A 64,275-nucleotide genomic window follows, 5' to 3' on the forward strand; every position below is an offset into this window, starting at 1 on the left:
CCTCACCCAGTGGTGAGGAGGCCACCATCTTAACAACTTCCCACATTGTTTTAGTGGGTTGTTCACCCTTAGTTGTTCCAATAGAATAATATAATCATTTCAATAGAATCTCAGTTTTATATCAGTGTAATGTACTATCACCATGGCAAAAAAAGTGCTTAATTAAAATATTTCATATTAAACATATTTCTGTTCATATTAGTTAAAATCACACTTTACACTCTTACACAATGTGCCTCTTTTTTCCACTGAAACAAGTGTGGCCTCTGTACCTGTCAGTCTCAGTGAAGGACATGGTCTCTGTAAACTTCACTAAAGATTGAAGGATTCATAGTTCATGAAATTGATACTCCCAGTGGAGAAGGGTTTAGCCTCTGTGCCTGTCACTCACAGAGAAGGAGGTGTGACATCTATCTTCCAATGCAGAGAGACAAGCAAGCTGTCAGACAAACAGAGAGAGACAAACAGACAGGCAGACAGACAGCACAACACAGTATCAGACAGGCAAACAAAGATACAGACAGGCAGACACACAACGGTACAGTCAGAAAGTCAAAGACACACTGACTCAGAGAGACAAAAATCTCATTAAAACAAAGAAAAGTAATGAGAGTGTAGTCCAGGCTGACCTTCCTATCTCTCACACACACACACACACAATGCTGAGCTGTCACACATGATATCATGACATCACATGGATGATGTTCATTATTATTGTTGTTTTTTGTTTATTGATATATTTTACTATTTGTATTATTATATTACTGTATTACTATTTACTTATTGCATATGTACTAGTAGTACAACAACAATAATACTAAAAGTACAAAAACAAAAATACTTAATAATAATAATAATAATAATAATAATAATAACAAATATTACCACACACACACACACGCACAAGGCTCAATGTGTATTTGAATGGAAGAGCTCTGAGTTGCCAGATTGGATGTTGTTAATGTTTTACTAATAAAATTGCTTTGCACTGGTTAATAATTAAGTTATTATTTGTAACTTTGTAGTTTAGAAACGGGTTTCCGGTTCAGATTAGAAAACCTTCGTGTCTTGGGTTAAAATTATGTTTATTATTATTTGCCGGTACGTGAGTATTTTCTGGTGATATGGCAACCCCCGTGTCTGTGCGCGCGCGGACCGGATGCGTTACATCCTGCGGGACAAAGAGTTGCTCTGTTTCCCCTCCGCACACACACACACACACACATACGCATACACACACGCGCGCGCATGCACGCACGCGTGCGCGCGTGGAGCAGCTACAGTTTGGCTCGTGCACTTGGACTTGAGGCGCCATTTCTGACTTTTCACAGCTTCAGTGTTTTGGGTTTTTTTTTTAAAAAAAAAGTGATGAAAACTATGAGGGCTTACATTTATTCTACTTTGCGCTAGAGGATGTGTTGAGCACTCTACATCGGACGGGGACACACACACGCACGCGCACGCACACACACACACACACACACACACAGGGGCTCGGAGTGTTGAACTTACGGTGAGTTTTGAAGCTTATACTTTTAAGTATTATTCTATAATAGAGTTCAGTGATAAAGAGTAAACAAAGATAAGCTATTCTGTTACTTTAACATTAACATTCATGTTTTAATCAAGATTTTTACAGAATAGCTCTCGTGTGTGTGTGTGTGTGTGTGTGTGTAGAATTGCGAAGTTTAGTTTTTTATTCATACACAAGTCTCAGTGCATTATGGGTATTATGGTCACGATGGATATGGATTTTTCACATGCAGCAAAACATACATGAAGTTCTATTCAGTAGACCTTTTGCTTTTTGTCTTTTGCTGTTTGTTTCTGACTCTGTCTGTCTGACTGTTTGTCTCTCTGTCTCACAGACTGTCTGTCTTTCTGTCTGTCTCTGTTTTCCTGACTCTCTGTCAGAATCTGTCTGTCTCACTGTCTGTGTGACTGTTTGTCTGCCTTTCTGTCTGTCTGTGTGTTTCTCTCTATTTGTCTGTCTGTCTTTCTGTGTGTGTTTGTCTATCTTCCTTTTTATCTGTCTCTGTCTGTCTGGGTATTGATGACTATTATGTGATGTCACCATGGTTCTCACCTCCATAACTCCAGAGGCCAGAGTTCAATCTAGAGCTTGGGATATAGTCTGAGTTTCACATGATCACACAGCTCATGGTTTTATCCTACCAACAGCTTTTATTAAAACTTCAGGCCTCTCTCCTAACCAGAGCAGGGTAGCGAGTGACATCTAACCTAGTGAGTGAATAATAGCCCAGCAGGTGAAAGCATAGATGGTGACAGGTAACACAATGAGGAAAATATATCCTAGCAAATAAAATCAATCTTAGTGAATGACTGCTGACCTATGTGCAGATGGTAAACAAGCAAGTGAAAGTTAACCTAGTGACTGAAAGTTAACCTAATGAGTGAAAGATAATTTAGCGAGTGTAAGAATGTAAGGGATTTGGTATTTTAGTAGTTAAGATGTTGGACTACTGATCAGAGTTCAAATCCCAGGTCCAACAGACGTCCACTGCTGTCCATTGTCCTTAACCCTCAATTGCTCAATTGTATAAAATGAGATAAAATGTAAGTTACTCTGGATAAGGTTGCATGCTAAAGGCCCTAAATGTAAATGCAAAACTCAACAAGTGAAAAGTGACTTAGCAAGTGAAATACAACCAAGCAAAAGGATAGCTGAACTATAAATGTTAAATGATGTAAATTGTGCATTCAAGTTAATCTAGTGAGTGAAGTGTAACACTGCAAGTCAAAGATACCTGGAGAGTGAATGATTATCTAGTGAGTAACACCAAACCTGGCAAGTGACTACTAACCTAGCTAGTGAAAGAAAAACTGAGGAAAAGTGATATTGTAATGAGTTAAAGGTAACCTCACATCTAAACTAGAGAAAGAAATCAAACCTCATGAGTGAAATTGAAATTGAAACCTAGAAATTGAAAGATAGCCTTAAAAAATAACCTACTGAGTAAGATAACCTAATGAGTGAAACCTAAACTAGTGAGTGAAAGTTAACCTAACAAGTGAAAGATAACCTAGTGAGTGAAAGAAAACATAGTGAGTAAAAGTAAGCTAGCAAATGAAAGCTAAACGAATGAATAAAATGAGTGAATGAAAGATAACCTTGTGAGTGAAAGATATACTATGCGTGAAAGATAAAATAGTGAATGAAAGATAACTTTGTGTGTGAAAGATAATCTAACGAGTGAAACACAACCAAATGCATGAAAGAACCTACTGAATGTAAGGTAGCTTAGCAGTATAAAGGTAACCTAGCAAGTGAACGATAACCTAAAGAATGAAAGGTAATTGTAAGATGATAGAAAAGTCAGAGCTCCTGAGTAGGCCTGTAATTGGCTGCTTGCTGCATTGAGGTTGAGTAGTGAAAGCTGCCAGATGAAATGTACTCATATTACTAAGCTATACCAATCAGGACACTCTCAGATCAGTGAGATCAGCTTCTATTTGAAAGTTTTTAGTACATTAACATCTTATTGAAAGTTTTTATTAACATTTCATTGGTTGTTCTTGATATTTTCATTTTAAAGCTTTGTGTAAGAAAAATGTGTTGGGAGGGGAAGCTTGAGAGAGTGGGCCATTAATGACGTGAAAGAAAAGCCACCAGCTTATTGCTGCACAAAGAGCCATGTGTGTGTTTGTGTGTGTGCGCGTGTGTATATACGTGCGCACTATTTGCATTGATTTGTTTATTAGCCTCTTCTGTTGGCTTCGGTTCATGCAGACATTTTTTCTGAATTTCCACCAATTTTGAGCTTGTACAGTGGAAACTTCACCTTCAGCAGTTCTACACATGAAAGAGAATTAGTCTCTGCCTACTTCCAGATTTTAAAGGAACTAACTTGCCTACTGTAAATATTACCATAATAATAAGTACCTGCTTTCAGTTCAGTTTTTTAAGCATGTTAAACATTACGCACTGCAGTTTTTACTATCAGAACAGTTAATGTTAATACTGCTCAGGCTTTACTGCTACTTCTGGCCTTATGCAGGAGCTAAAGGTGTGAGTGAAACAGGTAGCAGGCAAGCTTTTCTCATTTACATCCACATGCTGATTAGGCATATTCTGTTGGCTGGAGTCATGCAGATTTGCATAGACAGGGACGTTGACGTCCTATTTATCACTCTCATTTCCCCGCAGGACCTTCAGATGTGTTCACTTTGCTCCAGAGAACTTCACATTCCCTTGTTGAGCGACAATGGAGCCGAGAGCCGAGGACAGCGGCAGTGGCCTTTTCTCCCTGCACCGGATCCAAGCTGTCCACTCCTGCAACGAGTACACTGAGAGTCCTTCGACCTGGCCCCAAACACAGATCTCTGACTCCGGCCCTGATGAAGGTTCTGTGCCAGATGATCACACGCAAGATTCTTCACATTCACCTCCACGTGATCAGAGGTCTGTTGACACTGGGCCACCCTCGGAGCAAGAGACTGTGGGACACAAAGGTGAGACTGTAGTACAGGAACAGCCGGAGAAGTTCGAACCGGAAGTGCAGAAGGGACTCTGTGTGATATTCTCTCAGGAGCTAAGCCTTCTGGGAAATTTGGGCAAAAAAGTGACAACAGTAGAGGAACAACCGAGGACCTCTGAATCGAAAAAGGAAGCGTTGGAGCCGAGTGAAAGTTTTATCTCGGAGCAGACGAATCTGGAATGTGCAGCCAAACTAGGTGTTGCAATACAGGAGCAGCCCAAGAGCTGCAACTCAAAACACGAAGAGATGAAGCTGCTTGGATGTGCTTCCACGGATGAAAAGAATTTAAAATTGGAACCAAAACAGGAAACAACAAAGCAACTCAACAGGAAGCACCCAAACCCATGTGATCACTGCAGGCGCTGCAAGTGCAGGGATTGTGCCGAAGCCACGCCCCTTCCGGCCTGCTGGCTGTGTGAGCGTCGCTGCCTGTGCTCGGCAGAAGCAGTGGTGGAGTATACCACTTGTGTATGCTGCCTCAAAGCACTGCTCTACCACTGTTCCAGCGATGATGAGGATTCCAACTCTGATGCCCCGTTTTCCTGCCGTAAGTCCGGGAGGTGTACGAGGTGGAGTTCGGCGGTAGCTTTGACGTTCGTCCTGCCCTGTCTGCTGTGTTACGGTCCTGCCCGAGGCTGCCTGGCACTCTGTCAGTTCTGCCATGAGCATACCCACCGGACTGGCTGCAGGTGCAAAAGTCCTGTGACCCCTGTTTGATGATTTGTTTTTACTTTGTTTAAGCACTGATGGAGGTGATGTTTGTTTCTTATGTGTTTGTTGTTTGTGTTCATTTTTTAATAATAGGATGTGGCAAGCCACTGACTTGCATTGTGGTGTGATTTGAGCAGACAGAAATTTGTTTGTTTTCTTTGAGGTGGTCTTGTTCATTTCTTTGTTGATGCATGTAGTACAGATGTAGTTTTGACACTGTAGATGAAAGAAAACCAAGTGTAAAGCAGTGATTCCCTCTAACTAATGACTATGATTATTTTTAACTCAGGAATTTTTTAACTCATGAAAATGATTCCATTTTCCTCATGAATCTGATTCTTTCTATAGGTTTGGGTTTTTTTTTCTCTCAAAAGTCAAAAGTGCCACATTTATTAATATGTGTGTTGATACATAATCTGCAATAACACTTATTACACTTTTGTAAAGTAGTCATTGATGAGTTCCTCAGAGGTGATTTTATTTTTTATACATTTGAGTCGTGAACAGGTGTCATGTCCTACCTGGACGCCTCAACAGATCTTTATATATAAACATTTATGGTGCATTTATTAGTGTTGTACATACATTTCAGATATTTTTGCTTTAAATGTTTTGAATTATCCCTGGAGCAATACTTGTAAAATTGTACAGTGGAAAAAATATTATCTAATTTTTAATTTTTTGCTTGGTGTAAAGGATATTTATTTTAAGTTTTTATTATGCAAATATATATTTATTTTTACAAAAGCATCTAACATGCTAACATTGGGAAGCATAAATGCTGTAAATAATGCAAATGAGAGTGCTATGTGTGAAGCTTATGTTCACTATGAAGTAGAAAATATATTAATGTTGTTGAAATCGAACCACTCTGTTTTCTCAAGGTCTTTTTTTTCTTGCTGCTTTTGTAACATCTGATTACAAAGCAGCATTGTGGAGGATTTCTGTGGCTTTTTGTTGCTGAGACCTACTCTTGGGTCATATTTCAGAGGGCAGGATAGCCGATAGACGAAACACCTGGTACACACACAACCTCACGTATGGAGACCTGGTTTGATTCATCGCTAGGTTCTCATAAAGCCATATTCTTATAGGAAAATTGGGTTATAGAGTGTTGTGATTTGGAATTACCGCTCCAACTGATTTATTCTTTTTATACCACAACAATTTGATAACGATTACAATGTAATATTTAACACATAACACATTATACATTGTATAGATGTATAGACTATTTCAGTATATTGACACTATTCCTAGGACATATCTGGTTGGCAGTAAACAGTGCTCAAAACTGTAGCGAAGAATCATAATTAGGATTTGATTAGGATCATGTTGTTCTGTTGTTCCCTCAGGTCACAGATATTGAAATTAAACCTTGTCTTACAAATTGTTTCACAAAAAAGGATTCTAGTCTAATCCGATTATCAGACATTTAAAATTAAAGGCCATTATGAAATGCATTTTGAGATACTCAGCTGTATAATGTTTTAATTTACAAAATATGAAAGCTAAACTATTAGGTAGCTAACTTACCCAGCCATACATATACAAGTGTCCACTTCCACTTTCTTCTAGCAATAAACCAAGTAGGTTTTAGACAACATTTGATTTGCTTCAACTATATTAACACAAACCAAAGTTCACACTCACATTAAAGCAGCAAGTATTTCACACCATCTGTAAGAAATTACGTCCAAACTATGACACGCTTTCAGTGGTTTTCTAGTGTAACCATTTGCTATATCAACAACAATCAAGTAATGAGGGGGGTAAGTCACTTCAGGCATATTTAAGACCGCAGAAAAAACCTCACATATTTGTTTAAAGGATCCGGTAATGACAAACAATGATTTATTTATTGCTAACTTCTGTATATATCTTATTCGTTCTGATTCATATATTCATAACTTACAAATTAGTTATTTTCTTTTGACAGCTTTACATATAAAGATGTTTTAGGAACAAATATTTTGCGTTTCAGTTTAATTATAGGTTATGTTAAAATAGCTATTTTTTAAATTCTATTTAATGTGGTGGAATTTTTAATGTTAACATCACAAGGTGCATTTTTTCTGTCTTATGAACTTAGAAAGACAGAGAGCAAACAGAGGCTAGTGAGGGCATGACTGTTTATAGCTGCCATAATGTAAGCGAGAACAGGAACTGATTTTTTTTGGCCATTTCAGAAAAAACAAACAACTGCAACAAAAACAGTTCCTGTTCTCTCTTTTTAATCTCTCTTTCTGATTTCATGAGACATAAATGCAGCTTGTCATGTTAGCATGAAATCATTAAAAATTCTTTGTCTTGAAGATGTCTTGTAAAACATCTTTATCTAAACATTTTTACTGCTACAAAGCACCAACAATAAAGAATCCCTTCATAAATGATAAATTTACCAACGTCCATCATCATTATTTTTTTCAGTTGCCTGTGAATGAGCTGTTACTATAGAATTGATAACTTATTAAAAACAAGCACATGAATATAACCCTGTGATTTGTATCTTTGCTCTCTGAAGCTTTCTGCTGCTGTAGAAAATGAATTAAGGTTCTAAGTGACTTTTACCAACCCCAAATTATAAAGGATAGATAAACGTCTCCAAAATGACAAGTCTTGAGGGGACTTTCAGATATGTAGTGGATATTACTCACCAAAAGATGGCCAGGTGCATGTGTGTTGCTTACCAGGGCAAAAGATTGCACGAGGAATGCCATGGGAAGAAGGAGAGCTCTTGAAATGGGTGTGTTGCTCTGGGCAATGTTCTGCTTAGGTCCTGGAATTCATGTTGAGGTTGCTTTGACATGTACCACCTACAGTACCTAAACATTGTTGCAGACCAAATACACCCCGTTATGGCAATGTTATTCCCTATTTTCATGGCAGTGGTCTCTTTAATCAAGATAATGCACCCTGCCACACTAATTTTCAAATATTATTCAGAATTGGTTTGAGGAAAATGATATAGAGCTCAAGGTGTTCGCCATCCAAATTCACCAGATCTCAATCTGATCAAGTATCTATGGCATATGATATGAAAACCAGATACTACAGCACACATTCAGAAATCTTGTGGAAATGTGGTTACTGGTGGCACAAGGGGGACTTACACAATTAGGCAGGTGGTTTTATTATTATGGCTGATTGATGTATGTCTGTATGTTGATTTACTGCAGATGCTGTGCCAAGCCATGATAATTTGGCTCTAGCTTGAGGACACCATCCCGAGGATTAGGAATTCCAAGTTGATGGGGTGTTTAATTTTTCTAATTTGAAATTTGCTAGTTATGAGTAGAATTTAATGAATGTGTTTTGTGTTCATCAGAGGAGCGTATTCAAAGTGGGTTTTCAGAATCCAACAGTGGTCCACAAAGCTTTACTGGTCATGGAGATAACTTTACAATAAATTGCCAGAATACTATAGAATGCATTTGTACAATATTCAAACAGCTGGATAAATTTTTACAGCTAAATAGATCTCTGGGTACAAAAAAAACTGAGAATTCTTTCTTAAGTATAAGAAAATGTAAAAAAAAAAAAAAAAAAATTCATACCAGGAACTAGCACATTTTACTGTCTCCATTACACACACACACACGCACTTCTGAGAAACTGAAGCTTGTGTGTATATGCCATTTCCTGTGGAAACTAACCACACACCCTTACACACATTCACACTTTAAAACACGTTAGTTAGCAGATATGTGTCAAAAAATCTTTAAAAACGCTTATTTTAATGATGCTTTGTGTGTGTGTGTGTGTGTGTGTGTGAGAGAGAGAGAGAGAGAGAGAGAGAGAGAGAGAGAGAGAGAGATTACAGATGCAGAAAAATGTAGGGAAAATGAATTTGTATTCAATTGGGGATGTGCCAAAGGAAAGTGTTTGTGAACAAAAGAGTCTCCCCTGTTGCTGGAAGATCGCGGTTTGAAACCTGGCATGAAGAAACTATGACATATTCTCTCTGCCGTATGACATATTCTCTCTGCACTTCAACATTAGCAAAAGTGGGTCCCGCTCATGTAATGTATGTATAAGAGGGCAAATTGTCCTATCCCTGTGTGGCAGTGACTGCAGCAGTTAGAATAATGTGTCTCATAGGAGGCGTGTGTGAGCCACACTCTCCCTTGTTGTGAACACTTCTTTTCTTACAAATACTCAGAATTGCTGACACTTTCCCAATACATGGCTGCTTGCAGACAAGGCAGCTTATAGTAAAAAGAAACTTTTAAAGAAGCTTTTCTAATACTGTGCACTGGTAAGAATCATGTGTTTATTTTGCTCTTCTTTTAAACCTGCTTCAACTTTTCTTGGAAAGGTTTAGGAGTGTGTTTATGGGAATTATTGAGCATTACTCTAGAAGCGCATTTGTGAGGTCAAGCACTGATGTTGGACAAGAAGGCCTGGCTCGCAGTCTCCTCTCTAATTCATCTCAAAGGTGTTCTATCAGGTTGAGGTCAGGACTCTGTAAAGTTCCTCCACACCAAACTCACTCATCCATGTCTTTATGGACCTTGCTTTGGTCACTGGTGTGCAGTCATGTTGGAACAGGAAGGGGTCGTCCCCAAACTGTTCCCACAAAGTTAGGATATGAAATTGTCCAAAATGTCTTGGTATGAAGCTGAAGCATTAAGAGTTCCTTTCACTGGAACTAAGGGGCCGAGCCCAAACCCTGAAAAACAACACAAAACAATGAATTCAATGATTTGGAGGGGTGCCCCAAAACTTTTGGCATATAGTGTAAGTTTATATAGATGCATTATAACTGTTCTTACATTTTGCTCCCACACAAATGAATAATAAACTGCATCTTCATACTTTATATTGAAATGATCATTATACTCACACCATCAGTGAGACCTGTACCTTTGTGCAGTTATCTAACAAGCCATGTATGTGGCAGCAACACAAAATGCAAATAATCATGCAGGTACAGGTCAAGTGCTTCAGGAGTCATTCATATTAAACATCAGAATGAAGAAAATCTCTGTGATCTTTGTGACTTTGACTGATGTATGGATGTTAGATGGGCCGGTCTGAGTATTTCAGTCACTGATGATCAAGATTTTACACAGAATGGCCTGAAAAATCCCTGAGGGGGATTGTGTTCCACGTCTCTCAGCCAGACTTACCAAACCTGGACAGTTAGAGATTAAAAAAATTAACTGGTCTTTTTCAAAAAAATAAAAAAATAAAAAAAACTTCAATGTCCAGTTGGGTTAAGACTGCTCACAGACTGGTGTAACTGGTGAGTGGACATAAAAGTGCATTGTGTCATGAACGAACTCGTGTTTATTCCTGTTCCTATAACTGTTCCTCTAGTCACAAAGGCCTCTATTATGATCATGTCTCCATTACATGTCAGAGCCAAAGCACACACACACACATGCCACACACACACACACACTAAGCAGATTTGCATGCTGAACCTGGAAACCACAGCTGGAAAATACAGCCATTTTATCACACAAGTCATTTGAATGATGAAAATCAGGCTGTATGAAGTCAGGTTCCTCTAAAGCTGTAGTGTTTGCATGTTGGTGTGTATGTATGTGTGTGTTAACATCTCTGTATAACTGCATTGTATCATTGCTGGTATTATCTTCTCATTAGCTTTCACTTGTTTGCTTGCTTATTAGATGTTAGATTTCTGTCCTCTAAAGTGCTTATTGTAAGTGAAGCTTTAATTATGGATGTAATTCACTTTGTGGATGTATCAACATATTGTAGTTTGTTAAGCAGAAAGTTGGATTCATACCAAAGCTTCTCCAGACTCTTTTTTGTTATTTTGACTTTGCATATATTGCACACACAAACACACACACACACACACACATATATATATATATATATATATATATATATATATATATATATCTTGCACATGGGTAGGGAAGGCTGGCCTGTGTGATCCGATCCAACAGACGAGCTACTGTTGCTCAAACTGCTAAAAAAAAAAGTTAATGCTGGTTCTGATAGAAAGGTGTCAGAATACACATTGCATCACAGTTTGTTGCGTATGGGTCTGACCAGTCAGGGTGCCCATGCTGACCTCTGTGCACCACCGAAAGTGGCAACAATGGGCACGTGAGCATCAGAACTTGACCACAGAGCAGTGGAAGAAGGTGGGCCGGTCTGTTGAATCATGTTTTCTTTTACATCACATGGATGGCCGGGTGTGTGTGCTTCACTTACCTGGGGAACACATGGCACCAGGATACACTATGGGAAGAAGGCGAGCCGGTGGAGGCAGTGTCATGCTTTGGGCAATGTTCTGCTGGGAAACCTTGGGTCCTGCCATCCATGTGTATGTTACTTTGACACGTACCACCTACCACCTTCATGGAAACGGTATTCTCTGACGGCTGTGGCCTCTTTCAGCAGGATAATGTCATGCCACAAAGCAAAAATGGTTCAGGAATGGTTTGATGACCACAACAACCAGTTTGAGGTGTTGACTTGGCATCCAGATTCCCCAGATCTCAATCCAATTGAGTGTCTGTGGGATGTAACAAATGATGGGACTTGAGGATTTGCTGCTAACATCTTGGTGGCAGATACCACAGCACACCTTCAGGGATCTAGTGGCAGCAAAAGGGGGACTAGCACAATATTAGGCAGGTGGCCATAATGTTATGGATGATCAGCACACACATAATAATTACAGTGTACACCTGTCTATTTAAAAAAAAAAAAATTACACCTTGGTCCTTAATGTGGTGTGTTGCCTTCTTGAGAAAGCACCTTTTGTAATAGTTGAGATTTGTTAGTTCACACTACAGGATTTTAAGCCCGATTTAAGCCCGATTTGTAAATTAACGAGCTCTCCGACAGATCGGTCTGTGATCGTGGGAAAATCAGCGGGTGATCAGCGCTCGGCAATCTTTATGTGTGATCTACTCAACGACGCGTCAAAGAGGCTCGCTGACACCTCGCAGACAAAATCCAGATATCTGGCATGTTAAATATCTGGGACGGTCGGCCGACTCGACATCACGTGGTGTCAATTGTAACTACGACCTCCAGCCAATGACAGAGCAAGTCAAGTTGAGAGTTGTTGTCAGATCGTGTGGTGTGCGACGCCCTCTTGTGGATCATTTACGAAGTGTCGCGTAGTGTGAACACCACAAGGACAAAAAGACATACAGTGAAGTCATGTAGTCTGAACAGGAAAGCGATCTGCCGACGATTAAAGTCTTATAGAGTGAACTAGCCTTAAGGCAGGTCGTACTCCACCGGTCAGTAACAGCGCAAAGTCTTGCCCAATCGGCCACAGGGTGGCACTACAGTGCCAGAAACTAAAATGGCTTTTGAACCGCAGTCACAGACTACATACAGGATCTCTTATTTTCTTTATTTTGCTTTACTGATTGCACACACGTGGACTCACATTTCCACAGTCTGAAGAGATTTCCAGTCATTACCTAATGCAGTGGTGGGCTGTGCATTTCACACCTAGGCCTTCACTGGTGTCCTTCCTGAATTAATCCACCTCTATACCATCATTATGACGTCACGGCAATAGATACTAATCAACCGTTAAATAACAAAGTAAAAAATAAATTAGGCTACAGTATTTCACACCTCACAAGGAATAGTCCATTTTATTACAGTTACTTTTCTCAAAAAATATATTCTTGATGCCGTATACAGCAAACTGTAATCTTTTAAGCGAATATAGAAACACTGTATAACAATGCGCTGTGTCACAGGCTCTTGTAGCGAACATGAATACAATTTGTAAGGATGTCTGCCACCAAATCGATTTCTTCTCCTCTGTCAGCCATTGTGAGTTAAAATATATATATATTTTTTTTAGTTTGTGCGGTTCACCGCCTCTGACTACTCCAATTATCCAATCAAAAGACGGGAAATTGCTGACGTAATCGTATGCCTGCTAAATGGTCCCAGTGATGCCAACTCGAAATCTGATTGGTTAATGTACAGTAAAAATTTCATTGCCACTTATTTTAAGCTACGGACGCCTGCACTATTGATTCTGAAGGCATTAGGGCCTGGCAACACACGATGTCAGCCACTGGCTGAAATACACTATATTGCCAAAAGTATTCTCTCACCCATCCAAATAATCAGAATCAGGTCTTCCAATCACTTCCATGGCCACAGGTGTATAAAATCAAGCACCTAGGCATGCAGACTGTTTTTACAAACATTTGTGAAAGAATGGGTTGCTCTCAGGAGCTCAGTGAATTCCAGCGTGGAACTGTGATAGGATGCCACCTGTGCAACAAATCCAGTCGTGAAATTTCCTCGCTCCTAAATATTCCACAGTCAACTGTCAGCTGTATTATAAGAACGTGGAAGTGTTTGGGAACGACAGCAACTCAGCCACGAAGTGGTAGGCCACGTAAATTGACGGAGCGGGGTCAGCGGATGCTGAGGCGCATAGTGCGAAGAGGTCACCAACTTTCTGCAGAGTCAATCGCTACAGACCTCCAAACTTCATGTGGCCTTCAGATTAGCTCAAGAACAGTGCGCAGAGAGCTTCATGGAATGGGTTTCCATGGCCGAGCAGCTGCATCCAAGCCATACATCACCAAGTGCAATGCAAAGCGTCGGATGCAGTGGTGTAAAGCACGCCGCCACTGGACTCTAGAGCAGTGGAGACGCGTTCTCTGGAGTGACAAATCGCGCTTCTCCATCTGGCAATCTGATGGACGAGTCTGGGTTTGGCGGTTGCCAGGAGAACGGTACTTGTCTGACTGCATTGTGCCAAGTGTAAAGTTTGGTGGAGGGGGGATTATGGTGTGGGGTTGTTTTTCAGGAGCTGGGCTTGGCCCCTTAGTTCCAGTGAAAGGAACTCTGAATGCTTCAGCATACCAAGACATTTTGGACAATTCCATGCTCCCAACTTTGTGGGAACAGTTTGGAGCTGGCCCCTTCCTCTTCCAACATGACTGTGCACCAGTGCACAAAGCAAGGTCCATAAAGACATGGATGACAGAGTCTGGTGTGGATGAACTTGACTGGCCTGCACAGAGTCCTGACCTCAACCCGATAGAACACCTTTGGGATGAATTAGAGCGGAGACTGAGAGCCAGGCCTTCTCATCCAACATCAGTGTGTGACCTCACAAATGCGCTTCTGGAAGAATGGTCAAAAATTCCCATAAACACACTCCTAAACCTTGTGGACAGCCTTCCCAGAAGAGTTGAAGCTGTTATAGCTGCAAAGGGTGGACCGACGTCATATTGAACCCTATGGATTAGGAATAGGATGTCACTTAAGTTCATATGTGAGTCAAGGCAGGTGAGTGAATACTTTTGGCAATATAGTGTATGATTGGATAAATACTCTTATCATAAATATACACTACTGGAAGCAACGCAACCAAGAGAAAAGCTATGAAATGTAGAGAATAGACTATTGGGAATAATTTAATACACATTCATGGAAAATATATTAAATATATTAAAATGCAAGTCAGTGATTCAGATCACTGCTGTTTAGGCCAGCAGAGAAGGCCTTGCTGGCCCTGACGGTCCGCCACTGACCTAATGTCATTTACAATGGGTCTTAAGTCAAAATATATGCACCTTGCCATGCTACTGCGTCAAACATACATTCATATCAGCTACTGCACATAGCTATCATCAATCTCCCAGTTATCAGATTTGATTTGATCACTATCTGACCCAGCAGAATTTCTTTAGGCCATCCAGGGTTTTGGCACCACTGTAGAACCCCGGTGTGTGAGGGTGTGGAGGAATGCGTTATTTTAGCCCAGTTCTGAACTCACATATATTCAGTCAGCGCTTTTCAAGGCACTCAACCAAACAGGGCTACAGAAAGTTTTCTCCAGTATTTTATGCTCCAGTAGTATCTCATGCTCTCTCTCTCTTGCCAGATTCAGAAGCCACTAAAATCACAAGGGCCACAAATATAGACTGGCAGTAAAAGACACAAGTGAGAATCAACACACATTACCTGTCAGTTCAACCTCCCTCTCTTCTCCTCCTCCTCTACCCTGTCATCCCCCTCCTCTCCGTCCACAGCTGATTCTTGTCGATGCCCCCACCACCACATAGATGGAATTGGTGATTTACTTCTGGTCGTTACTTCTCTATACATACTATGGTAAAGGGAAGGGAAGGTAAAGACTTTGGTGTGATTATTGACTCTAATATTTCATTTGAAGCTTGTGTAAATAAAATTAATAAGACAGCCATTTTTCCATTTCAGAAATTTAGCTACAATATGAAATATGATGTCACTACATGATGCAGAAAAACTAGTTTATCCTTTTGTTTTTCTTTAGGTTGTATTATAGCTCATTTTGCACCAGTTGGAGTCTTTTCTAGAACCAGAATATATGACCATATTACCCTGATCTTATCCACACTGCATTGCTCCCAATCAGATATCTCACTGATTATAAAATGCTACTGCTACTCCTAAATGCTAAATCCTACTCTCACAATTCAATTCCATTTTATTTGTATAGCGCTTTTAACAATAGACATTGTCTCAAAGTAGCTTTACAGAACTATAGCTCTGTATATGCACTATAAAACAATTACACAATAACAATTTACACAATGTAAAATCAATTTTAAAGACAGTTAAAGACAGTTCCTGAGTGAACTTTTTTATGCTTACTTCGATCGAAAAATGCAAATTATATATACTGTATATACACACATACACACACACGTGAAAAAATTAGGACACCCCATTAAATATTCAGTTCCTTATTAGGAAATGTCAACATTTCTGATCTTGTTTTAATTTGTACCTGTAGATGATGTAATTGCATGTGAACAACAAATTATCACTTTGTTTTCTTTTAAACAAAAGAAAATAAAAACGAGTATTTCACCTGAGGAAAAAAAGTTAGGACACCCTATGACCTAATAGCTAGTGTTTCCCCCATTGGCTGAAATAATCTCATTGAGACGTTTCTTGTAGCCATCTACCAGTTTCTGACATGGACTGGAAGAAAGTTTCCCCCACTCCTCAATGCAGAATTCTTTCAGCTGTGTGATGTTTGGTGGGTTTCTTGCACGCACAGTCCGTTTCAAGTCACCCCACAGGATCTCAATAGGCTTTAGATTCAAATTCTAATTTTTTATTGGTCACATACGAAATCATACACAGTACGACATGTAGTGAAATGCTTTTTACGACTGTCTTACATAAAAGAGGAAAGAGTAAAAAAGAAAATGTGTGGACATGAAAATCAAGTGTCAGATATGCATATGCAAATATATGTCTATGTATGTATATATAACAAATATAAAAATATAAAAAAACAAAAAAATATAAATGTATATATATATAGTACAATATAGTATATGTATAGTATATGTGAAAAATAAAACAATATAAATAAATGTGTAGACTCTATAATGTACAGAAGACACAGTATATGAATATATGTAGATAAAATGGTCAACATTGAAATGGTGTTGCAAAAGAATATAGTATGTACAGTGTGCATATGTAAGATAAATATATAAATATATTGTAGATGTGTATATAAGGCAAAATATAACGTCCAGTTTAACAGGGAGTAAAGTGATAGTGCAGTGTGCACACAAAGATGTACAGAGAGGATGTACAGTGAGAGTGTTATTGTGTGTACAGAGTAGTGCAGAGTACAAAGTAGTGCAATTTTGCATGTGCAACAATCAGCTGAGGTAGAATGTTATGTTATGTTGTGTGGGGGTAAGACCAGAGAGTCCAGATCCCAGGTGTACTGGTTGAGGGCCCGAATGGCCTGCGCGAAGAAGCTCCTCCTCATTCTCTCTGTGTTCGCCTTCAAGGAACGGAAACGTTTCCCTGACCTCAACAGAGAGAAGAGTCCATTGTTGATCTGGTCTTTGACTTGGCCATTCCAGAATTCTCCATTTTTTACTTTTCATCCAGTCCTTGGTGGATTTACTGCTATGGTTTGGGTCATGTTGCAAAGTTCAGTTCCACTTTAGCTTCAATTTGTTTGACAGATGGTCTTACATGTTCCTCAAGTTCCTTCTGAGAACACTGTAGAATTCATAATGGGCTCTATGATGGTGATCTGGCCAGGTCCTGCTGCAGCAAAGCATCCCCAAACCATAACACTTCCACCTCCATGTTTCACAGTTTCATTTGCTGAAATGCTGTATTTGGTTTACTCCAAACATGCTCTGTTATAGTGTCCAAATAATTTTAATTTTAGACTCATCTGCCCGAAGCAGATTATTCCAGAGGTGCTGGTCTTTGTCTCTGTGTTCTTTGGGAAACTTCAGCCTTGCCCTCATGTTTTTGTAGATAACAAAGGTTTCCTTCTTGCACACCTCCCATAATAATTAAAGTTGTGTAGTCTCTTTCTGATTGTAGAGACATGCACTTTGGCATAAACTGTAGCAAAAGAGGTCACTGGAGGTCCTGTGATGATATTTTAGGGTTTTTGGAGACATCTTTAAGTATCTTGCGGTCTGCTCTTGTGGTGAATTTGTTTGGACTGCCTGACCTGTTGTTTTAAATGTTCTCCACTGGTTAATGATTTTCTGGACAGTGGAATGACTGATCACAAATTCTTTTAAGATCTTTTTATATCCCTTATAAAAAAGATTCATAAGTATCAACAATCGCCTTTCTAAAGGTATCGGAGAGCTCTTTGAATCTCACCATAGTGAAACCTCTCACTTCAACAATTAAGATAAAACCAAGCTAAATGTCTGAGGTTTAAATAAGGCAAAATGCTCCGGAACAATGTTCTAATAATTTGCACCTGATGTGATACACCTGTAGGTCATTTGATCCATTTTAAGTACAAATACAAGTACTTTTTCCTCACAAGCAATTGGACTTTTTAAAATTACATTTTACAGATCAATTAAAAAAGACTTTTATTTGGTTTATTTGTTAAGTTATAAAATGAAGATCAAATGCCCATATGTTTAACTACATATAAAAACACAGGCTTTCTTGGGGTGTCCTAATTTTTTCTTTTTTCACATGACATATATATATATATATATATATATATATATATACAAAGTTAAGGATATTTGGCTTTTGGGTGAAATTTACGGAAAATGTAAAAAGTTCACGCTACAGTGATATTATATCATGAAAGTAGGGCATTTAAGTAGAAGCATGCAGTGGTGATTTCCTCATCTCAAACAATTTATTGAAACAAAAGCCAACAACAGTGGTGGGTATACCACAACAAAAAATGTCAATGTTTCAATAATTTGTCATGTGCCCTTGACCATCAATTACAGCTTGACAACGACGTCTCATGCTGTTCACGAGTCGACTTATTGTCTGCTGAGGCATGGGATTCCACTCTTCTTGAATGGCGGCCCTCAGGTCATTGAGGTTCTGTGGTGCAGGGTTATGAGCCTCTACACTGCGACTCATCTGATCCCATAGGTGCCTGGTGGTGTGGTCAGGTACCCTTGCAGGTCATCTAGCAAGCAGACCACGCTGATGTAAACAGTTTCACCTCCCTTAAATGTGCCTGGAGTTGAGTGGCATTCATCATCCGGTTCTGCAGGGCAATGTTCACAATGAAGCGGTCATCAACGTGGGATGTGGCCAAAGGACGTCGTCTTGGTCTCATGATGTGAAAATGTGAACAGCATGATGAAGAGGACTGTTTAAATACCAATTCTAATTGAACCAGAAAAGTTATTGGTCAATTCATGGATCAAACACCAGTTGTGAATTTTGCCATTAAGCACCTTGTTAGAGAACAGCAAGTTATGCAGAAAGTACTGAAACACTGGACATGTGCATTCAAAAGTGTAGAGAAGGTCAAATTAAGTTCACCTGTAAAGGTTATAGTGCATTTTAGGTGCATCCTGAAATTTTACCCGAAACTTAACTTTTTGTGAGTAGTGTATATATATACACTACCAGTCAAAAGTTTGGACACCTGGACACATCTTCTAATTCCATGGTCTTTCCTGATGTTTATTTCTTTCTACATTGTAAAACAATGCTGAAGGCGGACGATATACACAATAATGTCGTTTGAACAGTTGATATTGAGATATGTCTGCTACTGATGCTCTGTAAAGCCTTCATAACGCCTCTAATCTGAGGTGCTGTTAATTGGTGATTTCTGAGGCTGGTAACTCTAAATGAACTTCTCCTCTGCAGCAGAGGTAAGTTTTGGTCTTGCTTTACTGGGATGGTCTTCATGTGAGCCAGTTTCATCATGGTGCTTCATGGGCTTTGCAAATGCACTTGACAATACTGTTCTTGCAAGAACTATTCCAGAACACCTGACCTTCGTGTCTTAAAATAACAACTGACTGTTTTTTGTTGTCATTACATATGGATTACTTAAGTCCATGTGTGTTATTTCATAGTTTTGAAATCTCCAGTAGCTATTGTTCTAGAATGTAGAAAATAAATCCCTAAACAAAAATTCATGGAATTAAAAGGTGTGTCCAAAATTTTGACTGCTAGTGTACAGTATATATATATATATATATATATATATATATATATATATATATATATATATATATATATATATATATAATATGCAAATAATTATTTGAATATGCAAATAATCCTATGACGCCATCTGGTGCCTTGTATTACATTTCTCCGTAAAGAGATATCAGGATTTGTGTACTGAAAATCTGAAATCTGGCAACCCGAGTCCCCCTTTCTCTGGGCTTTGGCGTTGTGAGGAGACGGAGACGGATGTCTGTCTAGAGCGAAGAACAAAAACACTCTTTAAAACTGAATTTGTTGTAAATGGGGGAAATATATATCCGTCGTTTTCAACAAACCTATTCCAGCTGTTTACATATCAACAACTAAAATTATTTAACGTTATTTATTTTTTTTGTGATTTTCTCATTAACGGCTGTGTAAAAGAAAAATGGAGTCAGCGGTTAGCCGTTACCAAGTGGTAAGTCCGCTAGCAAAACTTACTAACCAGATATTTTAAACAATATTAACAAATAATTTATAACTCCGAGTGCGATATTTGTACATGTTTATGTTTAATGGTGATCTCCAGGCTTTTACTCAAGCCAAGGCCGTGTTGTTGTTTCCAGCTTGAACAGCCACGAAAGTCAGTGGCTTCATCTCAAATGGATATCTAGTGCACATCGTAGGTGTGAAGGCTGTTATTGTGTACACTACTTAGAGCACTTATCAGTAATGTGGGATAAGAAAGGGCTATGAAATCTTGTTTATGTGTCTGTTTGTTTGTTTGTTTACACACGGGGTAAAACCCATTGTTATTTAAAGTCCTAGAGTTAGTGTTCATGTGTAGGGTGTACAGAGACAGTTGGGATTCGGCCAGAGTTCACTTCCGCGTTCCAGGCCTTCTCTGTAGAGTAGAATAATAATAATAATAATAATAATAATGCCCACAACAACAGCTAAAACCGTATTAAAAATCATAAATATATATAAATTTCTGGTCTCTATATAGTAAAGCAGAGTATTCTATAATGAAGTGTTTGTTTTGGTGAATGTTAGTGTTTCTCAGTTTTGTTGGTAAATGAATGAGTGTAGTGTAAAAGTTGTGTCCCTTGGTTTAAATGTCTGTATTGGTGAATAAATCTGCACATTATGTACAATCTTTAATCTATAGTAGGGCATAGGTGTGGGTAGATGTTTGTATGGATTATTGGGAATAAGATGCACACAGAGGTGTTAATGTTAATGGATTGATATTCGGAAGCTATTGCAAATAAATTCCGTCTTATTTATTATTTTTATTTTATATATTGTTTAAGTTATTAAGATCATATTGTGTGTGTTTTTTTATGTGGCACTCGTTTAGCCCACACTTTGGTTTACTGTCTGTGTGAAAGTTTGATTTGTTCTTCCCATGTGTCAGCTGTTCCTACTGGGTTAGGGGTTCGAGGTAATACACCATTATGTGTAATTTAGTAAGATTATAAAAAAAAATTTTTGAGGAAGAATCAGAAATCCTGTCAGTGGTGTGTCTTTGACTAATGAGGAAGTGACGTTTGTGAACAAGTTGCTCTGAGATTCTTATCAGTTTTCTGAGAAGCATTTCTGACTGACTGATCAACTGATAAACCATCAAGACTCTTCCCCTCAAATGAAAAAGTCTGACTAGGGAAATTCAGAAGTGTGTATCTCTCAGACATTACACTGTTTCACAGTGCTAAATGGATTTTTTTAAAATATTAAATAAATATTAAATTAAATGTAATTGTGAATTTAAAAAAAGAATAAAAGTGTAGAATATTAGCTATAGTTACAGATATATATAGCTACAGATATTGGGAAAATGGCGCATTAGCACTAGTCAAAAACAAAACACAAATCAGGATATTCCAGAAGAATACAACGTCTATAAACATTTTATTACTGCGTAATCAGCTGTATATTCGGCTGAGTGATTATTAGAGATGTATAGACTTCGGTATAAGTGTAGACACGTATCTCACAGAATTGAAGTCTTCTCATGTGCAACAGTTTGTCTGCATCCTTGATTCACTGCTTTGCGCATACAAATACCCAATTCCCAGCACCTTTCACTTATTTTTAAGCATACTGTTGTCAGCTTTTGCTGTTTGCCCTTTATTAAACATGCTGATTAACTGGCATAAAAGTGTTTTATTAGGATTTTTGAGTTGGAGATTATGCTTGGGATATTTTTTGCTTTGCTTTGCTTCATCCATTAACTTTGAAATATATCCAGATTGCTGCTGAGAGAACATACACCAGGCTTACACCACGTAGTTGGGCCCTTGAGTACGGGGACAGATGCCACACAGTGTGGATGCAGACCAGGGAATTATTTATGGGTTTGGATTCCTTCTGTTTGTAATGTTAACCCTGAGATTTAAAGAGCCACAGAATTACAGGGAGTCAGTCGCTGAAAGTTCCTTTCGGGAATCTGGTATTTAATATGTTTTGTGTTTAATACTGAGGTGGACTTGCAGTGGTTTTATTGGGAAGTCTCCGCAGTGATTCCTCTGTATTTAAAAGTTACACCATGATCAATGCTTCTGGTTAATAAAATCTACTACCATATCACGTACACATTATTCTGTACTGGACCATGTGTTATTTCATTGTAAAGTTTTGGCTATATACTCCTAAAAATCAGACTGGGTTGTGTTTTAAACGTTTTGTATTACCAAAACTCTCAGTACATGTGTACTTTACCTGCACATTTCTAAGTTTATTGACTTATGAGTGTGTGGATGTTTACAGAGGGAGTTGGGTGCTGTATCACTGTAGGGTACATTCACTACAGAAAAAGGAAAATATAAAATGGTGGCATATTGTCAAATGGTTTTTTTAAGAAAGTGAGCTGTAATGAGGGTGTAACAAGTGCTCATGGAGGGTTGAACAAATCTTAAGCATTAAAAGAAAAGCAGAGGTCCTTTAGTTCTAGTTATTATGATTAACTCCTAGTTAACTATTGTAGTAGTTCTGTCCCCATGGCAAACTTTGTACCCTCACAGCTTCAGGTCAGCACAGTATTTTATTAAAAAAAAATAGAAAATAGTACAGTGATGGATCCTTTAGACATCTTCAGATGATCTGTTTTCTTTAAGTAGCTGAGGGTGGTGAAAAAGCACCCAACCATGATAGTTTAACCCTGGTGGAATTTAAACTTCTGATTAATAACCAAAAGCTTTAACCACTCTGCTGTCACTGCTTGGTGTTTCACTCAAACAGCTATCATTGTTTTCAGTTGCACAATGAGGATGAGCCTTCTGAAACAAGCCTTGCCGAAGAGCCTTGCACCTCATCCCAGGCTGCTGCTGCTAGCAACCCGGTCACCATGGCATCAGGCAGTGAGATTCCGCCCCCGTCTTATGCCAGCTTGGCGTTAGGAGCTACATCCACTCCGGGTATGTTCTCAAAACTATCCATTATCACCAGTGTCTTTCATATCGCATTATAATACACCAAACAGATTTGAAGCCCAAAAAAACAAATTTTTCAGAATAAAGATTCTACATTATTATATTATATTTAATAGACATTTTATATAACTAATTAGGTCAAACAACCAGGGCAAATGACTATTGTGGCATTGAGTGTTGAAGCTGGGCAAAATGCAACCGCACAGGATTAAGTGCATGTCCCCACCTTAGCCGTCCAAAAGAGCGGTTCTGAACTGGTGCTGTTCGTTCCCCACCAATTTATTTTTTTCTGGTGTGGTGTTTGGCATTTTTTCCTCATATCATCTGAGAAAGTTTTCCTTGCCACCATCACCTCAGGCTTGCTTATTAGTGATAAATAGTAACTTAATCACTTTTTTTCTATGGTTCTGTACTTCTTTTGAGACATTGTTCACTGTTAAAAGCACGATACAAATAAATTGAATTGAAAATTGGCTGCTGCTTCAGATCAGACCCCCTAACCCCCATCATCCTAGCTCATGGGCTAGGCACATGCTGGCATTAGTCTTTGAACAGGTAACACCATTAGATCACACATTTGGCCCAGATGCTCTCTAAGATTGTAAAGGACACACACACACACACTTTTTTTTTTTTTTTTTTAAATGAGTAACTTGGCAGTGGTTAGGGCTGTGCTCAGGTAGACACACTCTCCCCTCTACTACCTGCTCCCACCTGTGCTTTATCTGATTATCGTCCTTTCTTTTTAATGTATCCTCCTGAGCTGCCCATTGATGCACATCAGTGTAGTTGTTTGTGTGAGACTTTGTCATGTGCACTGCTTTCTTCCTCCTGGGCTAGATAGATAGTAAAGGTGGCTCTGTCCTCTGGGGGTGCCTTTGCAGAGCTTACTAGCCTTACTAAGAGCCTGTTTATTATGTTTTGGGTTTTTTTCAGGGCGATACAAATTTTCAGTAACGACACTGATAACTAGTATATTTTAGGTCAGTTTTCATTTACCATATATTTGCTGTTTGTAGTTTGAAAATGTACACACTCATATTCACATCTGAAGTGAACATAATGTTTAGTATTAGAGCATAAAAATATGCAGAATAAATTTCTTTGAATACAGATTGTGTGAAAAGTATACTTGCATCTCATTTGTTATCTCATGCTGTGTGTATGAGTGAGTGAAATTATACGACCAAGTGCACTGTGCTTTTTGCCAACGGCATTCTTCAACCATGACATGTTCTTACTTCCTCTCACTGCGAATGTGAACTCATTTACTGATTTATTCCTGTGTTTCTTGCAAACACACAAGTTTGGTTGGATTTATGAGTTGCTTGGGAGCTCAACACTATTCCAGATAACCCTCCAGTGTCACCCAAATGAGTATGAGGTTCCCTTTTGTGTCAGGTTCCTCTCATAGTTTCTTCCTCACATCATCTCAGGAAGTTTTTCCTTGCCACAGTTGCCTCAAGGCTAATTTCCAGAATGTGTTGGAGCAGGACAACTATAGTACATCTTTAAATTATTGTTATTTCTTTAAACTCATTCTTTAACACTGTCTTGGCAAGCATAGGAGCCGGGCAGACCAGACACAGCCATGCAGAGGCACAGGAGTCAGTGTAAAAAAAAAAGGGCTCAGAGGGCTTGTTGCTGTGATCTTAATAAAATGGGGATAACATTGCCAGCATAAGGAGTGTGCCAAGATCTACCTACCCTTTCTCTGTGTATATGTCTTTTTTGCTTTCACTGATGTTTGGAGGAGTTAAATCAGCTAGGATAAGCATCCTTGTCCTGCCAACCCTGTGTTTTTATTGGCTTCCATGCCCCTGCCATGTGTGCCATGATTCTTGTAATGGGGTAGGATAGCCCATTGTCACACTACAGGATTATTATATTATCATAACTTTGATCCAAAAAGTCCAAATAAGCTAAAATAAGTTTGTTTGCTATGAACAGTATGAACTGTAGTGCTGAAAGTACAGTTTTGTACCTTTGTACTTCAGATCAAATACTAATCTTACCTTTCTGTGCATAGATTCTACTATGCATGGCTACTGAATGATGATAAATCCCTCTTAAACTGTAAATAAGTCATCATAGAAAATCAATGTTTTGTCCTGACATAAGTGAGCTACACTCACTATCAGCTCAATCCCATTTCAAAATGATCCATTTTCATAGCTGTCACTCATGTGCTCTGGAAAAAAGTGTCTTAATGCAGAGAGGGCACCATTAAAAAACCCAGAATATATCATTACTTGGATTAGTTTCATCACAATTAGCAATATAAAGTGTTAGCTTCGATTTTCAGTGTTGTCCTGTTGGATCTTTTAGGATAAAACCTCTGTCCTTACTTCAACTAAAAACTGAGAAAGGTTTTTGACTGAAGGTTACTAACTGATCTTAACTGTGTACTTGTCTGATGTTAGTTTGTCTCAAGTCATCCATTTACTTTCACAGGAAGTGAGGTTGCCCTTTGAGTCTTTGTGCACAAGGGCATTGTCATACTAGAAGACATTTTGGCTATGCCCTTTGGTTTCAGTAAAGGATAATCATAATGCTGCAGCATATATAAAGGCATTCTAGAGCATTGTATTTTATTCATTATTTTATTTATTTATTTATTTTATTCTTTTTGGCAGCAGTTTGAGGAAGGCACACACGTGTGGGGGGTGTCCAAATAGTTTTGGCCATATAATATATAATCATCATTTATTATAAAATAATATACATAATTTTTTTTATTTGATCTTGATTGTTGCTGATTTTTGAGATTTTGGATCATTATGATCTCATAACCACCATCATGTGTCTCGAGTGTACTGATTGAGTGGGGAGTTTTTTAACATCATTTATTCAGTAAAATATGAAAGATTATATACATTTCACTATGAAACATTACTTACTAACATGACCTACTTAAGACACTGAATCTGTGTGTGTGTGTATTTGTGTGTGTTCAGAACATGTGTTTCAAGGGGATTTTCCCGTTCCACCCCCCTACAGTGTGGCCACATCGCTCCCCACCTATGATGAAGTGGAGAAAGCCAAAGCAGCTGAATTGGCAGCCTCAACTGGGGACAGCATACCACGAGTAAGACACACCCACTGTAACACACACACGCATTAACATGCTCAATACTGTCTCCCATTTTGCTGATTTTTTTTTTTGCCAATCTCTATTAGGATGAGGATTTTCCTCCTCGAGATGATTTCAGTGATGTTGATCAGCTGCGTGTCGGAAACGATGGCATCTTTATGCTGGCCTTCTTCAGTGAGTTTGCCAGTTGTGGGTGTGTGTGTGTGTGTGTGTGTGTTTTATCTTTGCTCACATTTTGCTTGGATATGTGGGTGTGTGCTTTATATTTGCTCACTGTGTGTGTGTGTGTCTTTGCAGTGGCTTTCTTGTTTAACTGGATTGGATTCTGCTTGTCCTTCTGTCTCACTAACACCATTGCCGGCCGTTATGGAGCAATTTGTGGATTCGGCCTGTCGCTTATCAAGTGGATCCTCATCGTCCGGGTAAAACATGCACACAAACAAACATACACAATGTGTCAAATGCAAATTGGCAATGATTTTCAGATTTTCAAAATATTTTAGTATATATTTTATATATGGGAGTGAGTTGTGAGAGAGCTGTGTTTTATTCTGCTCTAAAGTGAGCGGTGCTGTGTTTATACCTGTTATACCTGTAATAAACTTTTATTCATCCATACCTAAAGACGCCTATTCTCAGGAAGTCTTGTTAAGCCCTGTTTGTATTGAGCACCCATAATGCACTGCCCTTTGTGGTGTTTTTTTTAGCAAGTTTTGAGTGTTGATGTTTTTTTCCCCAGTTTTCTGATTATTTCACCGGGTATGTTAATGGACAGTACTGGCTCTGGTGGATATTTCTGGTTCTGGGTAATTTATTGTTTATTATTTTTGTTTGTTATTTTTCTTATTTCATCCTATTTGTCTGATAGAGTAAACATGAGAAATCTTATCAGCCATAAAAACATGAATAAATAATTAAACTATACTTAACTAAAATATAAATGTAATTTCAAGGTGACTCTTATGCAGTGACCTAACTGTGTGTTGGTGGATGTGTGTCTCCGTGGGTGTGTGCATGCTTGTGCAGGTCTGCTGCTGTTCTTTAAAGGTTTTGTGAACTATTTGAAGGTGAGGAACATGTCCGAGGCCATCGCCAGCACACAGAGAGCTCGCTTCTTTTTCCTCTATTAAAGGTACGCACTCACATACATGTTATTTATTGCAGCATGGTATGTCTAAGGCAGCACATACAGTCATGTGAAAAATTAGGACACCCCCATTAAATATTCAGTTCTTTATTAAGAAATGTTTACACATTGATGTCTAATCTTGTTTTTATTTTTCTCCGGAAAATAAAGTGATGTAATTGCAGGTAAACAACAAAAATGAACCTCGTTTTACTTATTAAAAAAAGATATCAACAAAAGGAAAAAGTTAGGACACCCTACCCCATAATAGCTAGTGTTACCCCCATTGGCTGAATTAACTTCAGTGAGACGTTTCTGACATGGACTGGAAGAAAGTTTCCCCCACTCCTCAATGCAGAATTCTTTCAGCTGTGTGAGGTTTGGTGGGTTTCTTGCACGCACAGTCCATTTCAAATCACCCCACAGGATCTCAGTATGATTTAGATCTGGTCTTTGACTTGGCCATTCCAGAATTCTCCTTTTTTTTACTTTTCATCCAGTCCTTGGTGGATTTACTGCTATGGTTTGGGTCATGTTGCAAAGTTCAGTTCCACTTTAGCCTCACTTTTGCCTCACTTTTTTTGACAGATGGTCTTACATGTTCCTCAAGCACCTTCTGATACACTGTAGAATTCATAATGGGCTCTATGATGGTGATCTGGCCAGGTCCTGCTGCAGCAAAGCATCCCCAAACCATAACACTTCCACCTCCATGTTTCACAGCTGGTAGGAGGTTCATTTGCTGAAATGCTGTATTTGGTTTACTCCAAACATGCTCTGTTATAGTGTCCAAATAATTTTAATTTTAGACTCATCTGTCCAAAGCACATTATTCCAGAAGTCCTGGTCTTTGTCTACGTTCTCTCTGGTAAACTTCATTCTTGCCCTCATGTTTTTCTTAGAGAGCAAAGATTTCCTTCTTGCACACCTCCCATAGTAAAGTTTTTTATGGTTTTTAGGGTTTTTGTTGACTACTTTTAGCATCTTGCGGTCTGCTCTTCGGGTGAACTTGCTTGGACAGCCAGACCTGGGCATGTTGGAAGTTGTTTTGAATGTCCTCCAGTTTTAGACTATTTTCCAGATAATGGAATGGCTGATTTCAAATTCTTTTGAGATCTTTTTAAATCCCTTTACCCGAATCATAAGCTGCTTTAATCTTCTTTCTGAAGGCCTCAGAGAGCACTTTTAAACTCACCATGATGTTCACGATGTTCTTGCTGAAGGCCTCAGAGAGGCCTCTTTCAATCTCACCATGATGTTCAATCCCCTTTTTATTTGATCACACCCTTCAACAGTCAGGAGCACACCAAACTAAATATCTGAGGTTTAAATAGGGCAAGGCTCCTTCAAAAAGCTGAGTAACGTTGTTCTAATCATGTGTACCTGATGTGATACGCTTGTGTGTGATTTTAGCCATTTTATTAGGAATAAATGTCGGGATGTCCTAATTTATTCCTCACCAGAAATAGTTTTTTTATAGTACATTTTACTGAAATTTTTAAAAAAGTCTTTTCTTCATTTTAAATTGTTTGGTTATATTATTTGAATCTTTTAGTATTGTTAATATTGATATTAAATATCCATATGTCCAGATATGTTAAACACACAGGGTGTCCTATTTTTTCACATCACTGTATAATATAAGGAATTAGTCTTTACCACTAACCCTCTGATAATATTAATCATATAGTAGTACAGTGAATAAGGCAAAAGTATATATTTGTGTTTACAGTCATCTTTAATAGCCAATCATCAATTTAAAAAAAGACAGTAAACTATTCAACTTTAGTCTTATTTAAAGTAAAAACTGTTTCATTTTTCCACTTTGCTGAGCAGCTATGCACAGACTACAGTTTTATGCCACACTGTTAACAACAAAAACATTAAGGACATTATAAATAGTTAAAAAGGTGACTGGGATAGACTTGACCTCACTTTCCCTCCAAAACCACCAGTTCTTTTGTGTTTCCTATACATTGAAGAAATTTGGGTTTGTAATCTCATAAGATTACACCAGCTTTTATTTCCTGACATTTGCCAGTAGATGTGTTAAAGAACTTTTTGATTGAAGTCATCCATTTTCCAAGTGTTCAAAAATATTGGAACATGTAAATGAGAGGTGTTTCCTGTTGCTCAAGCTGCTTCAGGAACAGGATCATTAATCCTCATTGATGAACTCCTGATGGTAAGAGCATAATGAATTTAGAAGTGTACAAATTTTTTTACAAAGTTTTATGTTTACCAATTTACAGAGAAATTGATCCAATCATTTGGAAGGAACTCCATCATGCAGCAGAACAATGACTGCACTTTAAACACAACAAAGGACTTTTTTTGGGGGAGGGGGCAGTTACCAGACCTTTACCCATTTGAGCATGCATTGTACCTCTTGAAGTGGATACTATGTGTTATTTACTTTCATTTATTCTCAGCCTATATGTTCCAGTACTCTAAAAATTTGGGCCATTACAGGTTGGAAGTTGTTTAACAGATCTAGGTGTAAATATCAGGAAATAAAAGCTGAAATTCTGATTTATGAGCTCATCTTTTTTTGTGCTCTCAAACCTAAAGGTCTTCATTGTGTAACTCAAACAATATCTATAGTCAACTGCACTAAACTGCAAAAAGTTTCAAATGTTTTACTTTAATGGTAACAATTATAATCCCAAGTCTCAAAGAATTGGTCACAAATTCTGAAGTTATTTTTGCTGCCTTTTGTGTTGTGGCTGTGAATACCATTGTGATCAGCTCTGTATGAAAGAAAGCTTTCAGAGCTGCAGGTTTGCTCATCACTGACCCCTCACACTCTGCTAATTTAGAGTCAGATCAAAGGCATATGCTATGTCAAAGAGGCCGGAGAACATGGGGAAAGAAACGTCCCAGATGCTGCTGGACACATCACATCCTCAACATATCTTAAGCTATAGGGAATTTTGCTGCACGCTGTGAACTCTCCATTAGCATGTACATATTTGGTACTTTAAATAGTTTAGTATGATACAAATGTCCTACATTCTTTTGCACATTTATTGCACATCATTATTTACTTTCATTGTTAACAGTGTAGCCTAAAAATACAAATGCAAATTGTACAGCTAGCCTGTGCATGGATGTTCACTGAAGTGAGGTTTGATTTGTTCTTTACTGTACAAATAAAACAGCATAAAAAAGTGACAACCTAAGGTTATTGGTTTAACTATGATAACAGACAACTGATTGACTTCACACATTTCTCTTTCTCTTTTTCTCTTTCTCTCTCTCCATTGTTTCTGTTCCTTTCTCTGCCTGTCCCTTTCCATGTTTTTCAGGATCACGTTCCCAAACACACCTCCTGCTGATTTGTAACTTACTGAACCCAAATAAGAGCAGGAAGTGGATGCAGTGGGAAATGACATGGAGAAAAAGAGTGAGAGAATGGACAATAAGGAGCTCTTCAAAAAAATCTGGCCCTTATTAAAGCCACTCAAGCTTCATCAAATCGTCATTTCATCTCTGTATCTCTGATACAGATGTCTTTTGCCAAAATTCCATATAGTTTAATATTGAAGTTTGCTGTTTGGGAAAATATTTACTGTTGAATGACGATCTACAAACCGCATGCAGTCAATAAAAAACGAACAAAAGCCCTCGTAAATATGCAGCCAAGATGTCCTATGCAAGTTTGTTCATTTAAATGGAAACAGTGATTTGTCGATCATTAACGCATTTGGAATTAAGGACCTTGGCAACTTTTATTGCAGTATTAACATGTGCTTGATTAATTTAATTGTTTAAATAATGATAAGGTCAAACTTCATTCTGATGTACAATATTTTTGCACATTTTTGAGAAGGTTCTGATGTTGTTTGCTTAATTGTATTGAGGAGCTTGTGGGAATTTTATTTAACTGTGTTGTGATTAGTTACATGCAACATCCAATAAAATGGAGAGGATTTGAGGGGATTTAAAAAATCCTCAGTTCCACCTCCTGTCCATTTCATTGGTTCATTTGTAACCCTGTCTACTTTAAGGAGGTTTGCATTTAGCTAATTAATACTCCCATGTTTAACTATAGATTAGCATTGTTAAAATGTTAAGACTGGAAGTGCAATTCTCAAATATTGCTTTTTGCACTTTTTTGTTATTAGATTTTTTTTTTATTGATGAAATAATAATGTGTAAATTTCCTCAAACTGTGAACAGGGATTAGATTAGAAATAATGTGGGAAATGTAAACCGCCTTAAATGCGGTGACTGTTCGATCAGCAATAGTGGATGATAAATAACATAGCTCAGTGCATGGTTATAACACACAGCTGTGCCATTTTAAACAAAATAATGAAATAAAACTTGACAAAATGCTTACAGACTGTCTACATTTACTTCATCCCCTTTAAATCCTACCGTGTGTGTGAGTGTGTTATTTTGCAGTATGCCAATAACATTCCACCCAAACCCAACAACCATCTCTGTGCATTAACTGGATTTAAAGCATTGCATTTTGAGTCATTTAATGTGTCTGGAGGTGCCAGTGGAGTCCTTGGCATATTTATGAATAGATTTAAGATATGGCCAACTTTTATTTAAGTTTGTTCTCTATGTATGTAAAGATTAATTTAATGTAATATAATGTGCTAATGTGAATACAGCACTGACTAATATTTTCTTTAAAGTGTGGCCATAATTTTAGCTGAATTATTAGAACAAAGTGTTTATGTTCTGTTTGCAATTTGTCCTGGTTTCAGTCACCTCTGCCATGCAGTTCATTAGATTCTTAAACAAAGAGTAAAGGCTTTCATCAAGTATTCAACTGATGTTCCTGTTTTTTTAATTCATTTTACCTCCACTGGTAACTTTTCTTTAAAGCCACTTGGTTGAACACATACCATCAAAACAGTGGCAGCAGTGAGCAATACCATAAATGGCACACTGGGCAGTGCCCCATGTCCCAGAATATATATACACTCACCAATCACACAATAAACCGCACCCCACTCATTATAGTCCTAGACCTGCTTTGTACCATTTTAGTCTTAAAAACATAACCCAAGTGTGTGACAATCTACACTAAATCAACTCTTGGTACCAGTAAGCAACATCTAAAGATATGCTAGGCCAATAACACCAAACCAGCTCTGTTGTGCGTTCTATACCTTGATGTCCGTTATGCATCTGCCGTAACAATTCACCTTCAAATCATCAGGCAACACCACCTGATGAAGATCCTCCTTACCATTAGGGCAATCTGATGATAGAGCACTACATCCTGCTCTACCAGCCAGTCCCACTGCCTCAAACAGTGTAAAACTATTGCATTCTGCTTTTGTCAAACTTTCCTAGACTTCTACTGAGGTTTCAACCTTCATTATCCCTTTTGTTGTGTTTAACTATCTTACTGCAGTTCTTACTGAAGTTCTTCTCAATTAGATTGGATGCATTTATCTGAATTCACTCTGTTGCTGAGAGTAGAGTTTTAGTTAGGGTCCATAAAGATTGGTAAGACCATTCAATAAGGAGCCATGAAAGCCCAAGCCATGGTACATTTACATCATTTGGCAGACACCCTTGTCCAGAGTAACTTACATTTAGAACTGTGCAGTTGAGGACTAAGGGCCTTGCAAAAGGGCATAGGAGTGGAAGCTTTGAGGTCCTGGGATTCAAACTCACTATGATCAGAATTCTAACACATTGACCACTAAACTACCACTGTCATGGACTGCTGGACAGTTCCCTGCCAGAACACCAGAGGGTAGTCTGACAGGGTTTCTTTATTTAATGTGCTTCTGTTTACGTTGTATTTGCACATGTGCTTGCCCCGCCCGCAGTCACATGCTCCAGTATCATTTGAAAAATAGGTTAGTTCAGAAAAAAAAAAATCTTCCCAAAGGAGTCATCACAGACCATTGTGCTCAGTTAATGCCAGTGAATAAGAAAACATGGGGTCATATATTTGGTCACGTGGCAAAGTTTACAAACGCGGTGCAGTCCTGACACAATATACTAAATGTAATCTGGTTCTTTTTTCTTCTGTATTTATGGTAATACACCACTTTGAATCTGCTTCAGCTGGTTGAATCACAACTCGCATCAAAAACCACTGTGACCATTTTGAAACATCAAAAAGGACCACATAATTCAGAGTCAGATGATGTCTTGCATTGACAAAAAATGAATAGATACTGTTTATAGCCAAAAGTATGCGGACACCTGAATATCATATGCATATCACATCACCCAGATGCCCTTACTAAATATCCCATTCCAAGGTTTGTCACATCCTTGCTGCTACAAAAGCCAACTTTTTCTGTTAAGGCTTTCAGTAGAATTTGGAAAGATGTAGGGACAATTTTGTGCACCCACCTTTGTGGCAACAGTTTGGGGAAGGCCCATGTATGGATGTGATGGACAATTTTCCACTAATTTTTGGCCATACTCTTATATGGATACACATGCACACATCCATATCCAAAGAAAGAAGCAATTTTTCTTGGAATATTTTGAAGCTATCTGCAATGTATATGGCTGTGTTCTGGGGGGAAAAATTGCATGCCATCTTTTCACAGGGGCCATGCTAATCTTCTCTCTATCAATCCAATTTTAGTAGATGTGCTGCCATAGCAAACATATCCCATTGGGGGCACAGCATACCCATATATGAGCCTTGAATGAAGGAGGCTCCAGAAGGAGAGAAGGTGTCAACTCTGCATTTGGCCAAGCCTATGATGAGAGAAAGTTAGTCAACACCATTACCACCCCCATGCTCTTCTCTAACAAGGCCCCTGTTACTTACTGAGGCTGCAAAGCCTTAGCCACAAAGTCCACCTTGCACCAGTCTGCACAAGTCAGGTCGTCGTCTATACTGGTCAGACAGCACAGTGACACTAACAGTATGTGACACTGTCTTTTACTTATCATCAGAATGCAAAAGCCAAAATATGCTGTTTTTGTTCTACTAAACATTTACTTCTTTTCTTGTGCACATTTACTGCTGTCTTACACAGCTGCTATTGAACCTTTACACCATTAACTCTCTGGTACTGTACATTCTCCCCAAGAACATTTCACATTTATTACACAGCAACATCAACCATTTAATCCAACTCAGCTTTGCCCCCTGTGCCTCCAAAGTATTTAAGAGAGAATTTCTCTTTAAACAGCAAAGTCAAAAAAGAGCATGCTGCTCTGGCTATTTATCTAACTGGTCAATTACAAATTACAAATGCTACAAATCTAGCATTTGGTACTAGTGTTAGTCAGGTCCTCGTGTTGACCTCTCTGCTGGTCAGACAGAACAGTGATATGACCAGTGCTAGCACCAATCTTTTACCTAACAGAAGCCAGAGCATCCTGGTTCAGTTGACCTGCCTTTGATATCCTTTGGTTATTGCTGTGAACTACATACAAGTAACTGGCTTAGTGGCTTAGTGGTTAGCACGTTCGCCTCACACCTCCTGGGTTTGAGTCTCGCTCCTGTTCACTGTGTGTGTGGAGTTTGCTTGTTCTCCCTGTGCTTGGCTATTTATCTAACTGGGTTTTCTCCCACAGTCCAGAGACATGCTTCTAGGCTGGTTGGAGTCTCTAAATTGCCAGTAGTGTGTGATTGCTTGCGTGAATTAGTGTGTGTGCCCTGCGATGGGTTGGCACTCCGTCCAGGGTGTATCCTGACTTGATGCCCGATGACGCCTGAGAACAGGCTCCCCGTGACCCGAGGATAGATTCACTAAGTGGTACAGACAATGAAATGAAAAAAGAAATGTTGATGACACACACATGTAATCTGCCTTTAAAACTAGGTTTGCACTAGGTATGTGTGTTATATGAACTGAAGGACGAACAAGAATGTGTCATAGAATATATAAGCAGTTGTATCTTAAACGTAAACTAAACAGCCAAGCTGACTTTATAAAGTACTCAAAAATACTACTTTAGACAATAGGTAAGTGTCATGTTTAGACAGTATATCTTTCATATACTATAAGAAGAGTTGGCCATTCAACAGATGCTCCATCGGCTTAGGATATATCAGGAATTTTCAGGCCAAGTCAACACCATTCATCATGTTCCTCAAACCATTCCTGAATGAATTTTGCTGTGTGGCTGGGTGCATTATCCTGCTGAAAGAGGCAAGTACTGTATGGGAATACCAATAGCATTAATAGGTGTACTATGCAAAAATGTTTAAGTAGATGCTATGTGTTAAAGTAATATCCACATGAATGAAAGGACCCAAGGATTCCCAGCAGAACATCCCACAGAGCATCGCCCTGTTTTCCCATAGTACATCCAATGTGAAGTGATCCATTGCTCTTCCATTGCTCTGTGGTCCAGTTCTGATGCTTACATGCTTATTGCAGGGGCTTTCAGTCTAAGATTTCGGTCTCAGATCAAGTGCACTTTGGATTCCCAAACAAGCAGATATGACTTAATATGGTTAAAAAAGTTGCTGGAAAATTGAGTGTTTAAAATCATTTTATTTTATCCCATTGATAAGGAGCAACATTGAATTCAAAGATGCAATTAAGATCAAAAGTAATACATTTGCTGCTTCCAAGGCATATGTACAAATCCAACCACGTAAATGCAAACATTGTACATATAATGTTTTTTCCATTTAACATTGAAACAATACTTAAAGCAACAAGTAATCAAAAAAAAGAAATTGCTTTATTTACTTTTAATTGCAGCTAGACTCCTAATGGATTTAGCAGAACTAAATGAAGACCAATAAATAAATAAATAAATAAATAAATAAACAAACAGAGTGAAGTTTTTTAACCAACAATAATGTTCTTCCTTGTCTGATAACATTGGGAATTGGTAGTAGATCAAAATTCCTTAAGGCTAAAAGCAGCAGATCTCTTGAAATAAATTTGATACTAACTCAAGAATTGGCCCTAATAAATAATCATTGATGTCCATAAAGGAGTAACTGGTGGAATATCTGAAGACCCTGGCTGCTTCAACATACAGAGTCTGTGTATGCAGAAGCTGTGTATTAAAATTAAGTTAAGATTAAGATCCCTGGGCATGAATTACCCCAGTAACCTCACCAGATATAAGCACACATGAGCAGTAACTGGTTTGTGAGTAACTGTGAAATAGCTAGATAACAGATGTAACCAAACAACGTAAATCAGACATTTAAAAAATGCTGATGAATGAATGTATTACCACTAATAATGTAGCCCATACTACAAATAGTCCAGAAGACAAAATAATACCTGAATTTGAATTTTCACAAATGATTGAGTTCTTTGGTACATGACCTGTATGATCATACTTGACCTATATAATCAGTGAGTGTTTATATCTTTTGTGATAATTGTTCATTGGTCCCTTGTTTGTCTTGAGCAGGTAAACTGCCTTCTGTTCTTCAGATAGATCCTCCAGGTACTGTACATTCTTTGCTTTTCCGGCAATAACCTGTATGCTTGACCCCATTTTCAACTTCTCAATTCTCAAAAAATTCTCAAGAAGGCAACAGACCAAAAGAGAGAGACTGTACATTTTTTAACAGGATGACTGTTGTAAATTGTTATTATTTTTATTTAAATTGTTTACTTAATTTAGTGCTGCCATTCAGAAGCTACATAAGATATTTCCCAGAAGACTAAATAGTAACAATTTGCACCAAGACTGAGACCGCAGAGCTACTTCTGTAATGCATGGGTGCAAAAATCTCTTATAGGTACAGGGAGCTCTCAAAAATCTACTTCTTTAGTAATCTGCAACGGTTTTCTCCTGATGGTTTTGTTACATCCAGGCAGAGTATATGTGTCAGGAACTACTGGGACAATTCCCTGCCAGACCACCAGAGGGAGTGCTGCCAGGTGTATTGCCACACCTTGTGGAATGTCATGTGGTTATGTCATGTGTTGTCACCTTGTCCCAATTATTCCTGATGTGTTACCTTAATTATACCTGCTCTTTTGTGCCTGTCTTTGTCACGTCATATTTTATTGTTGAGTTTGGTTTATGGTTTTTAATTATGTTGTGCCTTTTGTTTCAGTGACGACGTTGTGTATTTCAGGTATTGTTTATTTCATCTATATGTTACATCATGTTGTGTTAATACTTGAATCTGATCTGCGGCGTCTTTCCGAAATCTTGACAGTATGATTTGGTAGGAATTTTAAATTTCCAGCAATTACACTAATCCACTCTATATAATGTGATATTACCTTAAATCACAGAAAATGTTATCAGAAATAGACAAACTCATAGCAATTAAATACAACACAATAACACTTCCAGTTGAGAAATGAAAAAAAAATAAAATAAAATAACAAAGTGATTCTGACAAAACATCACTTCACTTCATCAATTACTGTATAAAATCCTACATAACATCCAAATTACAACTCCTCCTGCTCATTACTGTGCAGAGGCTGCAAGCGTAAAAGTTGTTACCATGGCTGGCACAATGAAGCTTATCTTCCAGAGCGCTGTGCTTCTCGTCTGCCTTGTGCTGTGGTGTTGTGTATTACAGGGATTGATACTGTGTAAACTTACTCAAAGTTGTGTCTTATTGTAATCTACTGAACTTAAGTAATTAGTAGTATCGATGCTGCTAATTCTTCTGTTTGTTGGAAGCTGTAGGGAGGTGGGTGCCATTTTATTTCTGTGAACCACTTTCTTCTGTTTTTTGTTTAGCTAGGGAGTTAGTGTACATTTCTGTTGTTTAGTTTATTTTATTTTGTCAGTTTAGGCAGTTTTACTCCCTAACTAGTCAGAGGGTCCTCTGTTTGTTGTGTTGGCTTTTCCCCCTACTGACATCTATTTTTGCTTCCTATTTTCCTATTTTACCCAACCAACTTTATTTACACTTTTCTCTATTACTCATGTACCATAGACTCTTAACATCTGGGACATAACGAATCATATTAGTGATTTATTTATTAGTGATTTGCCTTACTGGAGTTTGTCATGTTTTAGTCAGCAGACTATAAAACTAATTTTTGTCTTATTTTACTCAAAGGTATTTTGGTCAAAATGTAATCAAATGATTTTATACTATGTTCTTGTTTAGTGTTTGCTCATGACCACATATGAAGAACATCGAATATAAAATACCATACATCCACAGAGGAAATGATGGACAGTTTAAAAAAGGTAACTATGAGAAGATGTTTTGGCCAATGGATCAATGAATGTGTAAAGGTCAAAGGTTTACATACACCACTCACGTCTGCTACTGCACAGTGTTATCAACAATCTCCCAAACTTATTAATTATGACTGGATCGCTGGCTAACCTCACAGCAGTTGATCAGGCAACTGAATGATTAGAGTCAGTGTTCAACAACACACTAAATAATGGAGAAAATAATCCTCTTAAAAGAAAAAAAAATAGGCAAAGGAAAAAGGAAATATTAGCACTCTAAAACTGAAAACATCATGCAGAAGAATTATACATTTAAAGTCAGACAATGATAATGAACCCTGTAGATTACAGAATATCAGATCAGCAATTAAAATGTTAGACTTTCCTTTGAGAGATGAAATTAATTTAATAAAAATAATAAATCACAGGCATAGAAAATCCCCACCCACTTCCAACAGATGTGAACATGACCTGAAGCTATCCGCATCATTTTTTGTATTTCACTGTTGCCACATGATCAGCTGATTAAATAACTCCATGAATGTGCAGGTTACAGGAGTTCCTAATCAATATTAGGACTGTCCTAATAAATAATATATTATATAATGATGCTTTGTGATATTGTCTATTCTTAAAAGTGCAAATATAAATTGAATTGAATTGAATTCAGTTGAACCTAGGATAAAGACATTGAGACACAATAACTCTGTACATTTATCTTGTTATACTTTATATACTATCTACATTTCAAAATTGACAGTTAAAAAATTTAGTTATTTGATTGTTTTACTATATTAGGTAGTCAGAGGGTTCACAGTTTGTTTTGAGGTCCTAACTGAGTTGCTTTGATTTCCCAGTGGTATCGAGGGCAAAAAGGCACTGGCCCTAAAGGTAGGCCCTTAAATATAGGCACAGGTACATGCCAATTAACATTTTTGAGCTACTATTAACTAATTATGACAGCTGACCAATCAGCACCTTCCAAAATGTCATTACATCATTTTCAGAAGTCGTCCACACTGAAAAAAGAGACAGTAAATGAAATCTGTCTCTAATCTATTGTTATTCATTTCTTCTAATATGAACAAAGTAGACTGTCCTAATTGACTTGTTAAAAGAAATGTTTCGTAACATTATATTTGAAGTGAAATACAGTACGTGTATACAGTATGTACAGTATGTGTCTTTAGCTTAGGTGTATGTAAACTTTTGGCCTCAGGTGTAGAATCATCATTAGTTGAATAACAAGGATACCTTAAAGCAGTAGGATTTTGCTGAATTTCTCTGCCTTCACTGTCTGTTCCTGGATTACTGTAATTTTCATATTATAATTTTTTTTAGCAAATAAAAACGAATTAAAACAAAAACATTTTTCATTTTCAAGACACTAGACAAAAGAACTGTCAATAAAGACTTATCACGACAATTTCCACTTACAAACTGAATATAGCTGTATTAATTTTTTGCTAACTGGGGATTTTACTTTAGAACTCCGAATTATCTTTCTAAAGGCAAGAGGTATTTGTGTAAGATACCTTGTCCTGTCCATGCTTGTTTCCTGTTTCCACTCTTCTATCACCCATGTTCCTGAATTCCAGCTACCATCTAGTAATGATTTGTTAAGTGGATCCTGCTGTGGTGGTTTAGATGCAGCCCTTTGTGTTTCTTCTCACTTTTTCTGTTTGTGCTCTGGGACCTGATATGGCCATGACTCCCACAGTCTCTAGGCTACTGGTTGCTTCAGATTCCTTGACTTTTTTCCTTCCAGTCAGAACTAGGGATAGGATCACTTTCAGAAGAAATCAGCTACAGCACTTTTGATCATGCTTCACCCTGCTGATTTAGGACAGCATTTAAACTTTGGAAAGAATGACCATTCTCAGTTCTCTATTTAGACTTTTTCCATGACTTCCATGTGAAGCAAACAAGATTTACTCTGCTCAGTGAGAAACTGTTCATGAGACTATCAATACCTTACTAAGCATGTGTCTAATTGCCAATTATTTTAGAATTTGTATTATTGATCAAATATATCAGTTGTATAAAAGATCTAACATAATGTAAAGTACCAGATTCCATTAAATACATTTTTAAGAATCTTAGTAAGTCTGAGATAAATATTTTCTGTGTTGTTTTCTGAAGCCTTAACACAAGTAATGCTAAAGTTTCATTACGCTGACTGAGGTAAAAGCAGTGTTTTCCCCATCACTCTGGTTGCACACTTCATCCTCTTCCCCCTCTTCTCCATCTTCCTCATCTAGTTGGAGGCTTCCAGATGAGAAACGCATACGTGCTAGTGGGCCAGAATGTACCACTTTCCCTACAGCAGGACAGTAACATGGATAAAAGAGTTCAGATTCAGAATCGCTGTAACTGCCTGTGCCGAGCACACATAAAGATGTAGGTCTTTCTGGCAAAGGGGAAGGGCTTAGTGGAAGGTAGGTTGGCCTTGTTGGGACCCGGTGTTGTGACAGGTGGGGATAATACCCCAGAGGCCGATATTCTGATGCATATGCAGCAGCTGAAGAAGCAAGTGCAGCTCTCTGGAACTTCACATCTGGTTGGCTTGAGGTTCGGCAAGGTAAAGCACTTTGGAAGGAAGAGTCATCACTGTAGTGCCCTGCTTCTATTTTTCCTATGTTGTGCCTTCTGTTTAACCCCAGCCCCAGAGGTCCTCCTGATTGGCGGCACAGTTTAGATCCAGCCAATCCAAATTCAGAGAGTTGAAGCCTTTCCAGGCACTGCTGCCTTCGTGGTGGTGACAAAGAGGAAGCAGGTGAAAACGACTGGCCTGTTTGCCTGGGCAAATAATTCATAGGCTTAAAACTCTGGTGAGCTTGTGTGAGGCGGTCTAAGGAAGATGATGTGGGGTCTTGTAATAAAAAAGGGTATGTTGCCAGAGGGAAAGTTGGCAGCACTGGATGGAATTGCAGGTGGGGGCTGTTGGGATAGAGAAGAACCAAGTGCTGAGAGCTAGGGGACTGATGTCTCCTTGCCCCAGGCCTCTGAGAGCTTCTGCCTTGACGCTCTGCCCCTGATGTGGACATGGAACGTGGTTTTGATGTAACCCTGTTTGATTTGGCAGGCAGCCCTGATAAGGGACAGGATCGGTCAAGCCCCTCAGTAAATATATTTGTGCCACGCTTTGAAAGATCAGCATGGGGGAATTGATAGGCTTGCTCGTAAAGCTGCAGAAACACAAAAACTTTTAAGTACAGTGACATACAAAAAAGTTTTGTAACATCTTGTAACACTTGTGACATCTGTACCTGTTTGGATACATCAGTGAGCAAGTCGGGGGATGACTTGCACTGCCGAGATTCATGGGCAAGCTTGCAGTTTGACCTTTAAATAATGTACAAACATTTATATGCCAAATTTTTATTATTATACCAAACTAACAAGTGCTTTAATTAAACTGGGATTTGTCAGACTAAACTACATTTCTTACCTCTCAAATGGTACATGTTTGTGTTCTCCAGTGCCAACACACTCTAGGAGTTGCTTTTGTGTCCTGCCACTAAACAGAGATAAGACACACACAGTATTGAAAAATTGCCTTTCTTTCACCACAAACTGGTTTTGTGCTCACAACAACCAGTTAGAGGTGTTGACTTGGCCTCCAAATTCCCCAGATCTCAATCCAATCCAGTATCTGCGGGCGGTGCTGGACAAACAACTTACACCTCGCAACTTACAGGACTTAAAGGATCTGCTGCTAACATCTTGGTGCCAGATACCACAGTACACCTTCAGAGATTTAGTGGAGTCCATGCCTCGAAGGGGCAGGGCTGTTTTGGCAGCAAAATAGGGACTAACACAATATTATGCAGGTGGTCATAATGATCGCTGTATAATTGTGTGTGTGTGTGTGTGTGTGTGTTTTCACTTGTTTTTGCCAGTGTCTCTGTCTGCCTCTTTTGACACTACCTGTATCTGAAGCTGGATCCCTTGCTGGAAAACAATGACTTTTGATATGGCTTGGGCTCCTCAGCTAGCCGGAAGAAGGCATGATACTCCACACACATCTTCCAGAAAGTTTTACAAATATCTCTGCTTGCCATGGTGAATTCAACCATGTCCCTCCGTGAAGGCTGTTACACAGAGACAAATACATGCATCAAAAGAGCATTATTTGAATCAAAAATATAAAATTTTAAAACATATACAAATAGTGACACAGAGAAATTTTTTTTTACTTTCATATATTCCTTTAGTGGTCAGTTTAACAAGAGTATTTATTCATATTAGTTTAATAACCCCCTTCAGACACCTACACCCTCCACTCAAAACACTTCAGTTAGTATTCATTTCAATTATAATTAATTATAATGCAGAAGTCTATATGAAAGTTTGTATTTCTGTTTATAATAAAGCCTTTGCTCTAGCTAATAAAATAATATTACTAGTATAGCCGTCTTTTATCTCAGGAATATTGCTAGGATAAGAAATCTAGGCTGGATTATTGGAATGTCTTATTGACTAGATATTCCAGTAGGTACATAAACAAACTACAGTTAGTCCAGAATACAGAAGCTGGAGTCCTTAATTGAACCAGAAGATACAACCACATCACCTCTATCCTATACACAATGCATTGGCTCCTAATCAAATTTCACCTGCATTAAATGGTCTCACACCACAGTACCTGACAGAAATTTTGATCTGTAATGATTCTCCACACCAACTTTGATCAAAATGTGCAGGTTATTTGTTGGTACAGTGAAGGCCACAGCAGGAGGCATAGCTTTCTGCTACAAAGCCACACTGTTATGTAACCAATTTCAGACACAGACACAGTCTCAATATTTAAGGCTGAAAAAATATTTGTTTAGTCAAGCCTTTGTAAAGTTAAAGTAGCAGATCTTTTCTTAGATGAAGTAGGAAATGTGGAGAGCTCATGTTTTGTGATATGGGATAGTTAGATGCTGTCTCCTTCTCATTTTTACTTGTTTACCCAGGTTTGTTTCAGGACCTACTGACTCCCCCCTTTTACATATGCTGTCAGAGATACTCTGTCTTGCCAGAGTCCCTGTTTGCACCCTGCACACAACATACACTCATTACACTTCATTAAGACAATGACCATTATTAAAATCGTTATACACCAAAAATTGATCTGAGTTGAATTAAAAACGCATAACTGGATCATAACTCGTTATACCCGTTCAGTCAGGGAGAATGGGCAATATATGGAGCATGTGAATAATATTTTGAAGCTTACCCCAGAATCCGTGTGGAGTTTGATAAGGAAATTCCGCCTCTTGAAACTCAATTTTCGAATCTTGGCCCAGCTGAAGGTGTTGATTTTTGTGTTGCCCTTGGTAGAAGGAAAAGTCATATTATTAATATTACAAAGCATTAATAATTGCAGTTGCAAAGAAATAAATCTCTGTAGTGATTTATGCCTGTTACCTGAAATACCAGTACACCCATGTGGGTAACAGCCAGGTTGATCCTCATGCCTTCTCCATCATGAGCAGGATGTGGTCGAATGCCATACATATCCAATTTCCGAGCAACCTCCAGCAAATGCATGTCTGACAGGGCTGGAGTGTGACCTCTGCTCAAAAATTAATTAGAGGTTTTAAATATAAAAAAGTATATTTGTTTCTGTACAATTATTCCTATATCTATGCCATATTTGCAGGAATTTTTCACAGTTGGTGTCAGCATCAACTTAAAGTCTTGTCTCAGGATTATGTAAAGCTGGTATTTACTCTTAATTTCACAATGCAAATACAATTGTTTTGAGATTAGCTTTAAATATTGATCTCTTTTGACAGAATCATCTTGGTAATTCAACAAGGTTTAATTTGTGTTTCATCTAATAATAATGAAATATGTTAAGAAATGTTAAGTTACTAGCATATTTTACAAATAATAACCAACAATTTTCAATTAAGGTAATGCCCAGCTAATGGACGTTTCCTGTTATAAGGCAGAGGGAATGCTATAGGTGCTAGAAATTGAATCTCTGCATTTGAGTTTTTATCAGAAGCTGCTCGAAGTTAGACCTTTCATAGGCAGAAAGTCAGAATCCTGTGCCACATTGCAATAACAAGAGATATGTGTAGTAAAGGCTAAAGCAAAAATCCCTGCCTTCATCTTGTTGGCCATCTTAAGACATTACATTCAAAACTTTTTGCCATTAAGTGTGGGAGATGGCACAAACACAAAAGGCTTTATAAAGTCGATGTCAGGCCAGACCATTACCCAGGCTGAGTGGGATGGTGGGGTATGTAGAAGTGGAGTCTGCTGCAAAATTTAATAGGCTTTTAAAACAAGCAGGTAACAACCTAGTTCAGATCAGCCTACCTGACCATGTGTTTCTGACAGCCTACTTTTATTTGACTGTGTGTTCCCTTTCTGTGATTTTTAATTGAGTGAAAGTGTGATGCTTTGTTAGATTACTGCACATGTATATGAGTGATCTGTGTTGTGTGTGTGTTGATTTGCACCGCTGTTTCTTATGAAAGCGAATAATCTTGTGGTCCAGGTACTCCTGGTTTGGCACATATTGCTTAATCTCTAGGTGGTGTGCATCCAACTCTTCATCATAATCCCCAAGTTCTGCTGCAGAAACAACAAAATAAGTGAAAGTTTTTAGAATGACATTTTATAATGACCTGCACTTACATTTTGTTCTGTAACATTTGTTTGTCATTCCAATATGATACAGTATGTACCAGGGCACTCATATTATTTAACTGTAAATAAATAAATACAAACTCTGCAGCAAACTATATTTAAAAATAATACTTTCTGCACATGTTAATGTGCATAGTTCATTTATATCTGATGACCTTAAAAATAGAAAATTTTGGCAATTGTGGTTTGGACATTCTCCTATTAAGTCAGTATTTATTATTTATAGTAACTGCTTGCAAATGCTATTTGTAGCCATCTAGGAGAAAATCTATTGTTGTTCAGTGAATTTTCACCCATTCATCCTCACAGGTAAGTCCAAAATAAACTATATGGGCAAAGGTATATGGACACCTGACCATCACAGTTTGGGCCTTCCCCAAAGTCACAAAGTTGGAAGCACACAATATTATATAGAATGTTATTGTACACAGCGGTTTCTCTTCACTTGAACTTAGGGGCCTAGCCCAGACATGTATGTCAGTGCTCCCATGTACAAAGCTAGGTTCATAAAGACATGGCCTGCAATAAGCCCTAATGTCAAAGCCACTGAATGAACTGGAATGCCTTAGGCCTACACCCAATGTCAGTAGCTGACCTCACTAATTCTCTTGTGGCTGAATTGGCACAAATCCCCATAACCATGCTCCAAAATCTATTTATGATACTGCATTTTTGTTTCATGTGTGAGCAAAAAAGGACTTACCCTGCAATATATGAGAAACCAACAGTGCTGCACTGTTGTCATTACAAGTGAGGCTTCCATTGGACAAATCTTGTTTTATTTGCAGGGCAAATAGGTACCTGAAAACATAAAGCATAAACATAAAAAATAAATTTTATAATAAATATTATTATTACTATTATTATTATTATTATTATTATTATTATTATTATTATTATTATTATTATTATTATTATTAATAATAATAATAATAATAATAATAAATAACTAGAAATAAAAAAAATATCAGGTGCAACAAATCAGAATATTAATTTAAAACTACGAAATTTGATCCTGTAGGTTACAATATTACTACATCTTCTAAAAATAACCAATTCTTCCCTTAGTACTGGCTATGTGCTATAGGCCAATATCAAACCTCTCCTTTATCTCCAAGATCCCAGAATAGGTTATAGCACAGCAGTTATTGTCAGGAACAGCTGGACAGTTCCCTGCCAGGCCCAGAGAGGGCGCTGGCAGGTGAACCTCGGAAGCCTGCTTCTTTGTGTGTCTTTTGTTACGCCCTTCCTATTGTTCCTATCCTGAATGTGTCACCTGTATCCCATTAGCCCTAATGTCTACCCCTATAAATAGGGATCCTTGTGTTTGTGTCCTTGTCCATGATTGTTATCTGTACCGTGGTTTCTGTTGGGGTTTTGTTTGCTAGGTTCCATGTCCAAGCTAAGGTCTAGGTTTTGTTTTGTTTTGTTTTGTTTTGTTTTGTTTTGTTTTGTTTGGTTTTGTTTTGTTTTGTTAACCATGCCATGTCTAGTGTTACGTTTGTTTCCCTATGTCGTGTCTTAAATGTAATAAAAGCAGTGCTTTGCTGAATCCTGCGCATGGGTCTCATTACACCGTGTGCTGGCGTGCGCACACACCCCACGGGCGTCTGGGGTCGAGCCCCGCATAGGGCGGGGGTCCCAGATGTTACGGTTATACTCATGTATAGAAATAACAGTTACGAAATATGTCAATAAGGATTTAAGCCTCATCATAGTACAAAGACAGTACTGCTTAATTTGGTAAACATCCTACTACTGGCCTCTAATCCAGGTATGCCCATACACATCCTTGTTGGCCATGACTGTCTTGGAGGACATTTAGCACTTCTGACTTTAGATAAAATGTAGTATCTAGAATGTCGGTTATAGTGAATGTTGACCCGAGATGTACCTCTGCAGAGTGAAGGAAGGGTTTTGATTTGTGTGATTGTTTATTATAGAGCATGTAATAGATCTGTACATTGTACATTACAAAACATTGTACATTAAATTCCTAATCAGTAATAATTTATTAATGATAACACTTTAGAAAGATAAGAGATCTAAAACATTTTTGTTATTTAGCTTGGAGAACAGACTTTTGTCAACAGTCTGATTGTCTGCTCCCTGGCCTTGGCTCTTAACTGTTATGAATTAACTAGGCCAGTTCTGAGACTATGTGTTACCCTGCAAGAAATAAGCAGAATTTTTTTTTTTTTTTGTAAAGTGCAAACAATACAGGCAAGAAAACAGGAATTATATCACTACAGGAACGATCATATGGGCATTTACAGCCCATATTGTGTACAGTCTATTTTATAGTGTTGAGTATACAGTAGCCTTTGTCTGAATTTGAGATGTACATGATACACATATGTCTGATAGAGACACATAGAAGACATTCATTAAAATACAAAACAATCCTGACACCTTTTGTTATGGCAGCCACATTTGTGTTTAATCATGGAGAGGTTTTATGCCTTTTTTCTTTAATAAAAAAAAACTAATATATGTATATATATAAACCACAGTAAACCTGTGAGAGAGGGTCAGCTGGATCATAGCACACATATACACACATGGTGGTGTCTGGAGGTACCAGACAGACACCACCATACCATGGACACTCTGCTATTGAGGACATTAAGTTCCACCAGACACAACATCAGGCCTTCCTTGACCTGTACCAATGAACAACAGCAGCTAATTCAGGCCATCTTACAGGAGTATACATGATGGGTTCTCCAGATGTTACTACAACCTGCGGGCGATCTGCCAGCCTGGCTGGAATGCTTACAATAATGTCCTAGATGCTATTCTAGCACAACAGCTGCATGCAAATGGCCCAAGAAAGAGTGCTTTTGGAGGAAGCCTAGCTGACCACAAAGCTGCTGCCACCATGTGTGCAGCTGGAGTACCAGACCATGAAGTAGGTGGTGCTGCAACAGGTCAGTCAGACTCCAGAGGAAAATCACCTTGGTGAGGTTGGCCATTTATCCAACCATTTACCTCAGTGCACGAGCACAAGGAATCTGTTTTGTTGTGGATGCTAGCTAAGGGAAGGGTGTGGTGCTGGAACAATTCATTACATGGCTCAGTATAACCATGGAGTGGGTCCACTGCCACTATTAAAAATACCTAATACCTATTAAAATAAAAACCTTCTAGACTTTATAGATGCTTTAACAGCTTTCTATAGAGCCTCCTATACCCAATTACTTGGTCAGGAATGAAGGAGTCTTTAAGTTTTAGCAACATATTAACAGTAGCACTTTTAACAAATTATGCAAATGTTCCTTAAATATCCTTTATTTAAAAATACGAATGATTTATTGAATGAATGATTTTAGAGTCTGGGGGATTTATCTATATTTATTTCTATTTTTCATGAAGAAAGATCAACATTAAATGATAAAAGACACAATATATATTATATAATTTAAGGTGAAGTTAATATGATTTTTGCTTACTCATGATGTATACATGACTATCTTTTGTTCACTCATATTTTTGTCATTGCTCATGTTCTTTTCTGTTTTTCTCTCATTTTAGCCTTAAGCATTATCTATATGGTCTTGAGTGTTTTGTTTGAATGTGCTTCAGTATAAAAGTCGACTGTTTTCAACGTATGTTTAAACTATGTAGTGTTCAGGTTGTCACTGTGTGTGCAATAAATTCTCTTTTTGACTGTACTTTACATCTTGGTAAAACAGCAGTGTTTTGATCAACAATGATTTTAACAATGATTTTATAATGTTTCACTCCTCTTGGATAGAACAAACTAATTTCACTAATTTCATAATTAAAATCAGTACTGGACCGTCAGGGCAAGCAAGACCTTCTCTGCTGGCCTAAACAGCAGTGATCTGAATCACTGACTTGCATTTTAATATATTTAACATATTTTTCCATGAATGTGTATTAAATTATACGCAATAGTCTATTCTCTACATTTCATAGCTTTTTTCTTGCATCCAGTAGTGTATATTTATGATAAGAGTATTTATCCAATCATATTTCGGCCAGTGGCTGACATCATGTGTTGCCTGGGCGAAAGAAATCTGCCTTAAGGCCTTCAGAATCAATAGTGCAGGCGCCTGTAGCTTAAAATAAGTGGCAATGAAATTGTTACATTAACCAATCAGATTTCGAGTTTGCGTCACTGGGGCCATCTAACAGGCATACGATTACGTCAGCAATTTCACGTCTTTTGATTGGATAATTGGAGCAGTCAGAGGCAATGAACCGCACAAACTAAATTAAATATATATACCGTATTGTCCCGAATATAAGACGTCCCTGATTATAAGATGACCTTCCCTTTTCAAAGTGTACCGTTTGGAAAAATGCATTTTGAAGACCAACTCTTGTTTTTTATAAAGAAAATGCTTTAATTTGAAAATAATTTCATCTGTCATAACATATAACCTTCAGTCCATCTGGATTTAATAACAGTTAGGCTGTGCATCTCAATGTGAAAAAATACATAGCCTACCAATATTTTATTAACAGTAGAAGTCTGCCTCAGAGAGAAAAATAACAGGCGTGATTGGATAACAAAGTGTAATTAATAATAGTGCAATAAACATACTGCAACAAACAGTACAGCAATAATCAGAAGTGCAATGAACTGTTTTATCTTGCCAAACTTGGCTCCTCAAATCATCATGTCATTCCTGTCAGTCAGTCTATTCCACAAGCTCAGTCTCCATCCAGCCTTTTTTTCTGAGCACAAACGAAAATTTCAGCTGGTATTGCCTCTTTGGGTACCGTCTTGCGCTTTAAAATCACGTACAGGGGAAGTTTGGTCCCGTTAGCGAGACACGCTAGCATGACAGTCCTATTTTTGCGGGTGTATTGACGTGTAAAAGTCTAGAGCTCGAATATAGGACGACATCGTTTACTGAGATGCATTTCCATGAAAAAATATAGTCTTATATTCGGAACAATACGGTATTTTAACTCACAATGGCTGACAGAGGAGAAGAAATCAATTTGGTCGCAGACATCCTTACAAATGTATTTTCAAGGCGAACTGTAATAAAATGGACTATTCCTTGTGAGGTGTGAAATACTGTAGTCTAATTTCTTTTTTACTTTGCTATTTAACGGTTGATTAGTATCTACTGCCGTGGCGTCATAATGATGGTATAGAGGTGGATTCATTCAGGAAGGACACCAGTGAAGGCCTAGGTGTGAAATGCACGGCCCGCCACTGTGTAATAGATTCTTGACTTACATATTTCTCTAAACTTATAGTACCAGAAGCAATCTAACCTTATCTAGAAATAATCAGTGTCCTTAGCACTGGCTATGTACCAAAATCTTTCAAGCTAGCAGTTATCAAACCCCTGCATAAAAGCTCACCAGAACCCCTGTCAGCTATACAAATATAGGTCAGAATCACACTCCCATTTATCTCCAAGAACCTAGAAAGGGAAAGGAAACAGATTCATGAAATGCTAGAGTCCTAGTGTTACTAGAACCAGAAGAAATGACCACATCACCCCTATCTTATTCGCAACAAATTTCTCATTGATTATAAACTACCACCTGTGAAGCATTGAATGGTCTTGCTCCACAGTACCTGAGCCAACATCTGGTCTTTTATGAACTTCCACACCTACTTTGATCAGAAGCTGCAGGATCTTTGTTAATATTCTGGATAGGATAGAATAGTGAAGGCTATGGTTCAAAGCTTTCTCTTAGAAAACACCAGTTATGAAAGCCTTCCAATTTGTTTTCACGACTCAGACACAGTCTGACAAATTTGTTTAGTCTCCACTCTCACACATTCACTCAGGTTTGTTGATGGTGGAGTGGCTGGCTGCTTTATGTCCCAGGGCAGCCTCATGTCTATCATCATAGCTAGTCTTGCCAGAGTGCCCGCTTGCACTCTATACACAATATTTAATCATTGGGTTTCTCTTTCTCTCTCTCTCTCTCTCTCTCTCTCTCTCTCTCTCTCTCTCTCACTCTCTGTCATGCTACACATGCTACTCCTGATATACCAGTGATTCTGACCCCTTCTACTCTCTGGATCTGCCTGATCCACCCTGATGTCCTATGTTTTGGTTCTCATTACATGAAACCCACATAGTTTTGTGAGGTTTGCCCCTCATGAACAGCCTGGAGATCAATGAGATCAATGCTGTGGATGGTACTAATAGTTGGTCATCCTTACCTGGTCAAGCCTTTCTGCAGTTGGCCTGGGTCTGGTGGGAAAAACTTCACAATAAAACGAAATGCCAGCTCACTGGAGTCTAACGAGAAAAAATATAAACATGAGCATTTTGTAATTCTTTATTTACATTGTAGGTATGCGAGCTTACATTCACACAAACTATGCCACATACTCACTTTTGATTTGTTTTGCCAGTGGCTTCAAAAGTTCAAGCCACACCTAAAATATATACATTTGCCAGAATTAGTTTTTTAATATTTTCTAAAGCATTTTAAACATTCTAATAATATGTTTGCCATTTCCATAAGATTCAGTTCAAATACAGATACACTTTTCGTAACTATATTCTACTTCGAGACAATAGGAAATTTGCTTTCCATGTTGAATACCACACTGATAAATACAGGCCATCTTACATGTCTTACAGTATAGAACTACCTGTGTGTTAGTGATATTGAGGCTGAAGATTAGTACTCTACAGTCCTATTCATTACAGGATAAATGCATGACTCACATAGTTGCCACTATGGTGACGGAATTCCAGGCCAAAGTACTCCTTCTCCAGGAGCTTAAGGTGTCCACACACCTTGTTGAAAAAGTCACAACCCAGGATTTTGGGCTGTAAGATCATGAAAGTGGAGTGGATTATAGTAAAGGCCAATAATATTTAGATCTATGTTTTGCATTAACTATTGCTTGAGCTTATGCACATGCAAAATCTTATAAATGTATTACAATTGTTTATGATCTGGTGAATGTGAAGCCATATTACATGATTCCAATCATTTTCAAACTCCTTAGACATTGAGTCTCTCCTGTTCTGTTGATGAAAGCATTGAAGGAAGAGAGCTCTCTCCTCAGAATAGAAATGTAACATCAATAAAATGAAGGTCAGAACTTTACATTAGTCTGCAGTGACGCTTCCCTCTAAGGCATCTTAGGTATTTTCAATAACTGTAAGGCAACTGCAGGTGGGGTGCCATTAAAGATGGAAAATATGAAAAAAATAAATATTTAAATGACCATTTCAGACTTGTCAACACATTTTGTATAAAACCTCTGCATTTTAACAACACCGTGTAAAAACAGACTAAAAGGTGCAGTCTTTCTCTCTCATGAAATTTGGATCCAATCAACCGTATCTGAAATGGCTGGCAGTTGTGTAGGTGTTTTGAGCTCTTTAGATGTGCTGATGTGGCACCTAAACCCTGCCAGCAAAATAGCTGGGGTACTAATTAGATTTGTGCATTCATTTACTCAGGTTTTTACATTGTCACCTGGATGTAAACATGCTATGTGAGGAATAATAAATGAAAGATCATGCTTTTACGCAAAACTAATGCACATCTGGGGGTGGGGGGTGGGTGGTATGGCTGTGATGTGGCTCAAAGTCTTTAGAATTTGTTTATGTACAAAACATCAGTTTATAGTTAGATTAATAGCGTGGATCATCCAAGGGGTAGTTTCAGTTCTCCAGCTAGCAAAGTTATGCATTATTAGCTAAATAATGCTAATGCCACTTACACCCTATTGCCCTTTTTGGGACACCCCTCCAAATCACTGAATTCAGGTGTTGTTTTTCAGGGGTTGGGCTCGGCCCCTTAGTTCCAGTGAAAGAAACTCTTAATGCTTCAGCTTCATACCAAGACATTTTGGACAATTTCATGCTCCCAGCTTTGAGGGAGCAGTTTGGGGATGACCCCTTCCTGTTCCAACATGACTGCACACCAGTGCACAAAGCAAGGACCACAAAGACATGGATGAGCGAGTTTGGTGTCCTGACCTCAACCCGATAGAACACCTTTGGGATGAATTAGAGTGGAGACTGTGAGCCAGGTCAAAACTGGGATGTCTGTCTTTACATGCACATGAATATTATATGGAGGTGTCCCACCCTTTGCAGCTATAACAGCTTCAACTCTTCTGGGAAGGCTTTCCACAAGGTTTAGGAGTGTGTTTATAGGAATTTTTGACCACTACACTTGAAGCGAATTTGTGAGGTCAGGCACTGATGTTGGACGAGAAGGTCTGGCTCACAGTCTCCATTCTAATTCATCCCAAAGGTGTTCTATCGGGTTGAGGTCAGGACTTTCCTGGAGGAAGTTCCTCCACACCAAACTCAATATAGTGTATCATGGCATTTGCAATGAATTAGCTAGCTAGCTACAATATATGTGGAGTGTCTTTAGTTAGACTACACCATACTATCCTACATCCTATATGTTTTATTTTTTTACTGTCCCTCTCCGAACAGCAATGAAACATACGCTGAGCAGCACATTTTCTTCTTATTTTCCAAGCTGCCAGCACTCTCCCAGTCAAACAGCAGTAATCAAGCACTGTGTATCAATCAATGCCCAAGATAATAGTTGGGTATTACCAATTTGAGGGGACTGACTATCTGATTTATTACAATAAACTATCAGTCGATTTGGAACACCAATAATGTTACAAAAACAATATTGTGGTATTAAATATAGGGGGGGTTTATTTGCTAGTTCTGATGTATTGGAGGGTGGGAGGGTAACCTCTCAAATCCTCCATGGAAACGATGCTCCTGCACATTTCAGTTCACATTTTTTCTTCATTCTGATGTTTGATGTGAACAATAACAGAAGCTCTTGACCTGTTTCTGCATGATTTTATGCATTGCGCTGGTGCCACATGATTGACTGATTAGATAACTTCATGAGGTGGACTGATTTTGTTCACAAAATTCTGATGAAATCTGAGCAAGGCTTTTATATGGGACTTTACTCATAAAAAACAAGTCAGTAGAGACTGCCCACACACAATCATTCTGCAAGTGTGACGCTCAAACCCTCATTTAGGCACCACACCATTAAAATATAGGCTACTTATCTGATCAGTAGTGTGTGTGTGTGTGTGTGTGTGTGTGTTTGGGAGAGGGGGAGACCTTCCTGACTCTATATTTACTGTGACAGAAAGGGATAGAACATTGCTATTATCTTGTCAGAGGCCATATTAAGGATGGAGACAGAGGAGGTTTGAGAAGGAACCACAAAGACTTAAGTAAAGGAAAGCCATTTAACGTGGCAGTAATAGAAATATATCATTTAAAAATCATGTCTTTATTCTGTTTATATTTAATATGTTAATTTAAACTTGACAGCATGAAGGAATGGAATGTAATAATGGATTGCAGTAAATATCAGCAAATTCCTGAAGTAAATAGGACAACTGAGGTTTATATAACAGGACAAAATATCCAAAACATACAAAACATACCTTACAATCCACTATGAGCTACTTAAACCATTTCTAAAAAAAATTTGCAACATGGCCCTAGAATATCTCAGAACAAGAACTTCTGCAAGAAGTAGTCATTAAAATTCCTGAAATAAAAATACATAGACTTTCAACTAGGTATAAAAAAGCATTGCCAGCTGTGATATCTGCCAAATGAGACTTACCAGTGTGCCCAAACATTTCCATTTGCTACAATTACAGTTATTTCATCAACTATAATAGCATTCATTAAAGTAACTGTGCATTACCATTTATAGAATTGTTATTTTTCACATTCATTGCTATAGAACTTTTGCATACAAATGTATATATAGTGTTGGTATCAAATTTGTACCAAGTTAAATCTGATCTAATTGATATATTGATATTTTTATGCTACAAAAGCTTGTAATTTTCATGGCAATATTTCACCTGTGAAAAACTATTCTCAAAACTGATCTTTCCATTCATTTTCATTTTAGCATGAGATTAGGTTGGTTAGCTAACAAAAAAAGCTATTTAAACCAACAGTTCATGTGTTATTTCCTTGTATTAAAATACAAAGGCAACATATCTCTATACAAAATGTCATGTTCTTTATCCTGCTTTTATCTGCTCTTCCATGCTTGTTTGCTGATCATTTCTTTAGCCTGAGGAGGAACAGAAGAGCTGACACTAAATTCAGATTTGGGCCATGTGTGTCCAGTGCAGGCCTAGATATTTACCCCTATTCTTCAACCTGCATAATGGCTCCACTCATGTCCCTTTCCTCTCAGTCACTCTGTCTAAAAGGTTTCCTTTTCCAGTGTCATGTCGCTCTCTTTCCCTATGTGTAAATTCAAAAGATAACCTGAAGCACCACACACAGCAAACACACTCTGTGTTCCATTATTGTAATGTAGTACAGTGTTAAACCTTAAGCTCATTTCTGTTCACATTCTGCAACATGAGCTCAGCACAGGGGTAGAAAACTAAATGTAGCCTCTTTTTTTTTCTTTAAAGAAACTGATTTATAAATACTAATTACAGTGTTAATTGCTTTAAGAAACAAAAGTCCATTTTGCCACAACTTTTGTTCCCCTGTCCTGATCTGAAGAGGGAGTGTATGACAGCTGAGCTGAAGTTTGAACAGATATGATTAAGAATGGTGGAAATATTAAAATGATAATAATATGAACGAGACTGGAGGCGTTTATGACACCGCTATGACAAAGGCGCGCTCTTTCACAACTGTAAATTAAATAGCTGTAAATAAATAATGGGAAAATATGATATAAAAAAAAATCAGCAAATTATAGTGTTATTATTTTTCCATCTTAAAGAATGACACATTAAGAAAGCATGCTTGATGAGACAATAACAAAACACCAAACAGCAATACGTGGGATAATATTTTACCTCGACCTCGAAAACTCGCTCGCTGTCGTCTAAGAAGATGACTCGGAGGCGCAGTGTCTCTCTGGCTTTATGGTGCTGCGCGCTGCTTCTGCCATGTGCCTTCACCAACTCTGATCTCTCTGCCATCTTTCACTGTCCAGTGAAAGACTCCGATCTACATTCCATCTTTTAATTCCTTCAGGAAGAGCGTTTATTCACAACGGGACCTGAACTGTGGTGTGAACACATGGCGCACGAGTCGCGCTTTGGCGCATCCTTCCGTGGAGACACTCGCAGTTACGTAACATTCTCAGCACCATAAACACTCATTACACTACACTTCTTTTCTAAATTCAGCCATTTAAGTTTGTTGGAACACAATGTCTTTGAATAAAAGGCTTAAAAGTTTATTTTTACTGAATATAACCTACTGCAAACTTTTAAGCTTCTCTGTGCTGCCAATAGTCACATTCTGTTTAATATCACACAGTCGTCATACGGTGGATTTACATATATTGATTAAGTGAAATTCAGACTTTTTTTTGTTGTTGTAGAAATGCCTGACACAAATATCATGGCTTAAGTGATGTAGTATCAGATTGTCAGGAACTGCTGGGACAATTCCCTGCCCGACCACCAGAGGGGCAGGTGTACTGTGTTATACCTTGTTGAACATCATGTTGTTATGTCATGTGTCTTGTCACCTGTTTTCAATTACTCCTAATGTGTTGCCTTATTATTATTTGATTCCTGTCTTTGTCTAGTCATTGTTTATCGTTGTGTTCGGTTTCTTGGTTTCTATTGTGTTTATTCATGGTTTCCGTGATGCCTTTAGGTATTTATGTTTGCTTTATTTCATTTCATGTCATGTCATGTCATGTTTATGTTTCGTCATATGGTTTGTGTTATTTTTGTGTATAAAAACAAGGACTGTTTTTAATCTGCACTTGGGTCTGAGTCTCTCTGAAAACACATATAAGAAGGTGCAGTTGAAATCCTGTAAAGATCTTTTACAGTTTAATTATTTTTATGTGTTCACGTGTGTTGGGACGATCTTAACTATTTGTATGGTATGCTATGTTAAATAAACTAAAGAACTAAAAAAAATCCTTACATTTGTGTTAAACATGGTTGACAACTCCTGTCTGTTAAAAATATGGTAGTAATGCTTATTGCAATATGGCTAAATTCCTTGGCCATATTTATATTTTATTTATTTAAAAATTGAAGGTCTGATATTTGCTGTAAAGGTTGCAACCCATCTGTGAGGTAGCTTTTATATTATTACTATTAAACTCTGTGTGTGGGGGGGTGGGGGTTGGGGGGTGGCACCTGTGGTTGTGAGAGATGTATTGGTATACCCTTTATATCAGCACTTTTCTATATCTACATCCAGTTCCTGTGAAAAATTGGCAGCTACAAAACCAGTAAAGGGTATAAAAAGAAAGGGGAAATGAGGGGCAAAAAAATTGCACACCCCAATCAAACAGAAACTCAGAAATAACTTTAGAGGATGTAAATTCTTTAACTGACATGAGCAAGAACCTACATGGTGATATCAGATTCATATTAAAACAAATATAATTGAGAATTTGGAGGCTTTTCTTTGACTATACCAAGAAAAGTATTTGGCCAGATGAGAACTGGTCAAACAGATCATTGTGCTCACAAAGTTTTCACCCACAGCAGGGCAGTAATCTTCTGTTACCTGGAACTGGTCATTGCTGCATCACAGCAAGGGAGAACAAAGAGAAAAAAACAAAGGAAGGGGGGGGGTCACTCAAAAAGGGGAACCCAAATCCCCCCAACACACACACACACACCAGCCACACAATCATGATGGACTTTTGCAGTAACAAAGCTTTATGATTTGAGTTTCACTTCCTCCAGTGTTTGAGGTAATGGGAAATGTGAAAGTGCTAACAATAATTTTGAAATAAATGGTTTTCCTGTTGAAATGTTCTCGTTTATCTCGTGCTTACTTTACTGTTACGAAATTAGAAATAAATATGATTTATTTACGCTTATGTTAGAGAGCCTCTGTGGGGGATTGCAATTGCGAAAAAAATATATGCATATATATTCCATATGTTTAGAAATCTAAGTCTGCTACATGTGACTACGTGTGATGTTTGGGGTCACAATGACCCCAGTAATGAAAGCTTTGAATCCATTTGGTACAGTTTCTGGTGCACTTTCTCAATACAAAGCACGCTCTCTCGCTCACACACACTTTAGTAAATGTAAGAGTTAAATAATGAAAATACATTACAAAAATTTTAACAGTACATTTTTCATAACATATTCATGTTAAGGTGGGCATCACTGAAAATAATTAAAGGTCAATTGAACAAACAACAAAATTTTATTATTACAATATGTATTAACAAAGCTCTCTTTTTGAACAAATGCAAGTATTTTATACATTATGCAAGTATTGTATACAGTTGTTATGTGAGGATATTTATTCATGAAATATACACTTGAAGGTAAAAATGTAACACATTAAACATATAATGGTGTTTTACTGTTAAATTTGAAGGTACTCTGTATTTAGTTGCTACTATAACATTATTTTGATGTTTTAAAAACGTTTCACCCCACTATATTTACATCCACTATTTTCACATGTACAGATTAATGTTTTAGGAATTTGACAAGATTTCCCTGTAAATCTTACTGACATTTTTTTCAGTGTAGGAAACCTTTTAGTCAGAGAGACTAAGGGAAGGAGACTTACAGAGTGTACCCGTTAGGCATGTTGAAGAATAAGAGTAAAAATCTAGGCCTGCACTGGACACAAACATTGCTCTAATCCAGACTCTATGCCAGCCGTTCTATGTCTCCTCAGGCTAAAGAAATAAGCAAACAACCATTGGGGAGCAAAGATGCAGGTTAATTGGGGCAGTCATGGGAAACATTACAAAAAACACTAGTATAGTATAAAGAGGAAGACTGAAAGGAGATATAATGGCTGTATGGAAAACCCCCACAACAATGGTTCAGTGATGCACCACTGTTGGGTTTATATGGGTTTGCTGGGTTAAACTGTGTTTTATGAACCTATACTTAATCATCAAAGAAATAAGATCAAAATCATTGAATGTTACTCAGATTAAAAGATTTTTACATAATATTGTGATCAAATAAATTAGGAGATTTTTTTGTAAAATGTAAAATCCTGTGTTATGTGGCTACTGCAAGAAATAACTTCTGAAATGTTACCTTTCAGTGGCGGTATTCTACTGTGATTATTACTCAACCTCTTCAAACTGAATTTTAGAAATATTCAGGTTATGAAACTGAAAAAAGTTTTCTAAACCTTCCTGATCTATCTTGGTCATTCATTCTCATTTACAGAAGAGTATTCAGTGCTGCACCTTAAGTTGGCATTACTGTGGATGGTACCATGGAGAAAGCATAAAGATGGCTTAGAGCTGCAATTTGAACACTATGAACAGTTTTGCACTCAAGTCCCCGTTATTAAACAGCTGATCTTCAACAAAATAGGCTTCATGTTAAAAGTAAAAAGAATTCAGAAATAACTCTGATGCTTACACTCACCATCTGCTATAATAAGTTAATACCTGTTCATCTATGAAGTCCAGCAATTCAGGTAATATTCACACCAAACATCAAAATGAAGAAAAACTGTTATCTCTGACTTTGGCATGGTTGTTGGTACCAGATGGACAAGTTGGAGTATTTCATAAACTGCTGATCTCCTGGGAATTTCTCACATAATAGTCTTCCCAGGAGATCAGCATCAAACCAGTCCATCTGGCACAGACACTGATGCCACGGTTAAAATCACAGGCATCACCCGTTCTCCCCTCCATCATCCTGGGGAATGTAAGATCTCTCCCCAATAAGATGGATGAGTTAGAGCCATTCACCTGACACCAGAGAGAATACCAGCAGTGTAGAATCATGCTGTGTACTGAGACATGGCTAACCAAGCTAATCCCAGATACGAACTTTGGATTGATTTCACCTGGTCAAGGCAGACAGGAGAATGGAGAGCGGTAAGAGAAAGGCAGGAGGGCTGGCAGTATTTGTGAATGATCGATGGTGTAACACTAGGCATATCACACTGGAGGAGGAAATCAGCATCAATGAGCTGTTAGCCATCAGCATGAGGCCATATTATATACTGAGGTAATCTTGCATGTAATTGAGGTGGCTGTGCATGTTCCCCTTTCTGCATGCGCTGTTACACTCAGTCATAAGCAGGCTGCAAACACAGCACTCATAGGCCCTCTTTCTTATCTCTGGGGAAGTCCCCAGAGATAGGAAAGAGGGCCTGTGAGTGTTGTGTCTATAGTCTGTAAGTGTTGTGCTATGCTGTGTCAATAATGTTCCTCCTTTTCACACGCTGCCCACTTTCAGTCAGAGACAATAAAATTCTGGACATATTGTATACCAATGTCAAAGAGACTTACAACTCCACCATTCCCTCCCCTGAGAACATTGCTTCACAACCTGGTGTCTGATCTCCAGCTGGTGTACAAAACTATGTCACCCTCGCAGTAAATTCAATTCAATTCAATTCAATTCAATTTATTTTGTATAGCGCCTTTTACAATGAACATTGTCTCAAAGCAGCTTTACAAAAGAAGAAAACAGAGAAAGGGGAGGGGAAAATGAAAAATAATAATAAAAAATAAAAAATAACTAATTAACTAGAAATAAGAATAAATTATTAAATTTTATAATTAGACTATTTTATCCCTAATGAGCAAGCCTGTGGCGACGGTGGCAAGGAAAAACTCCCTGGGATGGAAAGGAAGAAACCTTGAGAGGAACCAGGCTCAGAAGGGAACCCATCCTCATTTGGATGACACTAAACAGAAAATAATGTAACTGTAGCTGATTAATGTCCTTTCTACAACAGCAGTCAATGACCCATGAGGAACTATTAGGTCATTGTAGTTTCTAAGGTCATTAAAAACACTAGTTCTTTGTTGTCATGGGCTGACAGATGAAATGGCATATCTGTGATGGTGTGAAAGTCCCCAAGTGGCTCTGTCCATGGCTGTCTCCTGGTCCACACAGATCCATCCACAAAATAGATGGTCTGAAGAGACTGAAGAGGCTCTGGGAAAGACACTGACAGTCTCATACACTGCATAATGGACCATTTCTGTGTAGAAAATACTGTACCCACCAGGACTTTACAACATTTCTGAAACAACAAACAGTCCTGATTTAAAGACAGTCCTCAAGGAGAAAAAAGGGTCTTTAAATCAGGAAACAAAGAAGAACTGAGGGCTGCACAGAAGGACCTGAGGAGTAAGGTCAGGGAGGGCAAAAAAGGTAGAAGTTCAGCTGCAACAGAATAATGGCCTAAAAGCAATCTCAGGCCACAAGGAAGCTGGCTCCCAGGTCATGATCAGTCAGATCAGTCAGCACACAGGGGCTATCTATCTATATTGTGTCCTGTACTGTTTTGTTTTGTATTTTCTGTGTATTGCCTTTTGTCTTGCACTGCTTGCACCATGTTGCACACGTTGCACTTTATGTAGATAGGACAACTACCTTCTGTCCTTAGCTCTGTGTTGTTGTAGCACCAGGGTCCTGGAGAAACGTTGTCTCATTTCACTATGTACTACGTCAGCTATATATGGTTAAAGTGTCAATAAAAGCTTCTTGACTTGACTTGGGTGGACCAGCACCTTGAATCATGGATCCTGGACTACCTTACCAACGGTCCACAGTATGTGGGGGCTCTGCACTGTGTCTGACATAGTAGTCTGCAGTATAGAGGCCCTGCAGCAAATAATCTTGTCTCTATTCCTCTTTACATTCTATACTGTGGACTTGGTTGTGGTTGTCAACGGCAGAAGTTCTCTGATGACTCTGCAATTTTTGGCCTTATCACTGAGGAGCATGACTTCCACCCCAGGCATGAGACCCTGATGACACTGGGCAGCTTCTACAGTGCTTTACCTCAGCTGTGTGATGGAACAGTACTGCAGGTCCTTCTTCCCAGCTGCTGTAAGACTGTACAACCAGTACTGTTCCCAGTAGACCCCACTACTAAATGGACAATAAATTTGGAATCCCCCATCTAATGTGGGAATAGTGCAAAAATGTAGGGACACTTGAAATCTATAAGTATTGTTTATATTTTTACATTTTTATCAGTTGATCTTTAGCTGCTATCCATTTGCTGTTGTAACAATGCACATGTTCCCATTGTAGGACAAATAAAGGATTATCTTATTTTAATAAAGTAGATATGAATGTATATTGATAACTTGTTCATAAGTTCCTGGCTACACAATTGCATTATATAGTGTTCAGTTATAAATGGGAAATTATTCACAATCACACAATCCTCTGTCACCCTTTTGAGTCCTCATAAGGTTTCTTCCTCATATCATCTCAGGGGATTTTTTTCTTTCTATCATCACTTCTCATTAGGGATCAATTTCTATGCCTTCTCAGGAGAAACAGAAGGCTGCTTTTCTGATGTAGGTGAATTAGCATCTGTAACGTTCTTTGTGGTATGACCAGCATGCCTTTATCACCTATATCCAATATTGTACAGCATTGTGTTTCCTAACATGTTTCATAATATTTAAGTGTATGTTTTAGCTTCCACTGTTATGATAACACACAGTTGTGTATTTCAGCAAGGTCAGATGAGAGGCACCAGACTAATAAGACTGCAGAAACTATAAAAGATATTAGAGAGTGGATGCTTACTAACTTTCTCCTGCTTAATTCTGACAAGACAGAACTGCTTGTACTAGGACCACGTGCAGCCGGAAATAAGCTTTCTGGTTTCTTTCATTTTAAGATTATATAAATAATATCACTAGGGTAGCCTTTTTTCATCTCAGAAAAATTGCTATGATTAAAAAATATATAATGTCACTACATGATGCAAAAAAAATACTAGTTCATGCTTTTGTTACCTCTAGGTTGGATTACTGTAATTTCCTACTGTCTGGATGTTCCTGTAGGACCATTAGCAAGCTCCATTTAGTCTAGAGTACAGCAGCTGGAGTCCTAACTAGAACCATTATAAAATACTATTACTGACGCAATCCTGGGAGAACTTTTGTTCCTGAGAGAACTTTTACTTTTTTTCATTATCAATCAAAAAGCCCAGGCTATCTGCTAGTACCTCAAGTAATAAAGGCTACAGCAGGGGGCAGAGCTATTTCTTATGTGGTAAGAAAATAATAATAATAATTCAGTTTAAAGGGAGACTGTCCTGAAGCAGTTTCAAAAGCTCAGCCTCTGTATCCATGTTTCTTATAACACATGATAACCATGATAGCCCAACTTGCTCCACCTGTTTTTCTTTTGTGGAAAGTTTGGGACTTTCCTATACCATTATATTCTACTTTTACATTTCCAATTCAGCTTTAATATAAAAACAAATATATGATATGGGTGTCTTATCCTGATCAGTATGTTTTTTTTTAACATTTTGCAGTGTGAAACATTTTCATATTGAAAAGACATCATGCCTTTTCCATTTTAATATTCTAAACCTATAGCTAATTTATGCATTTTGAATGATATGTTTTAGCTTTGACCTGGGGTGAACTAGATTTTTTCCACACCTTTTACCAGTGTGCTTCAACAATGCACAGATTCTCCCAGACTTCAGCTGCAGGTGTCCCATGGAACTAACACTGCTCTGAGCAGTCCATCTGACCTTGTCTCTAACTTCAACTTTAGAAGAGTTACAGAGGATGCTGCTGTGCAGACACATCTGTTCCTGATAAGACCTGCCAAACTAAGGAGAATACTGTTAATTCATTAGCTGCACAAAGACAATTCATACTCCTACTTTGTGTTAAAACTTTACTTCATTAAACCAATAACAGAAATGGTGTTGAAAACTACTCATTATGTCACCTCATCTTTTTACAATGACACAAATTCATATAGGCCTAAAGAAATCTATCTATCATCTATCTATCTATCTATCTATCTATCTATCTATCTATCTATCTATCTATCTATCTATCTATCTATCTATCTATCTATCTATCTATCTATCTATCTATCTATCTATCTATCTATCTATCTATCTATCTATCTATCTATCTATCTATCTTGCTTGGTGCTCCATGCTGCAGGATGGTGTCACATGGGCTACCTGGAGGTACAGTATATGAGACTGCTGTGGACAAAATCACTTGGAGACTATGATACTGGGTTTGAACTGCTGTTGCAGCAGTCAGTCTGGCACTCAGGTCTCCATCATTTGAACATTTGATGGCTTTGGCAGGAAGACGTTAGTGTTAAGTCTATTATGAATTCAGAAATTACTCTGTTTCATAAGTTGTTTAAAAGCTCCTGGTTACACATCTTCAACTGACTACAATTGTAGAAAGGACATTATTTATAATCACACTGCTCTGCTCTAGTAAATTCATGTGATGTAAATTGTGGACCATTTTCAATCAGCAATCATCTTTGCACAAATGCACTTTATATCAATAAGTAAATTTTTTTCCCTA

The 64,275-nt window shown here is 38.0% G+C and overlaps 3 protein-coding genes and 1 pseudogene across 4 annotated transcripts; 2 read left to right on the forward strand and 2 right to left on the reverse strand.

Annotated features, from left to right (window-relative positions):
• Positions 1-1,207: 1,207 nt before the first annotated feature.
• Positions 1,208-7,657, forward strand: spry2 (sprouty RTK signaling antagonist 2). Its single transcript, XM_058381241.1, has 2 exons — positions 1,208-1,513; positions 4,169-7,657. The coding sequence occupies exon 2, from the start codon at positions 4,227-4,229 to the stop codon at positions 5,214-5,216; it is 990 nt and encodes a 329-aa protein (XP_058237224.1). The 5' UTR covers positions 1,208-1,513; positions 4,169-4,226; the 3' UTR covers positions 5,217-7,657.
• A 12,171-nt stretch (positions 7,658-19,828) lies between these two features.
• Positions 19,829-31,610, forward strand: ndfip2 (Nedd4 family interacting protein 2). Of its 2 annotated transcripts, none has more exons than XR_009203705.1 (8): positions 19,829-20,088; positions 22,870-23,029; positions 26,045-26,132; positions 26,225-26,312; positions 26,436-26,560; positions 26,878-26,944; positions 27,165-27,270; positions 30,573-31,610. XR_009203705.1 is itself a non-coding variant. In XM_058380910.1 (8 exons), the coding sequence occupies exons 1-7, from the start codon at positions 20,059-20,061 to the stop codon at positions 27,266-27,268; spliced, it is 705 nt and encodes a 234-aa protein (XP_058236893.1). In that variant the 5' UTR covers positions 19,830-20,058; the 3' UTR covers positions 27,269-27,270; positions 30,573-31,610. The 2 variants fall into 2 exon arrangements, 1 of the variants encoding a protein (XP_058236893.1); XM_058380910.1 differs by having other exon boundaries at positions 19,830-20,088; positions 26,002-26,132.
• Positions 31,611-33,780: 2,170 nt separating this feature from the next.
• Positions 33,781-33,864, reverse strand: LOC131347277 (U6 spliceosomal RNA; annotated as a pseudogene).
• A 1,932-nt stretch (positions 33,865-35,796) lies between these two features.
• LOC131346555 (FERM domain-containing protein 7) lies at positions 35,797-56,033 on the reverse strand. The gene is made up of 12 exons (XM_058380039.1): positions 55,811-56,033; positions 51,678-51,782; positions 51,340-51,382; positions 51,164-51,242; positions 45,701-45,798; positions 44,808-44,922; positions 43,762-43,909; positions 43,571-43,666; positions 42,277-42,440; positions 41,798-41,866; positions 41,616-41,691; positions 35,797-41,534 (listed from the first exon to the last, which is right to left on the reverse strand). The coding sequence occupies exons 1-12, from the start codon at positions 55,934-55,936 to the stop codon at positions 40,506-40,508; spliced, it is 2,148 nt and encodes a 715-aa protein (XP_058236022.1). The 5' UTR covers positions 55,937-56,033; the 3' UTR covers positions 35,797-40,505.
• Positions 56,034-64,275: the final 8,242 nt, after the last annotated feature.

Source organism: Hemibagrus wyckioides, linkage group LG26 (assembly GCF_019097595.1).
Source record: "Hemibagrus wyckioides isolate EC202008001 linkage group LG26, SWU_Hwy_1.0, whole genome shotgun sequence".
NCBI classification, from domain to species: domain Eukaryota; kingdom Metazoa; phylum Chordata; class Actinopteri; order Siluriformes; family Bagridae; genus Hemibagrus; species Hemibagrus wyckioides.

Coding starts and splice junctions, on each gene's coding strand:
- LOC131346555 (XM_058380039.1), bottom strand. CDS start 55,936: ATGGCAGAGAGATCAGAGTTGGTGAAGGCACATGGCAGAAGCAGCGCG. Junction 51,383..51,677: donor GTCACCATAGTGGCAACTAT/GTGAGTCATGCA, acceptor TATATATTTTAG/GTGTGGCTTGAACTTTTGAA. Junction 41,867..42,276: donor GGATCCAGCTTCAGATACAG/GTAGTGTCAAAA, acceptor ATCTCTGTTTAG/TGGCAGGACACAAAAGCAAC.
- spry2 (XM_058381241.1), top strand. CDS start 4,227: ATGGAGCCGAGAGCCGAGGACAGCGGCAGTGGCCTTTTCTCCCTGCAC.
- ndfip2 (XM_058380910.1), top strand. CDS start 20,059: ATGGAGTCAGCGGTTAGCCGTTACCAAGTG. Junction 20,089..22,869: donor CGGTTAGCCGTTACCAAGTG/GTAAGTCCGCTA, acceptor CATTGTTTTCAG/TTGCACAATGAGGATGAGCC. Junction 26,945..27,164: donor GTGGATATTTCTGGTTCTGG/GTAATTTATTGT, acceptor ATGCTTGTGCAG/GTCTGCTGCTGTTCTTTAAA.